The sequence below is a fragment of the Ornithorhynchus anatinus genome, chromosome 20 (assembly GCF_004115215.2).
Source record: "Ornithorhynchus anatinus isolate Pmale09 chromosome 20, mOrnAna1.pri.v4, whole genome shotgun sequence".
In the NCBI taxonomy this organism is placed as follows: domain Eukaryota; kingdom Metazoa; phylum Chordata; class Mammalia; order Monotremata; family Ornithorhynchidae; genus Ornithorhynchus; species Ornithorhynchus anatinus.
In genome coordinates this window covers 7,076,674-7,127,354 of record NC_041747.1, presented here as the reverse complement: position 1 = coordinate 7,127,354, position 50,681 = coordinate 7,076,674, and the positions used below count along the sequence as shown (strand labels likewise).

The 50,681-nt window shown below is 47.6% G+C and overlaps 2 protein-coding genes and 1 long non-coding RNA gene across 3 annotated transcripts; 2 read left to right on the top strand and 1 right to left on the bottom strand.

The window, feature by feature from the left end:
• Positions 1-1,334: 1,334 nt before the first annotated feature.
• SLC25A15 (solute carrier family 25 member 15) lies at positions 1,335-15,297 on the bottom strand. Its single transcript, XM_001513066.4, has 6 exons — positions 15,210-15,297; positions 11,636-11,894; positions 6,122-6,259; positions 5,326-5,495; positions 4,902-5,060; positions 1,335-3,524 (listed from the first exon to the last, which is right to left on the bottom strand). Exons 1-6 carry the CDS (start codon positions 15,262-15,264, stop codon positions 3,400-3,402), a joined length of 906 nt encoding a protein of 301 aa, XP_001513116.1. The 5' UTR covers positions 15,265-15,297; the 3' UTR covers positions 1,335-3,399.
• LOC114805836 lies at positions 12,497-17,468 on the top strand. Its single transcript, XR_003753876.2, has 3 exons — positions 12,497-14,480; positions 15,055-17,276; positions 17,429-17,468. It is a non-coding gene; the product is annotated as an uncharacterized LOC114805836 (long non-coding RNA).
• Positions 17,469-28,940: 11,472 nt separating this feature from the next.
• On the top strand, positions 28,941-49,827 carry MRPS31 (mitochondrial ribosomal protein S31). Its single transcript, XM_029048103.2, has 7 exons — positions 28,941-29,051; positions 31,511-31,828; positions 32,363-32,524; positions 38,039-38,173; positions 39,602-39,678; positions 43,742-43,885; positions 48,199-49,827. The coding sequence occupies exons 1-7, from the start codon at positions 28,984-28,986 to the stop codon at positions 48,426-48,428; spliced, it is 1,134 nt and encodes a 377-aa protein (XP_028903936.1). The 5' UTR covers positions 28,941-28,983; the 3' UTR covers positions 48,429-49,827.
• The last annotated feature ends 854 nt before the right edge of the window (positions 49,828-50,681 follow it).

Below are 50,681 nucleotides of genomic sequence, written 5' to 3'. Positions count from 1 at the left end.
CCGTGTTCTTTCCAGTAGGCCAAGCCGCTTCCTGCCACTTCTGCCTTTCTCTCTCTGGCCAGAGACATGAGATCTTCAATGTCACCTGGCTTCTGGATGGGACAGAAGCCATATTCCCTTCTCCCCTTTCCTGTGCATAATCCATGTTGATGTGTAAAATTGATTCATGCCAGTTTGTTTCCTCTGACGCCCTAGGCAATGAAAACTGATTTTGATCGAGCTGAAAAAAAGTGGGCAGACATTGTCGTTAAGCTCAGTCAGGACCGTAAATGTGCAAAATCTTCAGCTGTGGTAAATCCAGTCAAAGGCTTCAAGGCTTCAATCTCAGATTTTTTTCTTTTAATGGTATTTAAGCATTTACTATGGGTCAAACACTGTTCAAAGTACAGGGGTAGGTACAGGTTAATTAGATCAGACACAGTCCTTGGCCCACGTGGGGCTCACAGACTGAGAGAACAGGTTTTGAATCCCCATTTTACGGTTGAGGAAATTGAGGCACAGAGAAGTCAAGTGACTTGCCTAAGGTCACACAAGCAATTAGCAGAGCCATGTGACCTTGTGGGAATAATTTGGGTCTTACTGCCTTCCAGTTTACCGCCTTTCAGTTCATGGACAGTGCCAAAACAGTGACATTAACATCCTCTTGGTAGCAGTTTCGTAACTGTGGTGTGTATATTTGTCAGGTTACTTAATGCAATGGAAAGTGTTTGGAGGCACGAGCCCTGTTTAAGCTTCTTAACCACGTTTTAGCTAGAACGGGTGTTTTCACTATGCAATCCAGTTACAACATTAGAGAATTAGGGAAAGTCGACATGACACCGTGTCACGGTGGATCCAAAGAGTCTGTGGGCATGTCAGGGCACCAGGGTGGCCTAGTGGAAAGAGTGAGGGTTGGGAAGCAGATCTGAGTTCTAATCACAGCTCTGGCCCTGAACTGCTGTGATCTTAGTCAGTTACCCTTTCTGGGCCTGTTTTCTCATGTAAAATGAAATTGGTAATTCCTGCCTATCCCTATTTCAGAGATAGTTGATGTGAAAGTTCTTTGGGTAAATAGAAATGTTATACCAGTACCAAGGTATTATTATGATAACTTGATAGGCATAATAAAATGTTACTTTTCCTGATTAGGTTTATATATATTTGTGTGTGTGTATATATTTTTTTTTTGGGCTAAACACAACCCTCATTTTAGGGGAACTGGGTATACAATGCTTGTTAATACTGAAATGCCAGTTTGGGAAACTAATCTTACATCACACAACTCAAGGCATTTTGCAGGAGCACAGAGGTAAAGGATTCCTTTCAAAAACAGAGACCACAAAACACACACACACCTATTAGAGAAATAATTTAATGACAAGAATTCCAGTGTGACATTTTTAAACAGTCTCTACATTCCTGTCTAAAATATAATCTTAAATTAATTTAAAGTTGTTCTAATTCTGCATCGGCATCCATCAACTGGACTGGAAAGAAATGAACTGAGCGACATTGTATTCTGACTTGGTTGTCTCCTCCTTTGGGCCCGGCAGAATATTGATGAGGCGGGTGCTCCGGGCCCCACTGTACTGTCAAGCATCTGGGTAAGACTGACAGAGATCCACCACAGAGGCATTTGAGCAGGTGGTTGGGATGAGGCTGTCTCCTCTTTTTTTTTTTTTTGGAGGGGGTCAGGGTGAACCTCTGCCTCCCCTCTCTTGGTCCCACCCTACTTGTCCTCATTTTCATTTGGCAATGGTCGGGCACTCTTAAGCCCCCGACAAATCCCAGGGGACTGTGGAACATCTCAAGAGGAAGCTGAGCGAGTTGTGCCCTCTCAATGGCTTTAGGCTTGGTTCTGGATCCTTTCATCATCTGATCAAACAGTAGCGTTAGATTTTCCTTTTCCTTCCTCCTCACTTTATGGCCAGGGATGGGGAGGGCTGGAGGGGATGCTGTCTCTTTGGCTATTAACGGTAACGGAGGCTGCTGCTTCTAGAACTCTGCCCTGCAACTCCTCTCAGATGTGGTGTTCCTCTATTTCCGTCTTTGCTAGTTCCCCCTCGGTATTGAAATTTGGCACAATACCCAGAACTGAGGGCCCATGGAAATAAGGACTTGGAAAGTTTCAGAAGGGTCTCCCCACTCTTGGGCAGTAGGATAGCTTAGGCCTCAAGAGAGGACAGGTTGCAGGTGCCAGGATCTGGCTTTCCGATCACGCACCTCTCACTTCACCATCAGCTTCTGCCTCCAGGTGATTGCAAGCCAACCTCAGCCATCACTTAGCCTGGTTTGGGGAACTGGATGCCAGTCAAGGAAAAGGTAAGTTGTGTTCCACAAGTGACTCCATGACCCTCCCTCCATCAGAGAGGCCCAATGAGCCCAGGTAGAAGGTCTCACCAGTCCTCTGGTCCCCTTTTCACAAGGTTTCGAGAATCAAAGACACTGAAAGCAGCCCATGTGAAGCTGAAGTGAAGGCCGTTTACTGAACCCACTCCCTCCGATGTAGAATGAAAGGGAAGTTACTGCACTGATACTGTCTGAGGGGAGCAGGTGGCTTCAACATCAGCCATGTCAAGGTAGGGCAAAGTCAGATCCCAGGATCCCCTCTGCTTCTGCTCAAGGGAAAGGCTTTTGGCATGGGGCATGCTCAACTCCACACAGAGTCCCGTCCTCCTCCCATCCAAGTCGCTCTGAGGGACAGAAGGAGTAGGTGGGTGGGGTTATTCAGCCTCCCGGACCGCTGCCTGCTGCACAACAAAATGGAAGACCTTTCTGCTTTCCTAAACAGACCCTTAGCCCGGGAATTCCAGACAAGATGAGCCGCTTGGCCAGCCCCTTGCTGGTTGTTCTGAATCTCGCAGAGACAGGATGAGGAAGTGAGGTTGGGGCTTGAAGCCCAGCCTGCTAGCAGACTGAAGGAGCGAGGAGTTGAGCTTCTCAGTGCCACGGGAGAAGGAATAAAGTTTCACAAGAAAACAAGGGACTGTTCCAGATCTCATACCTACCAGGCCTTGTAAAGAGGCTGGAAATTTGAAGTGAGCTTGTTGGAAACAATTATTTACAACTGCAGAGACAAACACTCCCCAAGTCCCACCCACCTCTGAGGGTGGGAGTGGAACGGGAAAGGGATATGGGGTAGATTTGTTGGATGCAGCCACTTTATGGGGGAAAAATTGAAAGAGAAGGCTGGCATTTACATCCCCCATGCTGCAAGTAAGACTTTTCTTCTCTGTCCCACCAGTGGTGAGGGTAATGTTTGGTGGATGTTGAAGTTGTCAGTTCTTCTAAGGAAACAGAAACAGAGAGCAACAGAGAGAGACCCATGAAGTCAGATTATTTCCTCATGTCCTCAGTTAAAACCTGAGATGAACTGTAGCCTTGCCCCCAACAAACAGACTTTGCTACAAGGACGTGTTGTCAGTATGGTTCAAATTGGCTCATCATCAACTTCCTGCTATATTCATAGGCCAGGAACAAGGCCCCATTGGCAGGGAATGCTCGGATCATAGTAGGCTTCAGTCCAGAATATAAGGCTGTTACCCCTACAAAATAGAGACAGAGACCAGTTGGTATTTGCCACATAATACCAGAATATATTACCCCGGGAATAAGAGTCACCCAGCACGTTCAAAAAAAACCCCGCCCCCAAATGGGGCCTGGCTGACTAGTTGCCAAATGATTAATTCTCAGGATTTCTTCAATCCAGAGTTGGAAGAAAGCAGAGAACATTATTTCCTCAGAACCGTACTAGCTACTAGTGCAATATTATTAGAATAATAAGAGTATCTGTTAAGCATTTACTATGTGCCAAGCCCCAGGATAGTAATTGTTATGGTACTTGTAAAGTGCTTATTATGTGACAAGCACTGGGGTAGACACAACCCACACGGGGTTCACATTCTTATCCCCATTTTACAGGTGAGGTAACTGAAGCCTAGAGAAGTTAAGGGATAGATATAGTACAATCAGATCAGACACAGGACCACATCGGCATATCAGTTAATGAATTCCCACCTTACGGATAAAGAAACAGGCCCAGAAGAGTTAAGTCACTTGCCCAAGGTCACACAGCAGGCCCGTGGCAGTGCCAGCATTAGAACCCAGGCCTTGTGGCTACCAGACCCGGACTCTTTCCATTAGGGCCTCTGCACCCTGTGTCCGGAGTTTCCTTGTGCTGAACGTATTTTCAATCCCCCTAGAAACTGGGGCCCAAGTTGGTATAGCCATATTGCCGGACAGACATCACCATCCGTCTGGAGGCCCCGTTCAGCAGGGACTCTTCAAAGCAAGAGCGCCAGTCCGCTCTGACGGTTACTTCTAGATCATCAGTTTGGTGTGGAAGGGAGGGCTACATCTGACATCATAATGAGAATATTAATGATAAAAGTACTATTCTTTGGATCATTTTCATCCTTCCTCTGGGAGGGTCACTTTCCCCATTGGTGGTTTGCATAGTGGATGGATACTTCTTGCTCAGAGGCAATTTCTTAGCCCGTAGTAAGCATTTTGCAAAGTAGTATCACCACCATTCTCATCAGGAAATATCCCTGAATAACCCCCAAGGGCCCACTTCCTTTAGGAGCAAGTGGGCATTGATCTTCTGTGTCACCCTGATTTGCTCCCTTTATTCGCCCCCACCTCCTCGGCCCCGTGAGCATTTCTCTTCTTATCTGGAATTTACTGATTTACATTAATGTCTGCTTCCCCTGCTAGTGTTGAGCAGGGAACAAGTCTACCAACTCCATCACAGTGTACTCTCCCAAGCGCTTAGTACAGTGCTCTGTACACAGTAACCACTCAATGAATCCATCAGTGACTAATTCAGCCTGCTCTGGAGGGTTGCGAACCTCTGCTCCGGACACCGTATGTGTGGCGACCAGCGGGGCTTGGGACTGGGCTTCTCCACGTGGTAGGCCTACCTTCGTTTTTCACCACACTGGCGAACGTCCCCATAAAGCCTGCCTGCTTTCCTGACATGGACAGGACTTGGATTCTGGATTTGATGCAGTCCACCGGGTAGACAGCAAGCCACAGGCAGCTTCCTCCGACACCACCACTTAACATCAGTGGGATGGGGCCTGGAGGGAAGGAGGAAGGAAGTAGAGTTAACCCCTTTGATTCAAACTTCAAGTCGACGCAATACTACCACGGTGGCCTTCAGCAAAGGCTTTTGATTCGTTTTTACCTTTTCCTTTGGGACAAGGAAACAGTTGGGAAATGGTACGGGTGACCAGTCTCCGTGACCAGACTGAGACCCGTCCGTCTTTTGTGACCGGAGACTCCGTCGGGTCGTAAACGTCAGTAGCAAGAGGGTCTTTACCTGCCCACAGCACCAACACCTACCTAGTTCCTCCTTGGATCTCCCAGATGCAAAAAACGACCGGCTCAGCTCATATCCGCCGAAAAAGAAGAAGTAGCCAGGAACTTCTCGGAGCAGAGTGCTCGAGAGCCCGTGGTAGAAGCCCAGGGGACCATCCTTGCTCATAATGCTCTTCACTACGGACCAAACTGTGCTGGTGGAGTGGACACGCGAAAGAAGAGAAGTGAATTGCAGGGGGAAGCCCATCCTCTGGCTCTGCCTGCCATTGCTTCCCACTGCCTCCCGCAACAGTTCCTCACCAATAAATATGACGGATTGAAAATCGTTTTATTCCCATTTTAGAAAGGGAAAGTATGGGCTAGAGACGGTGACTAATTCAAGGTCATCTGACAGCCAGAGGAAGAAGCTTACAGAACTCTATTCTTCCGACTCCAGGGCCCTACTCCTGAAAAGCCATTTCTACCTGAGGAGAGGATATTCTCTGGCTTCAGGAGGGGTTTCTGTTTTGTATTTTTGGACAAGGGTCTCTGCATAAACTACTGGGCAGACTTCCCAGACTGGGCAGATGGATGCCGATTTTGGGAGGCTGAGCTTTAAGGTGATGCGAGGCGAAACCCGAGGGATGATTCGCAGGGGGAAATGGTCCAGCCGTTCAGAAGGAAGGCCAGATGAATGACTCAGAAGAATCCCACGGCCTAGAACCTCATTCCAGAAAGGTTCTGCAAGCAAGGAATTCAGGACAAAGGAGGTTTCCAGTCTCAGCACCGAAAGCGCCGAGATAAAGAAAGGTCGCAGGGGCTTTGCAGAAACCGCACTTACTTCTGGCCTTCTATTATCTTTCCCGATGCCTGCATTTCATACATGGTCTGGAGTCGACACTTCACCAGCTCCGTGGGGCAGAGAACCAGGGCCGCAAACGCAGAGGCGAAAGACCCCGCCGCGGCGTTCTGCAGATCGCTGCAACGCAACACGACACAACGGGAGACGCTTTGGCAAACCGGAGTGAACGTCTGCACTCCGCAGCAAGAAGCCACACGGGGAACAGTTGCCATCGGCTGAAAAGGGGGGAGATTTGCTCAGGGCTCCTCGCCGGTTCACCTCCCACTGGGCAGTCAAAGGAGGCACAGCACATGTGCCAAAAAGGAGGCAGGGTGGCCTAGTGGGGAAAGCTCTGCATTGGGAATCAAGAAATGCTGCTTCTAGTCCAGGTTCCTCCCCTGGCCTGCTGTGTGACCTGGGTCGGTCACTTGTTTTTTTTAAAGGTATTTTTTAAGCACTTACTATGTGTCAAACACTGTTCTAAGCGCTGGGGTAGATACAAGTGAATTAGATTGGCCATAGTTCCCATCCTGCATGGGGCTCACAATCTAAGTAGGAGGGAGAAAAGGAGAACTGAGGCACAGAGAACCCAGGCCCTCTAACTCCCACGCCCATGTTCCTTCCACTAGGCCATGCAGCTTCTCAACTTCTCTGGCTCTCAGTCTCCACATAGGTAAAATGGGGGTTAAACACCAGTGCTCTCTCCTGTGTGGGTCAGGGATGGTCGATGACTGATCTGAGTATCTTGTTCCTAGCCCAGTCCTTAGCACATAGCGAGGGCTTAAGAAATACCATCTTGTCTTACGCTGTCAAGTCATCTCTGACCCATAGCGATTCCACAGACACATCTCTCCCAGATCGTCCCACTTCCACCCGCAGTCGTTCTGGTAGTGGATCCATAGAGTTTTTTTGGTCAAAATACAGAAGTGATTTACCGTTGCCTTCTTCCGCGCAGTAAACTGAGTCTCCGCCCTCGACTCTCTCCCGGGCCACTGATGCCCAGCACGGGGGAGTTCTGTCTTGTAGCAGATTTCCTTCTACTCGCTAGCCACTGCCCAGGTTAGGAATGGAACAGGTACGTTTCTGCTTGACTCTCCCTCCTGTGTCGAGACTGGTGGAATACTGGAAACTCTCCAGGTGTAATCCTGAGAGGGGCATCGTTAGAGGTAATAGTATATATACTCATTCAATATTTCTGTCTTCCTCCAACCTCTGCGAGAGTGTTAGATCCTTGTGGGCAGGGAATGTGACTTAGGTCTCTATCTCCCAAGTGCTTTCTACAGTTCACTGCACTCAATGGGTGCTGAAGAGATAGCATGATTACCACCTTCTACATTTTGCAGTTAAAAAATTCTCAAGGCTCAAAAGCAACTCTTGGAGTGGGGAGCTTGGGAAAGAGGATGAAGGGAAGGAATGAGTTTGACCGGTGAGCATAATTACAGCAGGCTGTCCAGTGTATTAAGACTTTCCAAAAAAACTGGGAGACAACACCCCCCCCCCAAGGCACTTTACAAAATGCAACCTATTCACCTTTCCGAGAGCTCTGATGCTCACTAGATTCCCCCTCTCCAGCTGGCAGGGGCTCACCAGGCTCAGAATTACGCAAGATGTCCTAAACTACCCTACAGGCTCAGACGCAGTTCCTGCAAGCGCACAGTTTTGAGTCCACAAACCCCCACAGCCATTGCCTGGCTCCTGGGAATCTCAGTCAATTCAGTGACCTTGGACAGAGGCTCTCGGAGGAGGGAAAAATGCCAAGAGGCATTTAAGCGTGTGATGACCTTCTCTGGGCAGCAGGAGAAGCAGCGTGGCTCAGTGGAAAGAGCACGGGCTTTGGAGTCAGGGCTCATGAGTTCGAATCTCAGCTCTGCCACTTGTCGGCTGTGTGACTGTGGGCAAGTCACTTAACTTCTCTGTGCCTCAGTTCCCTCATCTGTAAAATGGGAATTAAGACTGTGAGCCCCACGTGGGACAACCTGATTCCCCTATGTCTACCCCAGCGCTTAGAACAGTGCTCGGCACATAGTAAGCGCTTAACAAATACCAACATTATTATTATTATTATTAATTTGAAATTCAGCTCCCCGACTGCCTACGTTTCCGTTGAGAGGCAAAAAAGGACGGCCCAACTCACAATGTTGGCCAACCTCCTTTTACTTGCCCTCATCACCCTCAGTAGCACTTACTGCCTGTCTGCTTGCCCCATTCTAGACCCTGGCAACAAAAACTAAAACCGGACAAGGTAATCTGATTGCATAAATCTAACTGGAAATACCAGCAGAGTCAGTTTCTTCTTCTCTAATTTGAGAATAAAATAGATGTTCTTCCTCCCCATTGGACTGTGAGCCCCAGCTGGGACAGGGACTGTGTCCGATCTGACTGTATTCTACCTTCCCCACTACTGGCACCTACTGTGTGCTTAACAAATATCACAGTTGCTATTTTTATTACTATCATCATCACTGAGGGGGAATCCTTGCTGTAGTTGCTGTAGGGAGGTTCTTGAGCTTGATCTCTCCATTTTGAAGGAGATGAGGTGATCACTGGTGCAAGTGGCAAGGCCTAACGCGAGTGTTCAAGTTTAATGTAATTTCTGTGATTCTGATGGTTTTCCAAAGAGCTGGATACAAATCACCCAGATTACATGGGTGGACATGTGAATATAGAAGCACATCAGAAGGGTAGATTCTGACTAGCTGAATGTTCTCCCATGTCTTAACCGAAGTGCAGCTACTGGACAATTCTTCTGGACTGGGGCTTTTGGTACAGTCACTTTGTAGCTAGAAGCCAAATAAAGGTCTAAGTCAACTCCTTGTAGGCTGCGGGCCAGGGCCTGAACGCCGAGGTGTTTGCTTCCCCAGATCAGGATGGAATGTATTCGGAAAAATCTCAGGGGCCCTCGTGGGGGTCTAGACAGAAGGAACTTACAAGACAACAGCTCTAGGACTTTGGCCTAATTATGGGTGGTGGGTTGTTGGAGAAAAGCGAGAATTTTAACCAAGCTATGCCCATCTTTCCTTTTAGGCTCGTTCAGATCAGGTGCATTGAATCTCTGGGAGAGAATGGGCCCAAAAATGGAGAATCTTTTGCTTAGGACATGAGCTTTTCGCTATGTAATTTGCATAGGAGGTCTACATCTGCTTTTGTTTGTACATGCCTGACACCATGGGGTTTACAAATGTTGTAAAGCTAGAGAAGAGTATCGCTAGGTTGAAAGAGCAGCCAGGGGACCTGAGGTCTAATCCTGGCTTGGCCATTTCCCTGCTGGATGATTTTGAGCAAGTCATTACTTCTCTGTGTCTCAATTTCCTCATCTGGGGACTCAATACCTGTTCTCCTTCCCCCATTGACTGTGAACCCAGATGAGGCAGGGTCTGTGTCTGATCAGATTATCTTGTGCCACCCCAGCATTCAGTACAGTGCTTAGCCCATAGTGAGCTTTTAACCACAATACGTATTATTGTGCAAAATCATGCTGTTCAGTACTCCTCCCTCCCTGATTTCCCACTGGCATTTAAAATGTCATTTTACAGGTGCTTATTTTTCTAATAGTTACAACAGAAACTAGAATGACTTTCTATTACTATCAAATCCAACCGGGGCCTTCCTCCGTGCCTCTAGCAGCCCCCTGACAGGGCCGAGATGGTTAAGGTCATTTGGTGGGGGTTTGCCAAGTGTTTTGATCCGAGGGTAAAGGGGTCAGTAAATATAAGGTTCTACAGAGAAATACTGAGTATTTTGGTGTAGTGCCTCAAGGAGTCTGAATGAAAGAATTCCAAACTCATCAGAACAGAGTGCTGAGGTAAACACCACAAATTCACAACTGACTTTGTTTGCCGACAAAGGCTTTTATCTTCCTATATAAAGAGTGGGTCCAGCCCTCATTTTATTACCGTAGCCTAAAGGGTTTTGGTTTAGCATTAAGGAGCTACTCTGTTGTCACAGAGAGAGTTCAATAGTTAACTGTACATGAAAATTCTCCTTATGTATTATTAGAGCCACAGCACAGATTACTAGTCTGCAGTGCTTCAAGAATAAAATTAACACCCCGATCCATCTCAGAGGATTAAAATGCAGTCTTGCCTGGTTCTATGAAGAGAACCAGTCCTTAGATGTATGAGCCTATAAATACTAAAAGAAACACCAAACACAAACAATCAAAACCAACCTCTGCTAAAGCAAGAGGACTTAACAACCCCCTTTCCCAGTTGAAAAGGTCTTTCCCAACCTTCTCAGTCACACAAGAATAGTTCCACTGTGGAGCTGGGGAAAACACCCTTGAAGAAGTCTGAAGGGCAGTTTGGAGGAGTAAAATATTATACAAGTAAGGGTTTACTTTTGAGGTATCCAATTAACGAATTAAAAGGAGGACAAGGGAACAAGATTTGTAGATTAACCGATGTCATATTTGCCCCCCAAATGCCCATGACTCACTATTTTCACTAGTGTACTTTAAAGTATTTTTTATAACAAAATAATGTGAAAAAGACAGATGGGTAGAAGTTCCATTGGCCATAGAACCGCTAAGATCTCTGCCCACAATCCCTGAGATAAGGCAGACGTCCGAAATCAACTTCAATCTAAGGATCAAGGTCACAACCTCTTCTCATTCACCTCTCTTTCTCCACATTCCCAAGTACTGTTGCTTTTCCAACTTCAAAGTCTCCCGCATGGATTCCTGTGTCCTGGGGACACTGATTTCCAGGATACGGAATGTATTTCGCCAACTGTTTCAAGAAGAACGACCAAGTGAGACATAGGCCAAAAGCAGCACTAAAGACCCAGTGCCTTTTGCCGTCAGCAGAACCCTGAAGTTAGTCTTTAGTATCTGTAAAGCAGTTTTTCAAATATAAAGTTTCCCCAAATCCTCCTCACTAGCTGTTTTTCACCTCAGGTTGGAAGTAGTATTCTCCCTGTAGAAAAGGGAGGAATAGGAGGTTGCGGGAGGCTAAGGGGCTGGTTCGAGGCCTCCCTGAAGTCCAACGGCCGAGCCAGTTCCCGTTCTACTGCCGTTCCCACAAAGCCAGCCTACGGCTCTGTTGTGGGCTGGTTCTCAACTTGGGTTCTAAGCCAGAAATACGCCAAAATTCAGACATTTTCTAAACACAGCAGTGGTTCTCTCTGAGATTAATAAGCGCGATATTCCTTAAGTGCTTATGTGCTAAGCACTGGGGTGAATTCAAGATCATCGGATCAGACACAGCCTCTGTCCCTTGGGGACTCACAGTCTAAGAGGGAGGGAGAGCGGAGCTCCTCTCCCCATTTCAAAGATGAAGGTAGGGAGGCCCAGAGAGGTTAAATGACTGACGCAGGGTTAGGCGGCAAGCCAGTAGCAGAGCTGGGACTGGAACTAGACTCTCCTGTCGCCCAGGACCCGTGCTATTTCCACTAGGCCACACCACCTCGGACTTCAACAGGTGCTCCGGGGTCAGTTCCGGGACTTTCGCTAACCGCCGCCACCAAACACCACCAGTGTGGGAGTCCGAGCCATAGGAGCCCCTTGCGGTTACTCACCTCAGCTTTGTGTTCTTCTCCAGCCCAACGACCTTCCTGACGATCTGCTGGCAGAACCCGTAACACATGAAGAGGACTGAGTTCTCGGCGATGTTGGCGATCAGCGCCGGGCTGGTCCCCTTGTAGAAGCCCCGGAATCCCACCTGCTGGTACGTCTTCAGGCAGCAGTTCACGAGGCTCCGGTACAGGTGGGGGAACGTCTGCATTTTCACTTTCATGGTGTCAAAGGGCTGCCCGGTCAGCACGCACGCAGTCCCACCTGGAGGACAGGGGACACGCCGTCACCTCTCGCCGGAGTTGAGGGAGGGCCGCACGTCACGATGGGCTATCCCGCTCTTTGAGGGCAGGGGTTGTATCTGCCACCGTTATCGTTAGGCACTCTCCTCGGAGCTAGTACAATAATTATAGTAATAATACAATTATGATATTTGTTAAGCATTTAATATGTGCCAAGCACCGTTCTAAGCACTGGGGTGGATACAAGCAAATAGGGTTGGAGGCAGTCCCTGTCCCGGGTGAGGCTCATCGTCTCAATCCCCATTTTACAGATGAGGGAACTGAGGCCCAGAGAAGTAAAGTGACTTGCCCAAGGTCACACAGCAGACGAGGGGCAGAGCCAGGATTAAAACCCCAGACCTTCCGACTCCCAGGCCCGTCCTCTATCCACCATGCCGTGCTGCTTCTCTAGAGTAACTGGCACATAGTAATACTTAATAAATGCCAGAACTATAAAATGCCCAATTTGGATCGTATCATCTCTTTAGCGGAGATGCCGACGAATAGTTTAATGGCCCAGAGTTGGAAGGAAGAGAACGGAGGGGTTTGGATAAATCACAGTGTTGGTCTTCGGGAGCTAATCATCCACAGCTAACGACATTTTCCACGTAAGTTAAAGCAGGCACCTAACTGTGCCCGCCAATCACAGCTGCACAGGCTGACCCAAGTCCAACGCCTGCCCGCACTCTTTGGCTCCGTCTGTCTCTCTTCTGCAGGACTGTAGTTGATCGCACCTGAAAAGCTACACAGTCCCGGCACACAGCCACCGGCAGAGAAACCAACCACTCTAAAGAGAAGGAGCTACCGCCTTCGGATCCTGAGGACAAAGCCGCGGTCTGCTTTCCAGATCAGGCAATGGAAATTCCCAGGGATGAAAGAGACTGACTGGACAATAAGCCTGAAGCTAAAGACTTGTTCCCTGCCTCCAGAGGAGATTACAGTCTAACGGCGGAGAAAGGCAGCCCCAAATTACCGTCATTCCTCCACTGACCCAAGGATTATGGCTCTGACCATTGCGAGGTTCGATGCACAACTTTCTTCCCGCATTGTTTCAGGTCCTACCCAGATGAGAGGAATGTTTCCTAATTCAGAAATAGCATTCTAGCCAAATGGTATAGTGAAGGATGCACATTAAAGGAGAATTATCTCTATGGAGTGGAAGCAAGAGGAAGAACGAGGATACAACTATTAATAGCAAAAGAATGGCGAAATGAAATAGATTAATAAGTGGCCTATGCAGAGCCAGATACACCAACCATCAATAATGACTTAAATAAGTGCTGAGGATGGGTGTGAATCCAAGAGAAAAATTCAATGAGAGGTTGCTGCGTTTTAAATAGTAGGCAAATCAAGAACCAGAAAAAAGCTAAGCAATTAACTCCAGCTACAATTTGGGCAAGATTATGAGTTTAAGGCTAATGCTGAGGCATAATGATATCTAAGTGATAAAATCATCGGGCCCAGGAATGCCTCGAAGCCGATGTGAATTTTTTTCTGAAGTCTTTGCGCACTGTATCTGTATTCCCGGCTTGGGGATGGGGGGAAGCAACCGAAACGGAATTTCGCTTAAAAGGAAGACGACAACAAACCCAGTACTTGCTGAAAAACTAGACTCTGGACACACTCTTCCAGGGCCTACATAGGTGACAAAAGGGTGTGTGTGGTTACCCAACTGATCATCTTATCTGATGGGAGTAAGAAGGTCAACAAACCCAAGCTTGGCAGAGAACCTCTAAAAATCAATGCTCGGGTGTGAACAAAAAGTATTCTTCCACCGAGACCAAAGCCGACCAAGTGGTCTCACGCAAGAGGTTAAGGGAGGCCGGCGACACGGGGATCCGTACAAACCGATAGATTTCATTAGGCAATGGGACGTAGTCCTTCGGGATGATGTTTAAAGAACCTGTTGCAGCAAGAGGTGGCGGCACCCTCTGAGGCTCAGTGAGCACAGGGCGGAGAGTCAGGCATCTGGATTCTGGACTTGGATTTGCCACTCATTCACTGTATGGATTTGGGCCATTTTTACTGCGCTTTGATAAGTATACGGCAATTAGCTCACCTCATTTTGAAGGTGAGTTCACCCTCCCTCGTGGAAGGATACTGAAAGCGAAGCAAACGAAACCAGAGTTCTGTTTTATTTGCCTGACAACCCAAGTGGTTGTGTCCCAAGGAACAGCGGGCTATTTTCTGGGTGGATTTTGTTTGGCCTGGCTCCGTTTTCCCAGGATGTATCATATGAAAAATACTTTGGTGCTACTTTCCAACAGAGGGGTTGTGAGGAAGATTAAAACCAACATGTAGGGAGTTTAGTTTCCCGAGCTATGAGGTCAACGGATATCACCATCACCATCGAGGTTAAAGCTCAGGGAAAAGCGGCCATCACAAACAACCGTGGCTCCATGGTACAGGGGGACGGGGGAGAGAGGCAGAGAGAAGGCCGGGCTCCACTAGGATTCAACTCCTACCTACTCAGGATAATGGAAGGAAGGAGAAAGGCAAAGCAAACTTCTTACGAAACAGCGGCTCAGCCCCGAGGTACTGAAAGCTATGAGAGGAAGCAGAACACGCGGTAAGAGACGAGGAGCTGGCAGGAGCCAGAGGGCAGAGTCCCACGATGGAAGGGCAGGGATGAGGGTTGGGGATAAGAGGGGAGTTGGCAGGCATGTTTGGGGATGACTTTCTCTCTTGGAATGCTCGTTCTGACTCAGGGAAGTGGTTGCGATCCCTAAGAGATGCACCTCACTGTCCACTTTCGAAACAGTAGTGCTCCGCAGCCCGAGTCAGGTTTTCTAAAACTGGGATAACAAAATTCTAATTTCAGCCATCTTCTCTTTAGGGTGGAAGAGTCGAAGCGCCACACTGGGGGTTTTCCTTTAGAGAAGCAGCAGGGCGGAATGGATAGAGCACAGGCCTGGGAATCGGGTCATAGGTTCTAATCCCGGCTCTTCCGCTTGCCTGCTTAGTGACCCTGGGCAAGTCACTTCACTTCTCTGTGCCTCAGTTACCTCATCTGTAAAACGGGGATTAAGACCGTGACCCCCAACATGGGACAACCTGATGACCTTGTATCTACCCCAGTGCTAAGAACAGTGCTTGGCACATAGTAAGCACTTAAAATACCATTATCATTATTATTATTACAGCAACACAAATTGCTGCGGCAGGAAGTCGTTGGCAGAGTTGTACACTCCTCCCCAACCGTCCTTCTGCACCTTCTTCGGATGAACCAGAAGGACTTTACAAACGGCACATCTCTGGAAGGCAAGGCCAGGACAGGAAATGGTGGATCGGAGATTACCTGCGGCCCCCGCGGAGAGGTCAATGGCGGCTTGGATAGCAGGGTTGCTCTTCATGTTTTGACTCTGGCTCACCGCACTCTACTGAATCAGACTTGCAGCTTGCAGTGCAGACCCCTGGCAGCAAACAAAAGATAAGGGTTGACCGACGCCTCAGCGTTCTCCAGGTCTCTGGCTACCGGCGAAATCAAGAGGGTCAGACGGATGGTCCGTTCGGGGTTCATCCGGTCCTGGGGCCGAGGTGAGGATTCGGGAAGTAGTGGGCTGGGAGGTTGGGGGCGGGGGGAGAAGAGGGAGACAAACTCCATCTCCCGCCTCCCTCCTCCCAATCTAGCTCCTCGCCTGAGGAGTCCTCAGACATGCGCCTGTGCGGACACCTTGACCCGTCCCCGGTTCCTCCATCGGTCCCCTCTGTCAGTCAGCTAATGGATCGTATTTACTGAGCGCTTAATGTGTGCAGAGCACCGTTCTAAGCGCTTGGGAGAGTACAACATAATATTACAACAGACACATTCCCTGCCACCCCGGCGACACCTCTCTCTGGCTCTCCCCACTAGCGGAGAGAGGGTTTCTTTCTCGCTTCTCTTCTGGCCAAAGCCCAGTAGGCCGACTCGGGGCGTGGCCCCCGCTCCCAGATTCCTCACGTGGGTCACCTCCCCTTCACGGAGGCAGTTGGTCTTGGCCGGTGGCCAACGGCTGTACCAACCTGGATCTGAGAGATGGAAGGATGTAGCGACCTGGATCCGCGAAAGAGCACGGGAGGATGTCCGGCGGGCCCCAAAAGGCCGACCGGCAAGCGGCAGAAGGAGCCGGTCGGGGAGAGGGGCAACTTGGGCTCCTAACAGGTAGTGACAGTCACTCTTTGATTTGTCCTCTTAAAGGGACCTACCACCTGTCTCCACGCACCCACCCCTCGGGCCTCTGCGCTGGAAGTGGCGGAGAAGGAGATTGGCTGAAAGCTCACAAGGTCACACTGGGGTGAAAGTTTCCAGGGCCACATCCTCTCCTCCCCCAAGCTGAATCCAAGCCAGTGCCCGAGTATTGATCCCAGCACTTGCCTACTGTGTGACCTAGGGCAAGCTTCGTCTTCCTCGTCCATAAAATGGGGACTGAGTATCAGAACCTAAAAAACCAGCAGTAGCATTGAGCTGCCCAAGCCGACGCAAGTTGCGAGCATTAACAGCCTGAGCCGGGTGCTCAGAATGGATAAAATCATGGACTCATCTACACAGAATAATGACGAAGATGACCTTTCTGTTCATCCCTCGGCTTTCATGAAGAAAAGGGTTTAAAAAACACCCCAGATGTCCAAGTTCAATTAGAAGGATTTTTGAGTTCTAGTAAAAGCAGTTTATGGTAGCGTAGCTGAATCACAAATTCAGATGTAATGCAATACTCACTATTGTTTAAGAAGTGCTGATCTGAAAAACACTAGACAAGTCAAGATGAATGAATACTGTATATAAAGACCTTTGATTTGAAAAAAAAAAGACTAAATGAAAATGTGATTCAGAATCAGGACCAAAGGCCTCTTAAAATGACTTAAAAATCATTAAATTCATATTCGGCGATCAATAATTTTCCAGTGCGAAGGAATGTATAGTAACTTAATTGTCAAGCATGAGAGCAAAAAATAGGATAATTTTCTACAAAGTGTGAGATAAGGAAAAATATGACAATTACCAGTGGTGTGAATATTTATAAAAAAAAAAACTTTGGAGGAAAAAAGTAGCATTTTTGTCCTCTATTTAAAATGAAATTAAAATGAAATGGAGAGGGATAGAAATCAGCACTATTGCTTCTTCTGCTAAAGCTCGGCTTAATCGAAAGAATTGTGGTATTTATAAAGTGCTTACTTTGTGCTGAGCATGGTGCAACGAGTTAGGTTACCGACAAGGTTACCTAAAACGGTAACCCGATTTGCTTGTATCTACCCCAGCGCTCAGTACAGTGCCTGGCACACAGTAAGTGCTTAACACATACCTCTATTATTATTATTACAAGACGATCAGATAGGACACAGTCTTTGCCTCACTTGGGCATCACAGTCAATGGAGGAGGAAGAACAGGTATCTAATTTCCATTTTAATAATAATTTTAATAATAATAATGTTGGTATTTAAGTGCTTACTATGTGCAGAGCACTGTTCTAAGCACTGGGGTAGATACAGGGTAATGAGGCTGTTCCACATGAGGCTCACAGTTAATCCCCATTTTACAGATGAGGTAACTGAGGCCCAGAGAAGTGAAGTGACTTGCCCACAGTCACACGGCTGACAAGTGGCGGATCCGGGATTCGAACCCATGACCTCCGACTCCCAAGCCCGGCCTCTTTCCACTGAGCCACGCTGCATTTTACAGATGAGAGAACTGAGGCCCAGAGAACCTGTACCACTTGCCCAGAGTCACACAGCAGGCAAGTGGCAGGGCCAAGATTCGAAACCGGGAACTCTGCCTCCCAGACTTTCCACCAGGCCGTGCCGCTTTCTCAACTTCGCTCGCAGATCAAGTGAACCAATTTCATCGTGCTCCCCCGTGGCTATCTCTGCGAAATCTAACTCCGTTGGCAAAGGATACCGAGCTTCATAGATTCCCGGTAATTTAGGGTTGGGCCCTATTAAGTCACTACCGGTCTCCCGCACCTCACGACTCGATTTCGGGCACCCTTCCATTTCTGAGCGACTCTAAAGAAGAAAGCAACGGTAAATAAAAACTCCTGCGGTCGCTAAAGCCGGGCATCCCACTTTTCCCCCTTCTGGACCGAGAGTCCGCTGTGGGCGGGGAATGTCATTCGTTGCTGAATTGTGCTTCCCAAGCGCTCCGCACAGTGCTCTGCACCCAGTAAGCGCTCAATAAGTAAGACTGACCGAACGAAGGCCCGAAAACCAGGATGGGTCACCGTGTCCTACGAGGGCTACCCACCGGGCCTCCCGGCATGACCACCTGTTAACACGAGTCGGCTGGAAGTGCGATGGGCCTCTTTCCCAACCTTCTTCCCAGTCCTGGGGGGGACGGCGGAGGGCTCCTCTGCAGAAATCCAGCAATGGTATTTACTGGATGCTTAGGGCCTGCAGGGCGCTGTAGTGAGCGCCTGCTGGCCTCGAGGGCAGCGTGGCCTCGTGGCTAGAGTCCGGGCCCGAGAGTCAGAAGGTTCACTTCTCTGTGCCTCAGTTTCCTCATCTGCAAAATGGGGATTAACCGTGAGCCTCCCGTGGGCCAACCCCGATGACCCTGTCTCTCCCCCGGCGCTTAGAACAGTGCTCTGCACAGAGGAAGCGCTTAACAAATACCAACATCATTATTATTATTACTCTGTCTCTCCCCCAGCGCTTAGAACAGTGTTCTGCACAGAGGAAGCGCTTAACAGACACCGACATTATTATTATGGGTTCAGACTGTGGGCAGGGATGGCCTCTGTTGCCGAATTGTCCATTCCGGGCGCTCAGTACAGTGCTCTGCACCTAGTAAGCGCTCAATAAATACTATTAAATGAATAAATGGAGAATCCCGCCTCTGCCACCTGTCTGCTGTGTGACCTTGGGCAAGTCTCCCCCGTTTAGCCCGTCGTCGGGCACGGTTGGTCTCCCTCTGTTGCCCAATCGTCCCTTTCCGAGCGCTTAGCACAGTGCTCTGCACCTAGTAAGCGCTCCATAAATAGGATTGGATGGATGAAGTCACTCCATTTCTGGACCTCGGTGGTAAAGTGGGGCTTGAGACTGGGTCCTGTCCCCTCCCCGATTTGCTTCTACCCACCCCGGCGCTTAGTACAGTGCCTGGCACGTAGTAGGCGCTTAGCAGATGGCAGAGTTATTCTCTGGCCCCGGGGGGGGGGAGGGAGGAGCTCCCTCCTGGTCCTCGTCCTTCGTCCCTACCGTAAGCGAGGAGGAGCCCGCGGTGGAGCCGGAGAGGCGGCCCGGCCCGCACCGCGCACCACCGCACCGCACCGCAGCGCACCGCGCAGCCCCGGCCCGACCCGGGCCCAGGCCTCGCGCCCTCGCGCTGCCCGCACCGCCCTGGCCCCGCCCCCGTAGGCCCCGCCCCCTGGCGCCGAGGCCACACCCCCTTCCCCGCACCGCCCAATCCCCGCCCCCCCGCCCTTCCAGTCCCCGCCCCCTTCTCCGGCCCGCCCAATCCCCGCCCCCCTCTTCATTCAGACCCCGCCCCTTCCCGTGGACCGACCAATCCCCGCCCCGTTCCTTCAGTCCCCGCCCCTTTCCCGGGCCGCCCAATCCCCGCCCCCTCTTCATCCAGACCCCGCCCCTCCCCCTGGACCGACCAATCCCCGCCCCCGTTCCTCCAGTCCCCGCCCCCTTCTCCGGCCCGCCCAGTCCCCGCCCCTTCTTCATCCAGACCCCGCCCCCTTCCCCGGGCCGACCAATCCTCGTCCAGTGTTCCCCTAGTCCCCGCCCCCCTCTTCCTGCAGACCCCGCCCCTTCCCCGGGCCGCCCAATCCCCGCCCGGTGCTCCTCCAGGCCCCGCCCCCTTGCCCCCTCCCGCCGGAGTCCGGCCGTCGACGTGCTGCACGGGGCCTGGCTCCCCCTAGCGGCCGTGCCCCTTCTGCCAGGGCCCGGGCTGGCCTTCACCTTGGCAGACTTTGGGCAGGGTGCAAAGCGCGTGCTCCGTTAGAAAAATTAAATAGACGGGGGTATTTGTTAAGCGCTTACTATGTGCCAAGCACTGGTCTAAGCGCTGGGGGAGACAAGCTGATCAAGCTGTCCCACGTGGGGCTCACAGTTTTCATCCCCATTTTACAGATGCGGTCACGGAGGCCCAGAGAAGTGACTTGCCCACAGTCCCACAGCTGGCAAGCGGCGGAGCCGGAATTCGAACCCACGACCTCTGACTCCCCAGCCCGGGCTCTTTCCACTGAACCACGCTGCTCTAGTCGTTCAATACTATTTATTGAGCGCTTACTATGTGCAGAGCACTGTACTAAGCGCTTGGAATGGACAAATCGGTAACAGATCTGAAGCCACTGGGCCTTGAGGCCAGCGCCTCCCACCTCAGTGGCTCAAACCGGAGGATTCAACTCCAGGACACGGTACTAATAATTCTGGTATTTAGCAAGCGCTTTCCATGTGCCAGGCACTGTACTAAGCGCTGGGGTGGCCACAAGCAAATCAGGCCTGGCAGAGTCCCTGTCTCACGGGGGGCTCACAGCCTCAATCTTCCCTTTACCGATGGAGGAAACTGAGGCCCAGAGAGGTGAAGTGATTTGATGATAATAATGTTGGTGTTTGTTAAGCGCTTCCTCTGTGCAGAGCACTGTTCTAAGCGCTGGCGGAGATACAGGGTCATCAGGTTGTCCCACGTGAGGCTCCCAGTCTTCATCCCCATTTTACAGATGAGGGACCTGAGGCACAGAGAAGTGAAGAGACTTGCCCACAGTCACCCAGCTGACAAGTGGCGGAGCCGGGAGTCGAACCCATGACCTCCGACTCCCAAGCCCGGGCTCTTTCCACTGAGCCACGCTGCTTCTTTGCTTAGTACAGTGTGTTGCCCACAGTAAGCACTCACTGAAGACCACTGATTGAAGATAAAGTGACATCTCAACTGAGACCGTTTTTGAACTGTAACATGAGGAGCTGATCAAGGAGAGAAAGGGCAACTCTCTCTCTTTCTCTCCACCCCCACCAGAAGAGCAGCACAGCTTGGTGAAACGAGCATGGACGGGCATGGGACTGGCAGCCATTCTGCCACTTATCTGCCATGTGACACTCAGCAAGTCACTTCCCTATGCCTCAGTCTCCTCATCTGTAAAACGGGGACCGAAATACCTGGTTTTTCTCCCCCCCCCCCCCCCCGGGCTCTCCCTGAGCCCCGTGTGTCCCCGCTGATCGTACTTTACCCCAGCACTTTCGGCAGTATTGGCATATAATAAGTGCTTAATAAATCCCATTATTATTATTATTTTTCCACCACCCACAAGCATTCGGCCAGCCACAGCCTTTTGCCGTTGCCTGGAGGTTTCCTGCCGAGCTGCTCTGACACATTTCCAGAGGCCATTTCACAGTACCATCCGGGGCGTCCGTAATTCAGAGCCAACCAGTGGATGTTTTTCCATTGGCGTCATATCACGTTTCATAACCTCAGTCATTACCAGTTACAAGATTGCATATAATCAGGGTTGGCGTTCCAACACGACCCTGTTGATGGAGAGCCCTGGATCCTTCCTGTGAGTGTGGACCAAAAATGGCAGCCCCTCCTACTTCCAGGATAATAATAATAATGTTGGTATTTGTTAAGCGCCTACTATGTGCCGAGCACTGTTCGAAGCGCTGGGGTAGATACGGGCTCATCGGGTTGTCGCACGTGAGGGTCCCAGTCTTCATCCCCATTTTACAGATGAGGGAACTGAGGATACCGGGGTCCCTTTCGGGGTCCGGTCTAATTGGAGTGAGCCGGACACAGCAAGGCATCCCTAAATAGGGATGTCTCTTCATAATAATAATTGTGGTCTTTGTTAAGCGCTTACTATATGCCAGGCTCTGTACTGAGCGCCGGGGTGGATACAAGCAAATCGGGTTGGACCCAGGCCCTGTCCCACTTGGAGCTCACAGTCTCAATCGCCATTTTACAGATGAGGGAACTAAGGCACGGAGAAGTGAAGTGACTCGCCCAAGGGCACACAGCAGACATGTGGCAGAGCCGGAATTAGAACCCCGGTCCTTCTGACTCCCAGGCCTGGGCTCTAGCCTCTACGCCATGCTGCTTCTCATACCCACCCCGCACGCTCCGCTCCTCTGCCGCCCACCTCCTCGCCGTCCCTCGGTCTCGCCTATCCCGCCGTCGACCCCTGGGTCACGTCCTCCCGCGGTCCTGGAACGCCCTCCCTCCTCACCTCCGCCAAACTGATTCTCTTTCCCTCTTCAAAACCTTACTTAAAAATCACCTCCTCCAAGAGGCCTTCCCAGACTGAGCTCCTCTTCCCCCTCTACTCCCTCTGCCATCCCCCCTTTACCTCTCCGCAGCTAAAGCCTCATTTTCCCCTTTTCCCTCTGCTCCTCCACCTCTCCCTTCCCATCCCCACAGCACTGTACCCGTCCGCTCAACTGTATATATTTTCGTTACCCTATTTATTTTGTTAATGAATTGTACATCGCCTCGATTCTATTTAGTTGCCATTGTTTTTACGAGATGTTCTTCCCCTTGACGCTGTTTAGTGCCATTGTTCTTGTCTGTCCGTCTCCCCCGATTAGACTGTAAGCCCGTCAAACGGCAGGGACTGTCTCTATCTGTTGCCGACTTGTTCATCCCAAGCGCTTAGTACAGTGCTCTGCACATAGTAAGCGCTCAATAAATACTATTGAATGAATGAATGAATACCAAGATGCCTCTTTGAGACTGGGAGAAATAGAAGTTCTGTTGTAGTGTACTCTCCCAGTGCTTAGTACAGTGCTCTGCACACAGTAAGCACTCAGTAAATACCATGGAGGCTGCTGAATTGAGCACTCGGTGGGCCCGATGCAGATTTTCCAGCCCCCCTCCACCCCCACCCTGCCATTCCACCTTCCTCTAGACTGTAAGCTTGCTGTGGGCAGGTAACTGTTATACTCTACCCTCCCCAGCACTTAGTAGAGTGCTCCACACACAGTAAACGCTCAGTAAGTAGGATTGATTGATTGATTCTGCACCTCATACACCCTCTCTCAGCCCCGCCACCTCCCTCCCAGAGAAGCATGTCCAGCCTGAGGCTCAGAAACTCATCTCAAACACCGCTCCCCTGACAAGTGACCGGCAAAACTTTGCCCGTGTGGCGGCTTAAACCCTTTGACAGAGTCCAGGGGTCTGTCTATGTTTATGTTTTTCTTACTTTCAGGTGGGTTGGAGGATGAAGTAATCCTTGACACTCTGGCCTTTCACAGAATTATTCCCCAAAGGCTCCGAGTAACATTATTCATCCACCTAGTTGTAACTGAAAATGATAAAAGGGGGAAAGCATTTTACATTTTTTTTTCCAAGAAAGGACGCAGCTTAAAAGTTAAATTTCCAGTTGCCACGTCGTCTTGTCAACATTGATCGTTACGGGGCTGATTATCCCATGTGTGGATTATTCAGATCTCCTACTTCCTGGGGATTTTGTTTCATAGGAATGGTATTTGTCAAGCGCTTACTATGTGCCAGGCACTGTACAGTTCATGCAGCCTCTTCCCTAACCTTCCCGACGCAGCGTAGTGGAAAAAGCGGGGACCTGGGGATCATGAGGCCCAAGTTCAAATCCCAACTCTGCCCCGGCCTGCCGTGTTACCTTGGGCAAAACCTTAACCTCTCTGGACCTGTTTCCTCATCTGTTAATTGTGAATGAGATAACCTGTATCCCAACCTCTGAGAGTGTGTCTCAATTAGGTTGAGGACCGTCCCAGAACTGATTATCTTAAGTCTGCCCCAGTGTTTAGCACAGTGCCTGGCACACACTACCTAAAAGTGCTTATTCAGTGCTATAATGATTATTACTCTGTGTGTTTAGTACAAATGGGGATTCCATTACTAGAGGCAGCCAAGACCTTTTTTGTGTGTGGATGGTATTTAAATTTTCAGGATCGCTAACTATTTGGGGAGAGCAATCAAATCCCAAATACCCTAGATTGCTACAAAACTGGTATGAAATTGAATCGGGCCGCATGCAAGACGGTACATACTTCTGGGAAATGAACAGAATAGAAGGAGAAAGATGGTTGATGCGGAAGAGAGGAAGATCTAGGAGTCAGAGTGGAGCACAAGGTGAACGAGTCAGCATAGGGCATATTATTAAGAAAGTCAGCACACTATTTCTCAGGTGGGTAAACAGGATAGTGCCATGCCAAGACAGGGACATAATCCATCTGCTCTATTCTACATTTAAAATAAAATACATTGTGGTATTTGTTAAGCGCTTACTATGTTTAAAGCACTGTTCTAAGCACTGGGGGATACAAGGTGATCAGGTTGTCCCACGTGGGGCTCACAGTCTTCATCCCCATTTTACAGATTTACATTTACATCCCCATTTACAGATGAGGGAACTGAGGCACAGAGAAGTGAAGTGACTTGGCCAAAGTCACACAGCTGGCAAGTGGCGGAGCCGGGATTAGAACCCGTGACCTCTTATTCCCAAGCTCAGGCTCTTGCCACTGAGCCACGCTGCTTCTCTTAGAAAAGCAATGTGGCCTAGTGGAAAAACACAAGCCTATGAGGCAGAGGACCTGGGTTCTAATCCTGACTCCACCACCTAATAATAATAATGTTGGTATTTGTTAAGCGCTTACTATGCGCTGAGCACTGTTCTAACTAAGCGCTGGGGTACATACAGGGTAATCAGGTTGTCCCATGTGAGGCTCACAGTCTTAATCCCCATTTTACAGATGAGGGAACTGAGACACCGAGACGTCAAGTGACTTGCCCAAAGTCACACAGCGGACAGGTGGTGGAGCTGTGTGACCCTGGGTAAGTCACTTCACTTCTCTGGGCCTCAGCTGCCTCATCTGCCAAATGGGGATTCAATACCCGTTCTCCCTCCTACTTAGACTGTGAGCCCCATGTGGGACAGGGACAGGGTCCAACCTCATTATCTTGTATCTACCCCAGTGCTTAGTACAATGCTTGGCACATAGTAAGCACTTAATAAATGCCACAGTTATTATTAGCAGCATTAGTAGACACCCAGTTCTCCTACAATTAGGGGGTTGCGTTCCTATGAAAGCTCGCCACATTAAGGAAGATTCGCAGTGCAGTACTCGTCCGTCTCAACACTGCGTATGCCCACATTACCATTTCCTCCTTCCCCATGTCATGATGTGTCCAAACAGCTGTTGGAAGAAAGTTCCTCAGTGTGCCGGCACGACCCCAGCGACAGTGTCCATTCCAAGCACTTAGTACCGTGCTCTGCACATAGTAAGCGCTCAGTAAATTCATTCATTCAATAGTATTTATTGAGCGCTTACTATGTGCAGAGCACGGTACTAAGCGCTTGGAATGAACAAGTCGGCAACAGACAGAGACAGTCCCTGCCGTTTGATGGGCTTACAGTCTAATCGGGGGAGACAGACTGACAAGAACAATGGCAATAAATAGAGTCAAGGGGAAGAACATCTCGTAAAAAACAATGGCAACTTAGGACAGTAAATACGACTGAATGAATGAATGTGAATGAACGTACTTCTAGGCCGAAGTGTGGGCCCCATTTGGTGTAAAACTTTGCTGTGAAAACCCACTTCTAGGCCGAAGCGTGGGCCCCGTTGGGTGTAAAACTTGGCTCTCCACACTTTTAGAGGGATGCAGAGAGCGCTGAGATGAAGAGAGTAGAGAAGGCCCAGAGAAGCGGTGCCAGCCTCGGGGTGAGCAAAACCGGCGAAGGAGGCCCGGCAGACTGAAAGGAAGAGGTGCCGAAGAGGTCGCCCTCCATTCATCTCTGCATCTCGGGGTCCGCCCATCACGTCCTCGGTCTCTGCTCTGAGTCTGAGGGAGAGCTGCCGGGAAGGAAGTCCCAGATACCCAAGGACCATCCGCATCGCCCGCTCTTTCCAGCCGGGCGGGCACCTCGACCGGGGGAAGGACCCAGGACTCCCTGCCACCCAACCCCGGAGTTCAGCTGAGGCCAGCGGAGAGGAGCGGCCAAAATGATTAAAGGGGTGGAAAAGAAATCCTCTGAAGAAAGGTTCAAAGACACGGCACTGTTTAGTTAGGAGAAGGGAAGGCTCAGGGGCGATTTAATAACTGTCTTCGGGCAAATGATGGGTTTTTTAAGGAGATACTAATTAGTTCTTCCCAGTTCCCTGAAAAGGGGAAATGGGCTTCAATGAAAGCATGGGAGATTTGGGTTGGAAAGAAGGACGGACTCTTTGACTCGGAGGATGACTGTTTTAGGTTGCAAAGGGATGTTGTGGAGTTTCCATTCCGTGACAGCTGAACGGAAAGATCCGTTAAATTCTGACTCCTGGAGGGTTTGCCATTCACCTGTGAGGAGGCAGGGGACTGGTCCGGATGATCTTTAGGTCTATCCTCTGCTATTCCCTTTTCCCCTTAGGACAGATCAGTAATAGGTTCTGCAACGCGAAGGCAGCATGCTCATTTCCAGTCAGTTTTTTCAGCCAAGGGTACCTCAGATTTCTAAAGTTTCCTTTGCTCTTTATTTAGCTCTTTCCACTCATTAACATCTGTATAAACCGGATTTTAGAGACCCAGTTAATCCCATCAACAAAACTGGCAACCTTGTTTTAATGCCAGCGAAGGAGCTGTTGCCTAATCGGTCTCAGAGTGTGTCACCATCTTCTTCCGACCGGAAACATGACACTGGAGGAGCTGGAAGGTTTTTAATTGACTTTCGTGATGGCTGGAAATGAGATCCAGCTGGGTGCACAGATGAACTGAATTAACTTATTTTTAAAAAATTTTTATGATACATTTTTTTTCCAATTGCTTCTGAGACCAACCAGGCAAACAACTAGAGATCCAGCCCTCAAATCTCCCCAATCCACCCCCCCAAAGATCCAAACTGATTTTAAAGGCCACATCACTTTTTTTTAAATCTCCCTGTTTTGAACACATATGTGGTACATATATATTTCTTTGAGGGAATAATGAGTGAGAACAAAGATGTTTGTCTTTCTAAAGATAAAGGGAGGCCTGTTTGAAAGGATAATGCAAGAAGCTGAAAAAAAGATAAGGTAGGGGATGAAAGAAGGAGGTCTTCTTAGGGATGGATGTTCATTAGGCTCAAAATATCATGTATATTTAAATTATTTCTCACACAAACCACAAGAAGTATCCTTACATCCGTGGTTCTGTGAAAAATATGAACACGCAATCCCTCTGTCAGAAATTCACATCTGGGCATGGTGAGAAGTGAATTTGTCCGGGTCTGGAGCAAAGAGAACTTGCTACAGATTTCCTTTGAAAAGGAGGCTGGAAATGTAAATTTCATTAAGAAACCCTCGGATTCAGAGGATCTGGGGGGAAACAAACTTTAGCTTTCGCCTAGGCAAACACAGCTCCGACGCACACATGAAGGTACACACGTCTATCTACGTAATATGACAGACACATATAGTGCTAAGGGAACAGAACAAGTCCTGAGATTAAAAAAGGCTTCTCTTTATGATTATATATTCTCGTGATCATTTCAATCTATTAAATCAGGTGCACCATACTAATAAGAGAGAGACGGTATAGGGAGAATTATAGGAAGGGAGAGTGAGAAGACGTCGGTGCCGGGGGAGTTACGGAAAGGTAGCCAAACAGAACGGGAGAGCTAGGAGGGAGAACGTGAACCTAAAAGTATCAGAGCTGCTACGATCTCCCTCAAAACTGAGACGAAATAGGTCCAGTGGCTGCCGAGAGGAGGACAGATGCTAGCTTTGTCCAAGAATGCCACCTCGCTACTCTCCCTTCGGCCACACTTCGTGCCGCTTCGCCCACTTTGCAACGTCTCCATGAGAGGAAGAGAAACCCCGTTTAGGGCTTCACCACTTATTTCTCCAGAGGAAGTGCTTGAACACAGTCTGTCCAACTCACCTGGGTTGTCGTCACCGGATGCCTTGCTGGATCACTGCCCACCTTCTTCCAGCAGGCACAGGACAGGCGAGTTCCCTGATCGCCAGGTCCGACGGAGGAGCTTTCGGGGAGCAGCGTGGCTCAGTGGAAAGAGCCTGAGCTTAGGAGTCAGAGGACATGGATTCGAATCCTGGATCCACCACTTGTCAGCTGTGTGACTGTGGGCAAATCACGTCACTTCTCTGGGCCTCAGTTCCCTCATCTGTCAAATGGGGATTAACTGTGAGCCTCTGTGGGACAACCTGATGACCCTGTATCTCCCCCAGCGCGTAGAACAGTGCTCTGCACATAGTAAGCGCTTAACAAATACCAACATTATTATTATTATTATTAAAATGGGGATGAGGACTGTGAGCCTCACGTGAGACAACCTGATGATCCTGTATCTCCCCCAGCGCCTAGAACAGTGCTTGGCACATAGTGAGCGCTTAACAAATACCAACATTATTAGTATTATTATTCTCTGTGCCTCAGTTCTCTCATCTGTAAAGGGGGATGAAGTCTGTGAGCCTCAGGTGGGACAACCTGATGAGCCTGTATCTCCCCCAGCACTTCGAACAGTGCTCTGCACATAGTAAGCGCTTAACAAATACCAACACTGTTATTATTATGAGTTCAAAAAAACTCAAAAAAACTGCCTGATGGACATAGAGTCTCTATGTCCTAAGGACTAATCAAGGCCGGGGGAGGTGCTCAATAAATTCATTCGAAGCAGCGTGGCTCAGTGGAAAGAGCACGGCCTTGGGAGCCAGAGGTCATGGGTTCGAATCCCAGCTCTGCCACTTGTCAGCTGGGGGACTGTGGGCAAGGCACTTCACTTCTCTGGGCCTCAGTTCCCTCATCTGTAAAATGGGGATGAAGACTGGGAGCCCCACGGGGGACAACCCGATTCCCCTGTGTCTACCCCAGCGCTTAGAACAGTGCTCGGCACAGAGTAAGCGCTTAACAAATACCAACATTATGATGATGATTATTATTAAATAAATAGAATCCATAAATCCCCGTGGTCGGGGTGCGGAGGACGCCCCTTTCCCCCTTCTCAGGGGGTGGAAAGTGAGTTTCCCGCGCAGGCTGGGCCTTCGCCAGTCCCTCGCCACGAGGGGGGAACCGTCGCGAGGGCGGAACCACGTGACGGGGGCGCGGTGGGGGCCCGGAGGCAATAAGGCGCCGCACCGGAAGGGGGGGTGGTTAGAGGCGGGGGACGCGGCGCTTCCGGCCGCTCCGCGGGGCTTTCCCGCCCGGGCCGCCATGTTGTTTCGCGCGCGGGATTTGCGGCGAGGCCTCCTCCTCCGCGCCGCCCTTCGGGCCCGCGCCAGGTACCGCTTCCCTCCCTCCCCAGCCCCCCGTTGGCGGCGGGACTCCCGAGGGGCCCACAGGGTGCCCGGCAGTGCGCTAGGCGCTGGGGTCCGACCCTCCCTCGGGCGCCCCCAACCGGCTGCCTCTTCCCTGCCCCTGCCCCTGCCGGAGCGTCAGTCACCCCTCGGCGCCGACGTTTAGTAGGTATCATTCATACTGCCTGAGAGACAGCGTGCTGGGGAGTCAGAGGTCGTGGGTTCGAATCCCGCCTCGGCCCCTTAGTGGGGGCAAGTCACTTCACTGGGCCTCAGTGACCTCATCTGCCAAATGGGGATTGACTGGGCGCCGCACGTGGGACAACCTGATGACCCTGGGTCTCCCCCAGCGCTTACAACAGTGCTCTGCACCTAGGAAGCGCTTAATACCAACATTATTATTATTATTATTATTAAATCGGGCATGAAGACTGTGAGCCTCCCCTGGGCCAACCTGATGACCCTGGGTCTCCCCCAGCGCTTAGAACAGTGCTCTGCACATAGGAAGCGCTTAATACCAACATTATTATTATTAAAACGGGCATGAAGACTAAGCCTCCCCTGGGACAACCTGATGACCCTGGGTCTCCCCCAGCGCTTACAACAGTGCTCTGCACCTAGGAAGCGCTTAATACCAACATTATTATTATTATTAAAACGGGCATGAAGACTGTGAGCTTCCCCTGGGACAACCTGATGACCCTGGGTCTCCCCCAGCGCTTAGAACAGTGCTCTGCACCTAGGAAGCGCTTAACAAATACCAACATTATTATTATTATTATTATTATTATTAAAACGGGCATGAAGACTGTGAGCTTCCCCTGGGACAACCTGATGACCCTGGGTCTCCCCCAGCGCCTAGAACAGTGCTCTGCACATAGTAAGCGCTTAACAAATTCCAACATTAGAGAAGCAGCATGGCTCAGTGGAAAGAGGCCGGGCTGGGGGGGGGGGTGTCAGAGGTCATGGGTTCGAATTCTGCCTTTGCCCCTTGTCAGCTGTGGGACTGTGGGCCAGTCACTTCGCTTCTCTGGGCCTCAGTGACCTCATCTGGAAAATGGGGATGAAGACTGGGAGCCTCACGTGGGGCAACCTGATGACCCTGTATCTCCCCAGCGCTTAGAACAGTGCTCTGCACCTAGTAAGCGCTTAACAAATACCAACATTATTATGTTTAATGCATACTAACTGAGAAGCAGCGTGGCTCCGTGGAAAGAGCCCAGCCTGGGGCGTCAGAGGTCTTGGGTTTGAATCCTGCCTCTGCCCCTTAGCTGTGGGACTATGAGCAAGTCACTTCTCTGGGTCTCAGTTACCTCATCTGGAAAATGGGGATGAAGACTATGAGCCTCACGTGGGACAACCTGATGACCCAGCCTCTCCCCCAGCGCTTAGAACAGTGTTCTGCACATAGTAAGCTCTTAATAAATACCCACATTAGAGAAGCAGCGTGGCTTAGTGGAAAGAGCCCGGGCTTGGGAGTCAGAGGTCACGGGTTCGAATCCTGGCTCTGCCACTTGTCAGCTGTGTGACTGTGGGCAAATCACTTTTCTGGGCCTCAGTGATCTCATCTGGAAAATGGGATGAAGACTGAACCTCACGTGGGACAACCTGACTACCTTGTATCTACCCCAGCACTTAGAACAGTGCTCTGCACATAGGAAGCACTTAACCACCCCATGGCCCCAGTGCCTGGCACAGTTCTGGGCACCCTGTAAAGTGAAGAAATCTCCCACTGGTAATATTGGTACTGCTTGTGATATTTGTTAAGCACTTTATTGTGTGTCCATCCTTGTGCGAAGTAGACACAAAGTAATCAGATCAGCTACCATCCCTGTCTAAGGGGAGGTCGTAGCCTGTAACCTAAAGGGGAAGGAAAACAGGTACTTAATCCCTATTTTGTAGAGGAGGAAACGGAGGCAGAGCAAATATGAAGTGGCTTGGCCAAGGTCACACAGCAGGTAAAGGGCAGAGTTAGAACCCTGGTCTCCTCCCCAGTGTTGTATTCTCTGTCTACCGTAGTCCTGTGCTCTTTCCACTAGACCACACAGTTTCCCGTTAACTTTTTCCATCCTATTCAGATGGGCCCAAAATGCCCATAGGTATATGTGCATTGATAAAACGCCGTAATACAGTCTGTTCGCTAACGAAGAAGTTGCATTGCTGCAACACCTCGTGTCAGGGAAAGCTCAAGCTGTGGTCGTTCCCCCTCCACCCCCCCGTGCGACACCACACACTCCCAAGGATGTACAAGCCGCCTCTTCCAACGTCGCGGCCTGTGGTATCCGGATAGGATTGTGCCGTGAGATCATTTATTCAGTAGTATTTATTGAGAGTTGCAGTGGTCAGCGCTTATGATATGCTAAGGACTGTGAACAGGAAAGGCTCGTGAGCCATCATGTAATATACAACGCTCTTTTTTTTTCTCCTCAACATACTGTCCTTAGGTCAGAAAATGAAATTCAAAGGTACTTCGGCACAAACAGCGCGTTCTACAGCAAGAAGGATGAACTGGCCACTCTTCCAGGCAGCGCTGCGGGAAAAGCCGCCGAGACCCAAGAAAATTCAAAGAAGGTCTCAAAGGAGAATCCAAAGGAGAAATTGATAAATATTATAAAAGGCATGAAAGTTGAATTAGGTTCAAAGGCGGTGTCCCAGAGAAAAAAAAATCAGCTGACCAGTGCACAAAGCAGGAAACTGATTCAAAATGTGGAGCGTGTCGGTAGCATGTACCAAAAAGCCACAAAAGATGCCACACTTAAGAGGTAAATTGAATCAATAAGCAGTTTTCTTGAATGTTCTGAAACCTTGGTAGTTTTTCCTTTGAAATGAGTTCCACTAATCTATATAGTAAGATTTCAATGAAGAAAAGCTGTCTTTCTGTCATGTGGACTCTGTTAGATGCTCTGCCTTAAGGGGCCAGAATCTCTGCTCCTACAGCCACAGTGTCTTACTGCTCTTTTTGTAGGTATTCTTTTTCATTATTTTCATTTATCATTGCATTTTACGTTGTTTTTTGTGGGGGTTTTTGCCTCACCTTTGCCTTAGGAATCTGTCGCCAATCCCCTCTCTCTATAATTGTATAATGTGAGCCTTTTGGGGCCAGAGTCCATATCTGGTTCTTCCCTGGGTATTTTGTTTTTTTTAACCAGTGCTTAATACGATGTTTTGCACGCAGTAGTTGCTTAATGCATACTGTTTCTACTACTTCAACGTCGGTGACTTGGTCTCAAAATGAAAAGAATAAATGGTAGATGATGAATGGTTTTGTATTCATTCCTTTGTGTTCCCCTTTGCAGGGACAGCCCGCTAAGTCCGGATTTAGTGGCTGCTGCAATCGCAGTTGCCGATTCCCTTCCTTCTGACAAGCAGACGACAAAATCGGAGTTACTCAAGCAACTGAAGAAGCACGAGGAAGAGTCTAAAGAACAGGCGAGACAAAGAGAAAGCAGATCGTTAAGGTCAGTGGTTTGATCGTAGACTGGGTTATGCTCAAGTGCCTCCGTGTCCAAATAGATTTGAAAGTTTGGATTTCTGTCTCAAAACATTTTCTTGTTGAAGAATTTCCTGGTATCTAATGCTCTTAATTAATGCCAGTGCTAGATAATGCAAGTCTCTGAATTCACAGGAGTCAGTCGGTACTATTTATTGAGTCCCTACTGTGTGCAGATGATGATTAGGCTATTGGTTAAACACCTTCCGTGTGTCAGGCCCTGTTCTAAACGCTGGGGTAGATATGAAGTAATTAGGTCAGACACAGCTCTCCCCCATGGGGCTCACAGATCAAGTACAGAGCACTATACTAAACACTAGGGAGAGTACAATGGACGTAAAAGGCACGATATCTCCCGTCAGGGAATTTACAGGTTAGTGAGAACTGGAATTTCAAACAGTATGTTATAGAGTCATGTCTTATTAGTACAGACTAAGGAAAAAGGGTATTTTGGAAATAAGTGAGGGAATCTCAGCCTGGAGGGTGTCCAGTATGTCCCGGTGGGACCCGAAGGCCACCGCGGGCCCAGTAGGGGACTGGGCTGACCGGTGGATGTTCCAGAGTGCTCTTTGGACGGGATTTTGCTGGTGGTTGAGAGCAGTGAGGGCAAGACCGAGGTTGTGGGGGACTTAGAGCAGCCCAAGCTAAGGGGCCACCCCAAGCCAGAAGTTCCCTCTCTGCCCCTTCCTGAGCTGGGCACAATTAATACGCTTCCCCGGCCCTCCCAACCCCTTCCCCAATATTGCCATGATGCTTTTTGTCCCTGAGCAGAGAAAAGACATGGGGAGGGTGAGAGAGCGATTCCTATGGTGATAACTGTGGCACTGTACTCCTTCAAGTCCCCCCTGGTAGAGGGGGGTTGGCGAGGGGCTACCCATTTTGTCATCGCTCCAAAAGCCGCCCCAGTCGGCTTTGTCACCTTTTTCCTGGGTGGCGGTGATGACTTGGGGATCCTCAGCAGCTCAACTGTTGAGGGAACTCTCTTCAGACTTGAAAGATTGGAGGTCGCCCAGTAAATGAACAAACCCATTTCAGTAGAACATCTCCTTTCGTAAAACCAGACATGGGGCTCGTGGCTCCGTGGAAAGAGCATTGGCTTGGGAGTCAGAGATCATGGGTTTGAATCCTGGCTCTGCCACTTGTCAGCTGTGTGACTGTGGGCAAGTCACTTCACTCCTGGGCCTCAGTTACCTCATCTGTAAAATGGGGATGAAGACTGTGAGCCTCGTGTGGGACAACCTGATTACCCTGTCTCTACCTCAGTGCTTAGAACAGTGCTCTGCACATAGCGCATAACAAATACCAACATTATTATTATTATTAAAATAGTATTTAAGCACTGTGCCAGGCACTGTACCAAGCACTGGGGTAGATCAGTCAAGCTAGGTGGGATTTATTGAGCACTTAGTGTGTGCAGAGCACTGTATTAAGAGCTTGGGAGAGTACAAGACAATACAGGCTAACCAGGGTGGATGCAGTCCATGTCCCACGTGGGGCTCACCGTCTTCATCCCCATTTTGCAGATGAGGTAGCTGAGCGCAGAGATGTTAAGTGACTTGCCCAAGGTCACATGGCAGGTAGCTTTTATTTGGACAAGACCTGTGAATTTGATTGTGCAAAGCAGTTTTTCTTTTGCAGTAAGGCAGCTCTCCTATGGATGTCACTGTGGTCGTTTTCTCCACCTTGGTTTGTTTTGTTCAGAAGCAGATCACATGTTAACGTGAGGGAGGAAAGGAAGGAGTTTTTCGTGCTGCAGAACAATATTTTGTAGGATACAAGCGAAACAACATCACAAGATAACCTGTGGATAAGAAAGATAAGAATCCAGCTGTAGTAAAAGTGCCTTTTAAATATCGAAAATCCTCCCTAAACTCAGGGGTGCTGTTGTTTGGATTGCTGAGGCAACGGCTGTCTGGAAATGTTTACACGTGTTAAGACATCACAAGACAAGAAGCTATTCATCAGCTGGGTATTAAACAAAAATTGATGCTGGCCCCATAAATGTTGTGTTTTGAAACCGAACTACTGTAAAAAAAAAAAATACTGTTTAGGGGGTTCGAACGCAGTGGAAAAATCAGCAATTAACATGTCTTTGGTACATCTTCACAGTCCATTGTGTTTAAAAGCGTAGTACAGAGTGGCCCAGTGGAAAGAGCACGAGACTATGAGTCAGAAGACCTAGGTTTGAGTCCCAGCTCTGCCCCCGGCCTACTGTGGGACTGTGGTCTCACTGGGCCTCAGTTTCCACATCTGGAAAATGGGGAGGAGATAGATTTTTGAGCCCCGGGAAGGACGGGCTCTGTGCCTGTCAGGTCTCATAACCCCGCATCTTCCTCAAGGCTTAATCCATCAGAAATGCTTTTTCACACCTGAGTGACTTTTTTGGTATGTTGTTTGCAATTCTGTGGACTTTATAAACATGGATTGTTTGTATGAGGAGCCAGATAGTCTTGCAGAAAGAAGGGTCAGCTGCATGGAGTTGAAATGCCTGAAGACACCCTCATTGACTGGACACTAGGGGATTCTGAGGCCAGGATTTAGGGGATTGAAGCTAAAAACATCTGCGAGTGTGGCAACCAGGTCCTGGCGTTCTGAGTTTAGGATTCCATTGTCTCATGTTTTGGACAGTAGAACGGCTATTTCGGTTGTTTTCACAAAAGCCTAAATTCTGTTTCTTTTTGATGTCATTGTAAAAACGTGATTCTGGGGTTGGGGATGGATTTTTTTTTTCTTTTTGCTGTTTACAAATGCTGTTTTGGCCCAGTTAGGTTCAATTTCACTGATTTAATTAAGTCACTTCATTAGAAAATGTTTCCTAACTTTGCAAATGGAATTAGATCACAAGATCTTTTATTTGACTTAGACTTAATAGGAAAAAAAGCAACAAACAAAAACATCTGTTTCCTTTGAAGAAACCTACCTCTCAAGTAAAGTTTAAGTTCAAGACCTTTCTTCTTTTCTTTCTTAATTTAATAAAATATAATTCTGAGCACCCCTTCACCCCACGATCCTGCTCCTCCCGCCTCGATTCCCATCTTCTTTTTTTAAGCAAACATGAACCTGCCAGGTCCCATAATCTGTGTATAGTTTCTGTAAAACTCTCTTCTGGACCCTTGTCATGTTAGCACAATGGTCCCAAATCTCCCATTATTTAAAAAGAAATCACAATATTAAATTAACTGAGTGAAACCTGCTTGACATTGTGAATTGTTTTAATTTTCAGTGACTTGGGTTGGGATGAACCTTGGTTTTATTTATCTCAGGCTGGGCCCAGCCTAGGTTGTAATATTTAATAGATGCTTATTCAATTAAAAAAACACCCCTCTTCACCGTGGGCTTCAAGGACAAGGTTTTCCCTTCATTGTAAGTGAGGTTGAGTCATAGAAGAGTTCTGCTCTGATTCAGCAGAGGTAAGTGAGAAGTGGAGGCGGAGAGGGAAAACTTTGGTTTCTCTGTTGATTTCGGCTATAATGCAGTATTCAAGGTCCAACACATCTTGTGTTATGGGAAAAATCCCATCCTAGTAACCAGTGGTTTGGGGAATGAATGGGTTAGAGGGTTGATGATTCTGAGCTATCACTGTGGACGAAAGGTGGTCATTAGGAGTGAGCCAGCGCCTGGCAGTAATGGTAAGGACAAGCCCAGGATATAGGAAGGTGATGGATGCATTTCTCAGGGCCCGGGGCAAAATGGAAGGGGTAAGTGACCAGGAATGAGGACAGTGGAAGAGGAAGTCCAGTAGGGTCATCTGCCGGGAGAAGCAGAATGGCCTAGTGGATAAAGCGTGGAAGTCAGAAGGACCTGGGTTCTTATCCCGCCTCCATTGCCGTCTGCAGTGTGATCTTGGGCAAGCCGCTGCACTTCTCTGGGCCTCAGTTGCCTTATCTGTAAAGTAGGGATTAGACTCTGCCCCATATAGGACATGGACTGAGTCCAACCTGATTAACTTGCATTTCTCCCAGTGCTTTGTACAATGCCTGGCACATAGTAAGTGCTTAACAGTACCATTGAAAAAGAAGGGGGGACATAATTTTTTCTGGACTGAATGGCTTTTCAGGTTCCCTGGTGGTAGTTTCAGTTAAAAGCTTATTCATTCATTCAGTTGTATTCCTGATCTTATGCTGTCGTGTCGTCTCCGACCCATAGCGGAGAATGAATTTATACTTTGTATCTTATTATTATACTTTATAATTTATAATTTATACCCATAGCATGGGCACATCTCTCCCAGAATGCCCGACCTCCATCTGCAGTCGTTCTGGTAGGGGATCCGTAGAGTTTTCTTGGTGAAAATACGGAAGTGGTTTTCCATTGCCTCCTTCGGCACAGTAAACTTGTCTCCACCCTCGACTCTCTCCTGTGTCGCTGCCGCCCAGCACAGAGGAGTTTTGACTTGTAGCAGATTGCCTTCCGCTCGCTAGCCCACTGCCCAAGCTAGCAATGGAATGGATATGCTTCTGCTTGACTCTCCCCCAAGCCTGGCCTGTTGTCAAGATTAGCAGGGTACAGGAAACTCTCCAGTTGTGACCCGGAGGGGGTTATTCCCGATCTGGAGTGTTAATATCATTGGGTGTGAGGTTTCCCTTCACTGAGGTTGTAAACATTTTATAAGCAAGGGTCACCATCTTCGCTTTGCATTTTTCCCTCCTGCTTAGAACCCTTTTCTTCTAGTCACACTGGGGTGATCAGCAAATTCCCATTGATGGATTGATTCACTCATTCAATAGTATTTATTGAGCGCTTACTATGTGCAGAGCACTGTACTAAGCGCTTGGAATGTACAAATCGGTAACAGAGACAGTCCCTGCCCTTTGACGGGCTTACAGTCTAATCAGGGGAGACAGGCATGCAGTGAGCAGCAGGCGGAGGACGGGGAAGGGTGGTAGGCCAGGTGGCTGCCAGACCAAAAAGCTGTAGAAGGGAGAGTGAGGTTCTAGGCCCTACAGGGACATTATCGAGCCACATGGAGCGTTGAGGGAGAGCAGGTTGGGAAACTTTTGCCCCGAGGGCCCGGGGAGGAAATCGGAAATCTGCCAGGGCACAAAGGGGTGAGCACAGTGGAGGGCATGGATAGGAGGGCACTGGCTTTTCTACTGTCATCAGCTGACAGTGGTAGTGCAGAAGGCCCCGGAGAAAACTGGCGGGTGGGAAGAAAAGGAAGAACCATGGGCCCAAATTTCTCCTTTCCTCAGCCGCCCAGAGGAGCAGTTTCCGAGGTGGGGTGGTGTGTGACCGTGTGGAAAAGTCTTACTGTTATTCAATTCTTAATGTATTGACAGGCAGGTTTTCTAGGTTCCAGAGATGCGTGCTAAGTTTCACGATAGCTTGCAGGTTCTGATTTGAATAATTCATCTGAAGAACATCTTTAGAGATAAAAAGCAAACTTGGTAGTCCGGGTCTCCACATGTGAGTAAACTCGTTGCTTGGTTTTCGTGACTGGATTTTTCCTTACTCATGTAAGCTGTCTCTGTTTGACTTCCAGTAATATAATTGCCGATATGAAGATTTCCAAACCTTCTAGCTCCCGAAATTATATGAGACCAGATCATCAAATTCAGTTTGACGAAGGTCATGGGTATTTGCTTCAGAAGGAGATAGCAGCTACCCGGGGACAAAGGTAACTCAGTTCTTGTTTCCCTTTTTTTGCTGTTTCTCCACGCTGTTTAGCTGTATTGTGTTTCACTGGGCTTCAGCATCAGGCTGTAGGTTTCTGACCTGGGGGACTGTGAATTTCATCCCATCTGCGTCTTCTGGGAAACTTTGCATTATTCAGCGACCTGTTCACACTGTTTCTGTAGTCGATACTTTGTTGGTGTTCCCGATTTTGAATTGGGTTCATTCTCCCCAGCTGTTGACAGAAAGCTGCCGTGACTTTTGGCAACTCATTTTAATGGCATGTTTAAAAGAATCTAATCTGTCTTTAACCTTTTTGTTGTTGTGTAGATTAGGCAGGAATTGACATCCCTCAGGAATGGGTGGAATCAGTCTGAATTAAGCAAATCAGGGTAATCGCATCAGTACAGTGTGGTATAGCGAGTTGATTTGTGGAAGGGCTCAGAAATATCAAGGTTGAGGGAAGGCTGGTGAGGGAAGCTGAAGGGTGGAAAAGGAAAGAGCTTCTTTGGCAACAAAGAGTATGTGATATAACGATCCACAGAGCCGACGGAAAGTACATTACACAAGGAAGAATGGCTCCATGATTAAAAGTCATGGATTCAGAATTACAGTATTCACATTTTTCTCATTTAATTTGTATTCCATGTAAGGAGATTTGGATCGAGAAGGAGAGAATTAGAAGCTGTTTAAAAATTAACTTCTTTTTCCCCAGACTAGTTTTTAAATGTCAGAAATGACTTTTAACTCCAGAAAGCCTTTTCTCTCACAAATGAGGACTTGAGCTGGTGAAGTATAAAGCAGTGATCAAGGAGGAATTAACCACAAAAGTGCAAGAAAGTACCTTTTATTGGTTAACATATTGGTCATTTTTCATTTGCAGAGGTACTTGAAAGGTAATAATTAAATGGCACAAAATAGATGAAATCTTGAATAAACTTCTTGAAAGATTGTTTGCTTTATAAAATGGGATATTTTAATTTAGCTGTTGTCTTTCTAATCCAGTTGGCAACATTTAGTGCAATTGAATCAAGGCAACAAATGGTTTTCCAGATGTTAATGATACAACTGCTGAATTAGGAGGGCTTGATAGCTTTCTGCTCCATTGCTCTTCCTAAATACTTAAATGGAAATAAATCAAATGGAGACTAATGGCAAATCATGCTAATCTTTTTGCTTAGAAGTGTTGAGAATTGAATCGCAGAACCTGTTTCGTTGATTTGGAAACAAAAACCCAGCCTTAACTGCCTTTATGGGGTTTTTTTTTGGTTTTTGGTTTTTTTTTTTTTAACCTAATGAATTAGTCCATGTTCTTTTGTGTCAACAGAATTGTATATTAAGTCCTCTCTCTTGGACCCTTTTTGAGTACACTGTCTAGTAAACAGCTTGAATTAGGGTGGTGAAAGGGCTATCATGTTTTTCTTGGTTTTAGGAAGGGATTATTTAGAGGGAAGAGCCTGAATATTTTCCCCACTTCTGAGGACACTCCCGAAGAAGAATCTGAAACAGGTGAGTTATCACACGATCATGTAGAAAATCTCAGGTGTTTTTGTTGCCTAGTAACAGGTGCCCATCCCTTCCAATGCCCCAGAACCCGGATGCCAGCCTAGGTTGTTTGCAGCTGGCTGATGTCAGTCCAGTTATTGATTGATCTCAGGGGCGGGAAAGAAAGGAAGTACAACTTATTGGATCAGTAGTATTTATTGAGTACCTCTTGTCAGCCGAGCACTGTTCTAATAAGAAGAAGAATGATGGCATTGTTAAGCACTTAATATGTACCAAGAACTGTACTAAGCACTGGGGAAGATACAGGATAACTAAGTTGGACACGTCCCTGTTTCACATGCAGCTCACAGTCTGATCTGAGGAGGAGGAGGAGGCCAGGCCATGAATCCCCATTTTCCAGTTGGGGAAATGGAGGCACAGAGAAATCAAGTGACTTAACTGAAGTTATGTCTTCCCCAACTAACGTCAGCATCCAGATTCTTCCCAATCCTTAAGCTGCTTCGCGCTTTTAGGTATTTGTGTATGGATGGCCAGCCTCAGCACTTGCGTGTATTGAGGACTTCTCCATCCATCTCATCCGTTAGAATGTAAGCATCTTATGGGCATGGAACATGTGTTGAGCTTCTATTGAATTTCTCAACTGCCTAGTACTGTGCAGTGCAGTCAGAAAGCGCTCTATAGATACCATTACCACTAGGACTGTGGGATGCTTAGAGGAACAGGGTGATGTCTTGCCCTTCTCACGTCATTACTTAAATTTGATTGCCCAATCCTGAGGTCTGGGTAGAGGGGAGCCTCTCCTGGACCCGCTGCAGCTTCAGAAAAGAGAGACCCCACACCAGGAAAATTGCAAGCCCAGTCTAAAAGGTCGATTTCCAAGTTGTGAAAGGCAGCCTAGCTCAGGAGTCTGTTTTCATACTTACTAACTTTGCAATTGATTGAGGAATCTTAGAACAATAAACCCAGGAAGTCAATCTGTAGCCTCTTCAGACAGGAAATCTAATTTTATCCCAAAACGGGGCAAGGCAGGTTTGAGAGCTGATTTTTAAAGCATTTTATTCATTGAATTTATAACAACTGCATTCTTGGCTATTAAAGCCTCAGGGTGTAGTCAGGTAAAAAATCTTTTTCGCCATCTCACTTTGAAGAACAGCAATATTATTCTAGATTAACTGATTGAGGGGCATTTTTCATCGCCGCATCCTTCCCCTCCTTCCAAACATTTGCTCTATCAGTTGCCAACACAGTTTCCCCTCTAGGCTGTAAGGTCCCTGTGGGCAGAGAACGTGTCTGACAACTCTCTTGATTTGTACTCTCCCAAGCGTTTTGGTGCGGTGGTCTTCACACAGTAAGCACTCAATAAATAGCACTGATTGATTGCCCTGGCTGGGGGTCCAGAAGGAGAAGGTATGGTCACCCTCACCTCAGCAGTGGCTCCCATACAACCTTTCACAAAGGAGCAAAATAGGGGGAAAAGAGTAAGAACGAATAACAACTCATCCTTTCTCCCCACATAAGGAGATTTAAGGAGGCAGGAGCGTCAGTTGACGTTGAACATGGTGTAGTGGAACGAGCGTGGGCCTGGGTGTCAGAAGGTGATGGCCTCCACCACTTGTCTGCAGTTTGACCTTGGGCCAGTCACTTCACTTCTCTGCCTCAGTTACCTTATCTATAAAAGATGGGGATTAAGAGTGTGAGCTCAGTGTGGGACAGGGACTGTGTCCAGCATGATTAACTTATACCTACCCCAGTGCTTAGAACAGTGCTTGGTATATAGTAAGCCCTTCACAAGTACAATAATTACCATTATTATTGAAGAAAGAAGATGGACACACAGTTCTCCAGCAATCTCAGTCTCCCACCCGCCAGGCACTTCTCTGGGCACGTATCAAATCTCAACATAGCTAAGTGCTGTATAAAGTTGCTTTAGGGTTGCAATCTGTGTGTGTTTTAAAATTCTGGGTTTTTTTATGGTATTTAAGTACTTACTGTGTGTCAAACAATGTTCTAAGTGCTGGGGTAGATACAAGCCAATTAGGTTGGACACAGTCCTTGTCTTGCTTGGGACTCACAGTCTTTAGGAGGGAGAACAGGAGAACTGAGGCACAGAGAGTGATTTTCCCAAGGTTACACAGCAAGCACTTGGCAGAGCCTGAATTAGAACCCAGGTCCTCTGACTCCTAGGCCCATGCTCTTTCCACTAGGCCATGCTGGTTATCAGAATTAGTTCAGAACTAATTTGGACATTGGAAAGGTTTGCTTTCCCTGGAGACTCATTTTGCAAAATGCTTTCTTACCTAGACACCCCAAAATGTTTAAGATCAGTGATCCTTTAAAATGTTTTCCCACATTTTGGGGGACATCACTGTTCTCTTTGAACCCTGTGTTGTGTATTTGGTATTTACTTTGAAAAAAATATGAGTTTTAAACAGAGTATCATTTGAGGCCAAAGGAAAAACACACCAGAAATTGTTTTAGGAGGTTGTTGACTATTATTAAAGGGGAATTTTTCCAAATGCTACTTTCCAGTACATATTTTATAAGATTAACCACATTGGTGAATGTCAGAATTGTACAGTATTAATATCTTTCTTTACAATTCAGTCATTCAGAGTTTTCATTCATTCAGTCATATTTATTGAGTGTTTACTGTGTGTGGAGCGCTGTACTAAGCATCTGGAAAGTACAGTTCAGCAATAGAGAGGGACAATCCCTGCCCACACCAGGCTTACAGTCTAGAAGGGGAGAGACAGACATCAAAAGAAGGAAAGAGGCATCAATTAAATAAATGGAATTATAGGTATATGCCCGTCAAAAAAGTAAGCAGACCTAATATAAATAAATAGAATTATAGATATGTACATATATACACAAGTGCTTTGGGGGGAGAAAGTGGGTTAGAGCAAAGGAAGCGAGTGGGGCGACACGGATGGGGAGAGGAAGGTGAGGAAAGGATGGCCTCTTGGAAGGAGGTGAGCCTTCAATAGGGCTTTGAAGGGGGGAAGTGTGATTAGCGGATTTGAGGAGGGAGGGTGTTCCAGGCCAGAGGTAGGACATGGGCCAGGAATCGACGGGGGACAGGCGAGAACGAGGCCCAGTGAAAGGGTTAGCTCCAGAGGACCGGAGTGTGCGGGCTGGGATGTCGAAGGAGAGAAGGGAGGTGAGTGAGGTAGGAGGAGGCAAGGTTATGGAGAGCTTCGAAGCCATCAGTGTATGAGCTGAACCTCCACAATAAATGGAATGATTTATTTGGAGGTGTTATAAAGAGTACAGTTCTTCCCTTAAAGGAATCTCTAGAATGTAAGCTCATTGTGGGCAGGGAACATGTCAACGAACTGTTGTTTTGTACTCTCCCAAGTGCTTAATACAGTGCTTTGTACACAGTAAGTGTTCAGTAAATGCCATTGATTAATAAGGAAAGAACAGTAGACAAAACATTCAGAGCTCATTTGAGACTTTTCCTTTCAGGTCCGTCCCCCCACCCTTTAAAAAAAAAAACATTTTTTTTTTAAACCCCTGGGCCTCTGTCAGTCCAGTCACTCATTTCAGGGCCTTTAAATCACAGGTTTGGCTCCTTCTGGCAAAAGGGAGAAATCCATTTTTGAAAGTTAAACAAATAAAACTTCCCCCACCCTCTGGCCCACTTTCTTGTCAAGTTCTGTGACAATGTGGGGAGAGGCATCTATCTCAGAGAAAAAAACGACCAAGATATTCGGCAACTGTCATCCTGAGCACAATCCCATTCGTAGCTTCAAGTGTGCTGTAATCTGGAGGCCTTAGCCACAAGGACTTTCTTAAATAAAGGATGATGGTCTGAGGCAATCTATCCTATTACTTTTGCTTTAAATAAGCAGGAAGTGGATTAGCTGTAGAGGGAAAAAATTGAGTCAAAATCATCATCCCGACAAGTCCTTTCCTCGGAACCTGGAAAATAAAGCAATCTAATTGTTTCCATTGAACATCCAATGGAAAATTTAGCATTAAACCAAACTGGATGACATGTTTTATTAGAAGTCTTAATGGTTGGTTGTAAGGCTAACGTTTTAAGTGTTTGTTTTCAATACAGTGGCATCCCTCACTCTTTGGGACTTGGAATTTGCCAAGCAGTTAGCAACAATAAATGAGCAGCTTCCCCGGAATGGTTTTGAGGAGATGATCCAGTGGACAAAAGAGGGAAAGTTATGGGAATTTCCCATTAACAACGAAGCAGGTAAGTGACAATTTGAAACTCTACAGAGCCATCTTACATTCTAGAAGAAGGTGTGAGCGGTGAAAAAATTCACCTTTGGAGGCTTCAAAAAGCTCATGTGGGACCCACAATCCCAACTGCAGTTTTCACACATAGAAAGACTGTTGTGTCTTCAAAACTCGTCAATAGAGTCCAGATTACAACTGGCTAAATTTCCAATTCAGTTCAGGTTAGGTCTCTGGTATGTAAACGAAGGCCAAAAGGGTTTTGAATATGCGGCTTTTTTTTCTTACACACCCACCCCAAATGGATCCGATGAGGTTTCAGATAAGAATAGTCAAATTCCACGTCATATTTGAGGTTTACACTCCAAAATTTAAAATGAATTGGCTAGACTGCTTCACGAAGTCACAAGGTAGGAAGATCGTCGTGTAACACATAAAGAGTGGTGAAAGTTCTTCGGACCCTGGAAATCGTGTGATGTGACTCAGAGAAGCAGCATGGCATAATGGATAGAGCACGGGCCTGGGAGTCAGAAGGTCACGGGTTCTAATCCCAGCTCCTCCGTATGTCTGCTTTGTGACCTTGGGCAAGTCACTTCACTTCTCTGCCTCTGTAACCTCATCTGTATAATGGGGATTAAGAATGTGAGCCCCATGTAGGACAGGGGCTCTGTCCAACCCAATTTGCTTGTATCCACCCCAGCCCTTCATAGTAAGCGCTAAACAAATACCACAATTATTTTTATTGCCGAGGCCACGTGCAGAGCGTAGCCGTTTGAGCTCACTGGTGCTCCGTAGGGCTCGGCAACATGAAAATCTTCAGACGGTCAGTGACCTCACGATTTCATCTGTTAACGAATCGTAAAGCCCCTTGCCCGCTGCCAGAACCTCCCCATTCTAATCCTCCAGACAGTTGTTGTAGCAAAATCCAGCTTGTCCGGAACTAGGAGGGACTTGAGCTGTCTCGTTGGTATGGGGCCCCTTAAACAAAAGGGAGAGCCCTACAGGCACCCACTTAGCTGTTGTATGATTTTCTTGTTAGAGACTGTGGCCGCAGGGCATTACACTTCACCCATGGGACCGTAAAGCAGTGTGTGAAGTGAAGAGAGGTCAGATTTTGGATGGAACGTCTTTGAGCGGTATCTGAAACTTAAAAGGCTCAGCTTTCCAAGTTGACCATTTCATACGTATTTTAAAACTAGAATGAAAGGGAAATGGAAGGCTGGAAGTTTTCCAGGCAACTTGTATTTCTGGAAAAACCTCAGGGCTCAGCTTTTAACTCATCATTGTGCTCTAATGTAGCTTAGTTTGGTCAGAAACTGACTTTAGCTTGATAGAATCTTTAACAGACGTTGAAGACTTGAGCAACCTAAAATCCAGGCTTAATTTTGCTAACTTTGTGTTTGCATAAGAGCACGTGTGGGCACGGATCCTACTCAGAAAAAAGTCTTGTTTTCCTGAGCACTTGGGACCTGACTTAGGGTTACTCCCACCTTGACATTTTCTCCTGCCTGCATTTTCTTCATCCCAGGAACAAAACAAGACGCAAACAGTTGCATAAAGTGCTTCTGGGTGACCTCCCCTTAAGTAGCTGGATGAAGGCTTCTGTTTCCTCTCAAGTAGACAGTCAGCCAATTGTATTTATTGAGCGTTTACTGTATGCAGAGCAGTATACTGAGCTCTTGGAGAGTACGATATAAGAATAAACAGACACATTCCCTGCCCACAACAACCTTGCAGTCTAGTTGGGGAGACAGACTAATATTACTCTGGAAATGAGTTCCCTTTCACGCGTTCTGGTAATCTGGAATCCACTTGCTTCCCACCTAGTCCAATTTTGTGGGATTTGTGCTTCAGTTAACATACTTAATGCACAGCAAAAAAGGCTCGCTAAAAAAACAAGCCCTTCTCTTTTTAAGAAAAGACTTCACCTGTTCCCGAAGCACTAGCACATAAGATTTTGATCAGAAAATAGAGAATTGCAGCAGTGGAATGGAGTTTGGCACTTTGGTGGACTTGGTTCAGAGTAGCTGCCTGTTCTTTTCTCATTTCTATTACTGAATAACTTTGTTACTCCAAAACTTTAGCAATAACACTGATGATTTCCTGGTTCAAGTAGCCACCAAATACAGTGGTGGGGAGGCGAATTGGGGCACGTCGCCCTGACAACCACAGAACTCCCACATTCACCAAACAATCTTGTGTTTCCAAGCCTAGCAGAAATTTATCTTAAAGTTGTTATAGTCCGTTAGAATGTTTAGTCTCTGCGAAGGTGGGCGGGAGACAACTGTTTTTATCAGGCAAGAAAGATAAGTGTGCCCGGCCATCCATATACACTTCATATTATTGATACCACAGGCTAGAAAAAGGAGGTGTCTCATTTCCAGCTCCTTCAAGCATTTGAATGACTGAGGGAAAAACAGGAAAGAAACCATGGAGATTTTGAATGGGATCTTCCCTTCACAGCAACACTTACACATTTCAGAAGACCTTAAGGAATCTGAATTGTGACCCAAAGACTTCCTACAGTTAGGTATTTTTTCTTCGTCTCCTCTGCTCCTTAAGTTTGATTTTTAAGATTGTCAGTGTCACGCTCTGTTGGGTTGTTATTAGCAACTTCCATAAAAATGTACACAGATTCCTTTGGAGAGAAAAAAAATCCCATCCCATCATTTGATTACTTAAAACCTCCTCTGAATCTGTAGCGATAGAAATTTGGTGTTTATAGTGCAGTGGCAGAACAGATGTCGGCCCTGTAGATTAGAATGAAAATGGGATCGCGGCTCCCGCCTCCCCACTACCATGCTTATTCATTAGTGGAAAGTTTCTCTTTATTCTGTGCGAATTGCAAATGTCACAAGCTTGCTGAAGTTACTCCCTCTGGTGAAACTGAGTCAGCGTCTCTGGCTTGGGGGTGTTTAGTGCTTGTTTTTGAGGAACCGGAGACTCTGGCTTCAGCCCATGGAGGTGTTTTGCAGAGCCTGGCATTGTGCCACCAAGCTCTACCAGGACACCTCAGCCTTGTGTACTTCATTGTGGCTCGCTCCCTCACAGGCTCTGGCAGAGGCACTCAGTTGGGATTCACTGGGCCGGGAAGAGTCTAGGGTTTTGCAGTCAGTAGTATTTAGTGAGCACCTACTGTGTGCAGAGCATCGTAATCGGTGCATGGGAGTATACAGTGGAAAAAGCAGAGCTGATTTGTACCATCGAGGAGCTTACGATCTAGTGGGACAACAGACAGAGAAATACATTTCAGATAGGGAGACCTAGAATATAAAGATATGTGTACAAATGCTGTAGGGGGTTGAGACTTCATGGACCTCAGTGGCTCAGAAGTGTTGAATTGCAAGTTGGCGGTTATAAAGTGGAGGGATTAAAAATCCTTCTGGTGGAGGAGGTGTGATTTCAGAAGGACCGTGGAGTTGGGGAGAGCGGTGCTGTGTCGGATGTGAATGAGGAGGGATTTCCCGGCAGGAGAGAGGACTCCAACAAGAAGTCGGCAGCGAGGGAGGTCAAAAGTGAGGAATGGCGAGTAGGTTAGCTCGCGAGGCACGAAGAGTTGTGAAGTTGTGAGATGGGTTGTAACGGGAGGAGATGGTGGATAGGTAACTGAGTGCCTTAAAGCTGGTGCTCAGGAGCTTCTGCTTGACTCAGAGGAATGGGCAACCATTGGAGGTTACTGAAGCGTGGAGAGGTGTGTGCAGAACAGTGATTCAGAAAAACGATCTGGGCCGCAGGGTGACGTTTGGAGTGGGGAAGGGAAAAGATTGCAGGGAGATCAGTGAGGAGGCTGATGCAGTACACAAGCCAGGATGAGACAAGTGCCTGGCCCCGAGAGATGGCCGATTAGATAAAGAGGAAGAGACGGATTCTGGAAATGTTAATGGAGGGAGAACTGACAGGATTTTGTGACTGTGGATTTGGGGGTTGAAAGAGAGTATACAGTCAAAGATACTGAGAGGCAGGGAGGACAGTGGTGTTGTCAACTGTGAAAGGAAATTTAGGTTGTGGAAAGGCCTTTGTGAGGCCAAGTGAGAAATTCAGTTTTAGTTTTCCTGAGCTAGAGGTGCAGTTTGAGCTGTCCAGGAGCAGGAGGAAATACCTGATTGCAGAGGAGTTGAGTGGTCAGGTGTAGCGAGGTAGATTGGGAAATTACCTGCATTGAGGTGCATTTACAGCCTTGGGAGCGGATGAACTCCCCAAGGAATCGAGTTCAGATAGAGAAAAGAGGACCAAGGATGGTCCTCTAGGTATCGGGAGGAGAAGGAGTGTTTCTGGTGTGGGTTTGTTTTTATTTTCAAATCATAATAATCTCTTTGGATCGCCTTCTAGGTTTTGATGACGACGGTGCTGATTTTCACGAGCATATATTTCTGGATAAATACCTGGAGGATTTCCCAAAACAAGGACCGATTCGCCACTTCATGGAACTAGTGACCTGTGGGCTGTCTAAAAACCCCCATTTGAGCGTTAAGCAAAAGGCTGAGCACATTGAGTGGTTTCGGAACTATTTCCATGAAAAAACAGATATCCTTAAGGAAAATAACATTCAGTTCAATTGAGAAACATGGGAGGCACTCTTAACCCTGATGTTAGAAAAGGAAATTCTTGAAGTCAAACATTCTTTCTTCTATGTTTTATCTACCTGAGGACTAATTCGTGGTGAATAATTGTGGAACCAGATTTGCCTGATACATGTTAAATTGTATAAAAGATCTAATGTGATAGCTGAAAAATATTCTTGCATATATCAGAAGAAAAAGTTCTAGTAAATTACTGATTGCTTAAACCGCCCAATCTTCCTTCTGCCTCATGTATATATGAAAAATAAGGTGACGATGGTTTAGCCTACTTATAAAGAGGCAAATAGACTTAGGAGACAAGCAATATATAGCTAGAGAGGATCGTGGCGTAGAACTTGACTGATTTTTTTGGAATATTTTCTGAAAGCAGTTGCTCTCACAGGAGGCGATCTCCAACTTGGTTCCTGGCAACAGATCGATGCCCACAGACACCGGTCCTCCCAATAACGGCAGCGGGAAACGTTGGAGATAGGTTCTGTGCTATAAATTCAGTGGTGGTGGCAGATGGACTGCCTTTAAGCCACTTTTTAGGCCACCTTTTCACCGGTCAGGCTTTTGACCAGGCTTTCGTCCACTCCTCTGACTAATTTCACCCCTCTTGTCTCTAAGTTAGACCCCACCCAGGAAAGAAAACGGTAAATTCTTGCAGTGTTTAAGGAATTTTTGATCTTAGTGTTCTTTTTGTAATGTCAAGCCATTGTGGTATCATGAGATTAGTCCGAAAAGAGATTTTAAGTATAGTTAACTCAAATGCCCGTATTTTGGAAAGAAATGTTAAAGCAGTTGCATGCGGACGAGGAAGGACTTTCTAGTGGTGGCATTTAATCGTTCTCCTTCGAGAGAGGTGAGCCTAAATGGGACTCTAAAATGTTCTCATATGTGCTCAGGCAGCCTGCCAGCTGACCGATGCTTCAGGATTCTTTAGGCTGGCTCTACCCTTCCCCATTCTCTGCTGCTCCGCAACTCCCCACACCATCCCTGGGTTCCCAACCTCGGGGCATTAGACACCACCTCCTTTCCCTCCCCCTCAGGGGACACTCTGACTTCTAAGGAGCTTCTGCTGACCTTCCGATAATGTAGCGTCTTCCTCATTTTCGAGAACCAGTCAGCTTTTAAATAGGCCGTGTTTCCCGTGAGGTTTAACAATCATAAAACAATTTTCAACTTTCTCCTCCAAGAAAACTACGTTTTTTAAGGCATTTCTTTTGTCCTCTTTCCCTCAAACCCCCATAAAATAAGGGACAGGGATCGTATCTGTTTTGATTTTCTCTAACCCAGTATGTAGTACAATGGCATGTAGTAAGAACTTAAATGCCATATTTATTAATATATTTTACAATGGTAATAATAAAAAGAAAGGTTAAACCCATCTCTCAAATAGATCCTCTCTTGTTGTTGATCTTTGTTCCAAAATGATATAACGTTGTCACGTATCTCTGGTCCAAAAGTCAGATGAGCCATTGTGCTCCTGAACACGGTACATTAAATTCTCCATTAAAAGGAGTTTGCAAGAGGGAAGAAATATTTTCAAAAGCTGTGTTTCAGGAAATATATAAGGAGGCATTTAATCCTACTTTGGGGCAGGATGGATGCATTTGAGAAATGATTTGGGTTTGAAACAGATTTTTTCAGTGTGGGAAGGGAAGGATAAGAGAGGCCGAATCCAGGAGAAAGGAAACACTGGCTCCAGTGAGGTATTCAGTGTTTAATTAGATCGTAAAAGGTGTCTTTGTCATTGGTGTCTTGAGGTGCTTGTCAGAAAAAATCTCTGGGAATCACAATAACTGCAGAACAGCCACCCCAGAATTTAAAGATAGCACTATATTCTGTAGGAGCCGTGGTCCAAGGGGCCATGACAGTCAAAGGAGAAATCCTCTTATAGTGGTGATGGTGTTGGTCGCTCATCTTCAGAAATGATGGAAATGGTGTGTCTGTGAACTGTTCAGTGAATCCACTTCTCTCCCAATTCTCACTTCACATCTTCACCTACTGCTTCCCTATAGTGTGAGGACTCTATGATAGAAAGTTCAGAAACTGAGACTTGAATGACAACAGCAATGTAAGGCCATTCGAGTATTGGAATTTTCTCAGTTGTTGAAGCAGTGCTGGTTAGGCAAATTCAAATGTGGTGGGTAGGTCTTGAGCCTTTCAGAACCAGAGACTTTATAGGTGTTCACAGTCTTCACCAACCTGTGAGAACACTTTTATCTGCCACAGTTTTGCGGGCTAATT

Coding starts and splice junctions, on each gene's coding strand:
- SLC25A15 (XM_001513066.4), bottom strand. CDS start 15,264: ATGAAGAGCAACCCTGCTATCCAAGCCGCCATTGACCTCTCCGCGGGG. Junction 6,260..11,635: donor GAGAAGAACACAAAGCTGAG/GTGAGTAACCGC, acceptor GTTGCGTTGCAG/CGATCTGCAGAACGCCGCGG. Junction 5,061..5,325: donor GAGATCCAAGGAGGAACTAG/GTAGGTGTTGGT, acceptor CCTTCCCTCCAG/GCCCCATCCCACTGATGTTA.
- MRPS31 (XM_029048103.2), top strand. CDS start 28,984: ATGTTGTTTCGCGCGCGGGATTTGCGGCGAGGCCTCCTCCTCCGCGCC. Junction 31,829..32,362: donor AAAGATGCCACACTTAAGAG/GTAAATTGAATC, acceptor TCCCCTTTGCAG/GGACAGCCCGCTAAGTCCGG. Junction 43,886..48,198: donor TCCCATTAACAACGAAGCAG/GTAAGTGACAAT, acceptor ATCGCCTTCTAG/GTTTTGATGACGACGGTGCT.